The sequence below is a fragment of the Amia ocellicauda genome, chromosome 15 (genome assembly GCF_036373705.1).
Source record: "Amia ocellicauda isolate fAmiCal2 chromosome 15, fAmiCal2.hap1, whole genome shotgun sequence".
In the NCBI taxonomy this organism is placed as follows: domain Eukaryota; kingdom Metazoa; phylum Chordata; class Actinopteri; order Amiiformes; family Amiidae; genus Amia; species Amia ocellicauda.
The window spans coordinates 6,046,853-6,110,881 of record NC_089864.1 but is presented as its reverse complement, the minus strand read 5'-3'; the positions used below and the strand labels follow the sequence as shown (position 1 = coordinate 6,110,881).

General features: G+C 40.1%; 3 protein-coding genes and 1 long non-coding RNA gene across 4 annotated transcripts; 3 read left to right on the top strand and 1 right to left on the bottom strand.

Annotated features, from left to right (window-relative positions):
* The first annotated feature begins 17,005 nt into the window (after positions 1–17,005).
* Positions 17,006–29,013, top strand: LOC136711065 (mucin-2-like). The gene is made up of 14 exons (XM_066687038.1): positions 17,006–17,033; positions 17,667–17,883; positions 19,234–19,297; positions 20,198–20,396; positions 20,534–20,665; positions 21,978–22,185; positions 22,953–23,091; positions 23,486–23,563; positions 24,239–24,338; positions 25,655–25,792; positions 26,647–26,796; positions 27,331–27,425; positions 27,755–27,884; positions 28,766–29,013. The coding sequence occupies exons 1-14, from the start codon at positions 17,006–17,008 to the stop codon at positions 29,011–29,013; spliced, it is 1,926 nt and encodes a 641-aa protein (XP_066543135.1).
* Positions 29,014–29,548: 535 nt separating this feature from the next.
* On the top strand, positions 29,549–57,402 carry LOC136711064 (mucin-2-like). Its single transcript, XM_066687036.1, has 28 exons — positions 29,549–29,578; positions 32,446–32,600; positions 32,767–32,905; positions 33,115–33,219; positions 33,341–33,532; positions 33,820–34,062; positions 34,255–34,411; positions 36,915–37,025; positions 38,497–38,638; positions 39,511–39,749; positions 39,841–39,862; positions 40,291–40,664; positions 41,098–41,209; positions 41,341–41,644; positions 41,982–42,631; positions 42,940–43,138; positions 43,374–44,815; positions 45,484–45,781; positions 47,257–47,276; positions 47,698–48,095; positions 48,289–48,844; positions 49,003–49,475; positions 49,825–49,840; positions 50,086–50,351; positions 50,536–50,617; positions 50,767–51,013; positions 51,824–52,157; positions 57,395–57,402. The coding sequence occupies exons 1-28, from the start codon at positions 29,549–29,551 to the stop codon at positions 57,400–57,402; spliced, it is 7,314 nt and encodes a 2,437-aa protein (XP_066543133.1).
* Positions 57,403–57,452: 50 nt separating this feature from the next.
* On the top strand, positions 57,453–59,860 carry LOC136771337 (integumentary mucin B.1-like). Its single transcript, XM_066723570.1, has 6 exons — positions 57,453–57,557; positions 57,697–57,734; positions 58,291–58,398; positions 58,506–58,545; positions 58,628–58,736; positions 59,304–59,860. The coding sequence occupies exons 1-6, from the start codon at positions 57,515–57,517 to the stop codon at positions 59,473–59,475; spliced, it is 510 nt and encodes a 169-aa protein (XP_066579667.1). The 5' UTR covers positions 57,453–57,514; the 3' UTR covers positions 59,476–59,860.
* Positions 59,861–61,651: 1,791 nt separating this feature from the next.
* On the bottom strand, positions 61,652–63,606 carry LOC136771477 (uncharacterized). The gene is made up of 2 exons (XR_010822323.1): positions 63,501–63,606; positions 61,652–62,327 (listed from the first exon to the last, which is right to left on the bottom strand). It is a non-coding gene; the product is annotated as an uncharacterized LOC136771477 (long non-coding RNA).
* Between the last annotated feature and the right edge of the window lie 423 nt (positions 63,607–64,029).

Sequence of the window (64,029 nt, the reverse complement as noted above, 5' to 3'; positions counted from 1 at the left end):
TCTGCAATGTCGTAATTGCCCCCACCTGTGTGGATAGTCGCTGCTTAATGAATGGGCATTGTGGGCATCAGTGAAGGCTTCAGGAAATTCTCCTTCAGACCTATTCTGACTTTAAACAGTCCCACCTTCCTGAGAGCTTAACCCTGCTCTGGTACCATGAAAAAAGTTACGTTGACAGTACCATTGGTGTGGGGTCACAGAGAACCCATGGTACCACAGCAGGGTTAAATACTGAATTAAAATAAATATGTCTGTGATCTAGAAATTCAACCCTTGTAAAAGGTCACCAAAGTGAATCTGCTTGGTAGCTTTTCAGTTTTCCTGTGGTTTTCCATGCATGTGTTTTGCTTTGCCATGGTTTTACATACTTTGTAAATGACTTACTATAGCTCTCCATACCTCACCATGATTTTGCCGAACATTAGCTATTAATTCATGAGCATATTGACTTGGGCTGCCCCCTGAAAGTGGACGAGTCGAATCATCAGTCGGAGACCCCTCAGTCGACTGAGATTCTTCAAGTCAAGCAGTTTTGTTATTGTTTTTTAGTTTTTTTTGGTCAGTTAAATCAAAAGTTATTGGAGTATTACAATAATTGTAGATGTAAGACTATATTTTATATTCTAGCAGGGCAAGCTGGCGCGGTTGCACCAAAATTAATCTGCGTGACAACATGTGCTGCCTGGTGGTGGCGTTTTCTGCACAATGCCCGCACTCTTCTGACAGCGCCCCGCTGGGAGCACTTTGCATACGCAGCGGTGTTTCAGTGCTGTGATTCGGAATATCCGCGGAAGTAATGTGTTGAAGAACCTAATGTCGCAGATAGTTTGCGTTGCTAACAAATACTGAATGTACCATGTGGGCACAAGGTAGAGTAGTCGCTCTGGCTCTTGCTCTGGATGAAGGGAAGGCTGAAGCACGCAGAGAGAGAGGACAGACAGTCGGTGTGGTATTTGTCCCGCCCCTCATCCAGTGTAATTGGACGGCTGGGAAAAAAGTGACAGTGACGAGCGCTGCGTTTTAACCAAAGTTGAACATTTTTCAACTCTCGGCGACCAGATAAAAAACATCCAGCGCTCTGCGGGGAATAGGCGCTCCTATTGCAAACAACTGAAAAAATACGCTGGTCTCAGGAAAAAAACTTTGGTGGACACACGGCCTCATTGACGAGAGAAGCTGAAACCTGAGGTGGTGGAATTGTTGGTAAAGGCTGTGTCTCAGAAGAAGTGTAGCGGCATTTCGATTTATTTTTTAGTTGTTTAAAGATAAATAAAGAAGTAGGCCTATCCTGTTGTAAGAAGAGATGGTAGTTGGGGAATGTCCTGAATTTATTTTAAACGGTCATTTGTTTACTCATTTATATGTTGTTTTTAATGTTTACAGTGAAATAAAACATTTTGGCTAGCTTGATTTAAAAAGAAATACATGTGTGCTGCTTGTCACATTATTCCGACAAATTCAATTCAAATCTTCCATCATATACAGCTGTCTTCTATTGATTTTTAAATGCAAAAAAATATGTTCCAATGGCTCTGTTGCATTTGCTTATGTTAATGTGGTCGAAATCATCACTGAAACTCATGCCAATGGATTTTCTGATTGCAAGAAAAAAGGAACGAATATTCTGAGTCGGATACAGCCCTAATATTGACAAATTGTTAATTAAAAAAAATATCCTCAACTTGTAACTGCCTCTCTTTATCTGTGGTTGAGCCCCCTTTGTCTTCAAAATTATTTGAGTGCAGCACTTCCCTGTTCATCCACCAAAACATTCAAAATCAAAAATATTTTTTGGTTGAAACTTGCCTTTGTTAAGGGAAAATACTATGGCAAGAATAAAGAATCTTAGAAGTAAATGAGTTAAAAGGCAAATTGCTGCTCCTATAACAATATACTGGAAATGGTACCTAAAATTGCTGTTTCTATCCCTGTATACAGGTTGGAGACGAATGGAAAGATCCCTCTAACACCTGCAGTTATTACAAATGTGAAAAGTCTGGTATTACTATAAAGGAGAAAGTGTGTCAAGTCCCAGACTGTGACGAGGTATTTCGCTTTACAATTATTCAGTAAGACTAACTTCTCAGTGAATTGCCCTACACATACACACACATGCATTTCCTCACGTAATGGATGCATTTATCTATTTTTAGAAACTGAGAATTTGGGATGAAGACCATTGCTGCTACACATGTAAGTCAAAACTGAATGTACCTGTATGTAATACAGTAAAAAGTGACATTTTGTATGAATCCATTAAAATAATCTCTGTTCTTGTTACAGGTAAGAGAACATGTCAACCAGTCGAGACCACACAACGAGTAATTCGTGATAATTGCAATGGAAACTTGAAAATGAGCCAATGTCAAGGCTACTGTGATTTTCAGTCATTGTAAGTAAATTGGTATTTTCCTTTTTGTGATTAGACAGTTTATTAAATACATTCCCATCAGAATTAAGTAAAAAACAGAGGAAGGTTGTGTAACTCTTCAACAGCATAGCACAGTAAATCAGATAAGACTGGTCTGTGTTCCTAATATCATGTCAAGTGTTTGGCACTAGCCAGTGAACTGCATTTGGAATTTGCATTGGAAAGCTGTTCTGGCTTAGTTTCACTTGCACTCGTCAGAGCAGGGTGAGCGTAGGAAGATTGATCATGTCAATACAAAGAAAATAACTTACTCTACGATTACTACTACTATACACTCACCTAAAGGATTATTAGGAACACCTGTTCAATTTCTCAGTAATGCAATTATCTAACCAACCAATCACATGGCAGTTGCTTCAATGCATTTAGGGGTGTGGTCCTGGTCAAGACAATCTCCTGAACTCCAAACTGAATATCTGAATGGGAAAGAAAGGTGATTTAAGCAATTTTGAGCGTGGCATGGTTGTTGGTGCCAGACGGGCCGGTCTGAGTATTTCACAATCTGCTCAGTTACTGGGATTTTCACGCACAACCATTTCTAGGGTTTACAAAGAATGGTGTGAAAAGGGAAAAACATCCAGTATGCGGCAGTCCTGTGGGCGAAAATGCCTTGTTGATGCTAGAGGTCAGAGGAGAATGGGCCGACTGATTCAAGCTGATAGAAGAGCAACTTTGACTGAAATAACCACTCGTTACAACCGAGGTATGCAGCAAAGCATTTGTGAAGCCACAACACGTACAACCTTGAGGCGGATGGGCTACAACAGCAGAAGACCCCACCGGGTACCACTCATCTCCACTACAAATAGGAAAAAAAGGCTACAATTTGCACAAGCTCACCAAAATTGGACAGTTGAAGACTGGAAAAATGTTGCCTGGTCTGATGAGTCTCGATTTCTGTTGAGACATTCAGATGGTAGAGTCAGAATTTGGCGTAAACAGAATGAGAACATGAATCCATCATGCCTTGTTACCACTGTGCAGGCTGGTGGTGGTGGTGTAATGGTGTGGGGGATGTTTTCTTGGCACACTTTAGGCCCCTTAGTGCCAATTGGGCATCGTTTAAATGCCACGGCCTACCTGAGCATTGTTTCTGACCATGTCCATCCCTTTATGACCACCATGTACCCATCCTCTGATGGCTACTTCCAGCAGGATAATGCACCATGTCACAAAGGTCGAATCATTTCAAATTGGTTTCTTGAACATGACAATGAGTTCACTGTACTAAACTGGCCCCCACAGTCACCAGATCTCAACCCAATAGAGCATCTTTGGGATGTGGTGGAACGGGAGCTTCGTGCCCTGGATGTGCATCCCACAAATCTCCATCAACTGCAAGATGCTATCCTATCAATATGAGCCAACATTTCTAAAGAATGCTTTCAGCACCTTGTTGAATCAATGCCACGTAGAATTAAGGCAGTTCTGAAGGCGAAAGGGGGTCAAACACAGTATTAGTATGGTGTTCCTAATAATCCTTTAGGTGAGTGTACATCATAATACATAATTATCAATCAATCCGTTTATTTTGTGAGATTTGTAGTAAATAATGTACTGCCAGCAATGATGAAATCATATTGTGAGGACCTGTACATCTACCAACCATCTCACAGTAACAGTATAGCCATGATCTTTCATAAAGTGCCTGGATTCATGACCTATAATATATTTTGAACTAAATTCAAATGATCTATAATATATATTTTTGTATTTAGGATGATGTACTCTGCAGGAGTCTATGAGATGGACAGCAAGTGCAAATGCTGTCAGGAAGAGGACTTTGAAATCAGAAATGCAACTCTGACCTGTCCAGGAAACACTTTTAAAGCAGTTTCATACAAGTACATCACTAGCTGCAGCTGTGAGATCTGTACTGAGGATCGTTAACAATGTTCTTGATTCCACTTCCAGTTAAACTGATTTTGCTAATCGCTTGGGTTGGTGAAGGTACTGTATCTTTTTTACCCAGGTGTGAAATATTTGGATTGTTTTAGAATTTGGGGTTTTCTGATTAAAATTTAAAAACTGAAATTGTTATATGAAATTAACATACATTTGATAGTACTATTACTGTTTAAAAATCACACCGGGTTAATTCTCAATTTAATTAAAACATGTACACTATATTTTGCTTTCCTTTTTGTTTCTGAATACTGTTACAGGGGGAATTATCAATTTTTAACAGATAAGCTGTAACTTTCTATTCAGAAACAAAATAAATGTCTCTGCAATACCAAGTGTTCTGTCTTTTTCATTTAGTTTAGGGTGCCTTGTGGAATAAAGGTTTGCCAACATTTTAATTGACAGAGATCCTACAATTACAATAATAATTAAAATAATATATTTATCTTGAAGGGAGGCAATTTAATTAAGTAAATATACAATAATATTACAAATGAGTATTCTCCATTCACATAAAAAAACAACACACTTCTCCATATCTTAGGTGAATCATTTATTTACAGTGAGGTTAGATTCATTATGCGTAGCAAGATTTCCATAAACATTGTTTTTATGTGGCATAGTCTACAAGTAGCAAGTACAGGCAGATAATTATACCGGAGAATTGTGTACTGAGTGGAAATCTAATATTTGGACATTGTTTCACATTTCTTTATTGTTTTTAGTTTCTTAGGTTACTGGTATATTTTTTATATACATAAAACAGTGTATTTCTGTCTGCAACTGTGTCTGCAGGTTTTTGTTCCAATTGAACTTTTAGTTACCATAATAAATTGGAAACTGCAATAAACTACAACTGCTTAATTGGGCCTTTTTAAATGATGGTAAGCTGGTATAAGATTGGAGCTAGTTTAGGCAAGGATTTAATTAACTTCTGAAATAAACAGGAGACACAGGGGTAGCTTATGACCATGGTTAATCAATATATGCAAAGAATCAAGAATGTACAGTATAGTTTAAGATGCCAAGTTTCACAACATTATTATACATTTCACTTCAAAAAACTGATTAATGTAGTAATGTAAAAACATTACTGGGTATTATAAACATTTAGGTGACATTAAACCACATAACATCAGACGACCATATATACCTTAAACATCCATATTTATATATTAACAGAAAGTCATTAGAATAAAAAAAATACTAATAATGTTTCCAAATAATATATATACCAGTACATAACTTGCTGTGTGTGTTCAGTTTGTGGTGGGGACGAATAGCAACATTCCTCTATCTGTCCATGTCATTAACATTACTGCATGTGCATTGATTGCTTTGTTTCAGTTCCTAATTAAAACAAATTTTCATGTTTACGTACCTGAGAATAGTTAACATACTGGAAACAAATATATTGAAAAAGATTAATCACGGCTAATTTGAAACCAATTGTGTTAAAGAAAAAGCCTCCTATATTTCACTATATCTCTCCTGGGGCAGAATCACTTTTTATAATTAACCAGTTTAAATCTCTTTCCTTAACCAATAAATAAATAAAATGTTCTTTGCAAGAATCAAATGGTCTGTTATTTCAGTACAATGTTTAACCAGCTTATAAGTGCTACTACAACAGCTGTATCAGGCAACATTAAAAGATATTACACATACAAAGTGATCTTTAGGGTAATTCTTCTTACTTGAATATTTCATAGGAAAGATTCTGTCAGTAATTACATGCATAGATACATTTGCTCTGCAGAATGTCTTGCATGTGTACTCTAACAACAAGAAATTGTACCTCAAGCGATGTGGTGTTTAGAAAAAGTAGATTGAGTTGCATTTTCTCCCACTTTTCCCTCCTGCTTTCCAAATATAAGGTGACTTGTTATATATTAGTCTCTCATTCCAGCCTTGACTTTCTCTAGATCAGTAGCAATTGATCTGTGCAAAGGATAATATGTAAGATTAAAAAAAAGCCAAGCAAATGTCTATGCAGACTGGACTTTTTTGCCCTGCCCTACACTGAAAAACTCTTGAAATGGCTCTGGAGTATTCTTCATTTTGTTTTGTACACTTAGTCAGATACCATAGTGCACAACAGAAATTCACTATTTACACTACTATTAGGTTTTTAAAGTTCGACTTTCACTAGGTTACTGTAATGTGATGTGACCAAGCTAAGACATGGAATAACTCATTATGGTAATTATTATGATTATTAATTTAGAATTCTCATGATTGAAATTGATAACTCGTGGCAAATATTTTTTCAATGACATCAATTAATCACAGAACACATATTCCGACAAATATATATCGGAGACCGTGGGCACATATATCGCTTGAACTGGCATTACAGACAATATGTTTCTTTTTAATTTGCTACATCATGCATCAATGCATTCCAGACCTCAATCCAGCACATCTGCAGTACACGGAGAACATGGAGTCGTACATGAAATGTCAGACCCTAATCCCACCCACAGCATGTATAAATATGGGGCTCAAACACTACTTTCCCAGCATTCATCAATTCTCCTCCCTCCATCCTCCCCAAACACTGCCTATGCAGCGATCTCCCTGGCTGTTCCCCCTCACAGGGCACATCCGGTGCCACGTCCACAGGCCCGGCCATCGCTCTCTCAGTACAGCAAGTTCAAGCCAGATCTAAAGACAATATTACACTCCACCCATCAAAGTGTTATTATATAGTTATAATTATAACTAATGAGATTCATCAGCCTACATTTACACAGACACGTAAGCGGCTACATAATGAGATGTAGATGTAATCATGAAGAGAAACTTGTTTTTGATAATGTTACCGAGTGGCAATAACAGTGTTTACTTTACCTCCTTGTTCTAAGAGGCAGTGTTTATATAGCACAGAGAAGGATGTGGATTTCCTTGTCTGGCAATGCCTTTAGGTTAGTAAATCAATTTAGAGATGTTTTAATTATGCATGGCATTTAACTTTGTTTACACCTATTTTAAGCCACCCTCTGAAATCAATTGCATTTCATATTTAACTTCTAAACATTAAACTTCCCAATTTACCTATTTATATTTGCTTATGGGGCATGATGCTCTGTAAAAAGACAATGGGATGGCTTGTTCAACATCCTTAATGGTAATGTGTTACAACTTCTGGTTGCTATGAATAATATTTTCATGTAATCTGTAGTGATGTTGAAACACCTCATTTTGCTTTTCACAATTTTATGTCATCTTAAATTCCTTTTCCTGGGTGATAGGACAGACCAACCTCCATTTCAGCTTCCAACTCTGTAGAATTTAGATGTTAAAAGTATTTTTTGAATATATAGATTGAAACACAATCATTAACTGAAACAGAAACAGCTGTGTAGGATGAATACAACTGGGTAAGGAAAAGCCAAACTCAGCTAACAAGGTGAGGTTGCTGAAGACAGTTTACTGTCAAAAGTCACACACCATGGCAAGACTGAGATCAGCAACAAGGTAGTTATACTGCATCAGCAAGGTCTCTCCCAGGCAGACATTTCAAGGCAGACAGGGGTTTCCAGATGTGCTGAAGCTGTTTTGAAGAAGCACAAAGAAATGGGCAACGTTGAGGACCGTGGATACAGTGGTCGGCCAAGGAAACTTACTGCAGCAGATGAAAGACACATCATACTTACTTCCCTTCGCAATCAGAAGATGTCCAGCAGTGCCATCAGTTCAGAATTGACAGAAAACAGTGGGACCCTGGTACACCCATCTACTGTCCAGAGAAGTCTGGTCAGAAGTGGCATTCATGGAAGACTTGCAACCAAAAAGCCATACCTCTGACATGGAAACAAGGCCAAGCGACTCAACTATGCATGAAAACACAGGAACTGCGGTGCAGAAATATGGCAGCAGCTGCTCTGGACTGATGAGTCAAAATTTGAAATATTTGGCTGTAGCAGAAGGCAGTTTGTTCGCCGAAGGGCTAGAGAGTGTTACACAAATGAGTGTCTGCAGGCAACAGTGAAGCATGGTGGAGGTTCCTTGAAAGTCTGGGGCTGCATACCATCAGGGAGGCATCTGATTGGCCCCAAATTTATTCTGCAGCATGACAATGACCCCAAACATACAGCAAAGGCCAAAAGAACTATCTTCATATATCTTCATCATGAGGTGACATACTTAGATGACATAGACTAGGGTACACAGGATACAGATTCAGTCAAAAATGGATGGTTGTACTTCAAAAATATACTATGAGGCTCATGAGAAATTTGTACCAAAACTTAGCAAAGTGAGGACCAAACAACATTGGCCAAAATAGTTGAATAGAATTATGCAAAAATATAAAGAGAAAGAAAATGTTGTATAGCGCATACAAAAGAGATACAGACTAAAATACAAAGAATATATAGAATTGTAGAGATTTTAAGAGAGGGATCAGGAAAGCAAAGAGGGAAATAGAAAGAATCAGCTCTTGGAGCTAAAACTAATGCAACAAGCTTTGTTTAATACTATAACAGCAAGAGGTCAATAAAGGAGGAAGTGAAACAGCTAAAGGCTAAAAAATATTCAAAAAGTTCTAAATTTAATAGATATTTACAAACGAAAAAACAGATGACATGCCACAGGTTAACAACCAGTCCAGTCAAACTCTAAGAGAGATCAGGATAAATGAGGAAGAGGTAGTAAAGGGACTAGCAGAGTTAAAAACAAACAAATCACTGGGGCCAGGTGGTATATTTCTGAAAGTAATTAAAACATTATTTTTAGGCCGCTAACTAAAATATTCCAATTGACACTTAGAACAGGGAATGTGCCAAATGATTGGAAACCTGCAAATGTCATACCAATCCACAAGAAAGAGGACACAACTGAGCCAGGAAATTATAGACCAATCAGTCTCACCTGCATTACTTGTACATTTTTGGAAAAATTATTAGACCGAAAATAGAGGAGTATCTAAATGAAAACCATATTCTTGGAGATAGTCAACATGGGCTTAGACGAGGCAGATCATGTCTTACTAATTTATTAGTTTTTTGAAAATGCAACTGCAGCTGTAGATCAGGTGAAAGCATATGATATGATATACTTAGATTTCCAAAAAGCTTTTGATAAGGTTCCACACCAAAGACTGATCCTCAAATTGGAAGCTGTAGACATTCAGGGTAATGTAAGTAGATGGATTATGAACTGGTTGATGTCTAGGAAACAGAGGGTGTCGATTAGAGGAGTCGCTTCTAACTGGAGTGAGGTTGTTAGTGGAGATCCACAGGGATCAGTATTAGGGCCTTTGCTTTTTCTTAATCTATATTCATGATCTGGACTTGGGGATAGTTAGCAAAAGTGTCAAATTTGCAGATACTAAAATAGGTGGCTCAGCAGATACAATCTCGGCAGCACAGGCTATTCAAAGGGACTTAGATAATATTCAGTTGTGGGCCGACACCTGGCAGATGAAATTCAATGTGGACAAGTGCAAGGTATTACATGCAGGTAACAAAAATGTCCACTATAATGACACTATGGGAGGAATAGAACTAGATGAAGTAACGCATGAGAAAGACCTAGGAGTCTACGTGGACTCCTCACTTTCTCCATCCAAACAATGTGGGGAAGCAGTAAAAAAGGCAAACACAATGTTAGGGTATATTGTCAAAAGTGTAGAATTGAGAACAAGGGCAGTGATGTTCAGACTGTACAATGCACTAGTTAGAGCTCATCTGGATACTGTGGACAGTTCTGGGCTCCACACTTCAAGAAAGATATCGCTGCTCTAGAGGCAGTTCAGAGGAGAGCAACCAGACTTATTCCAGGTCTGAAGGGAATGTCCTACTGAGAGACTGAGGAACTGAACCTTTTCACCCTGGAACAGAGGAGACTACGTGGGGACTTGATCCAAGTCTTCAAAATCATGAATAGCATTAACTTTTAAAAGAGCTTTTCCAGATCTGCAGAGATCTTAACAACACTTTTACAACACTGCATTTGAATTCATTTTACTGCAATAAGTGACCACTTGATTCCTGGAGGGTCATTTGACCAAGATTTCGAGTCCTTGGATTACTGAAACTGAGACCTTAAAAATCCGGTCTCCAGGCTGGTCTCGAGTGCCACAGCACTGAATATTATAAGAGTAACAGCAGTAGGAAGCCAGTGTCGAGTCTAAGCAAACACACTTAATCTCTCAAATTAATCCTCTTATATACATGTTTATCAATGAAAGAGAATCATTTGTTTTACAATTCTTCAAACAAAACAATTTAATCTGTTCAACATGTGCTCATTGAAATTCCCTTGTCTATTTCACAAGAGCAAAAACGGTGCTCATGATTGGAATGCATACATTTCCACATCAGTTGAAAAGCAAATATGAGAACCTGTCATAACAATGGCAAATAAATAAATAAATCGTTGTTAGTGTTTTAAAGGAGTTGAAAGGATATCCTGAAAGAAGTTATTTGACATTTGTCACAGTTGACACAATGTATTTTTTTTTCTGTCATGAATAATTCATTATTTATACATAAATTAAATTAGGACATGATTTTAGAAATGATGCAGTAAGTTGTCTACAAAATTACACATAGGGCTCAACCAAATAAAACTGTGACACATCTGTGAATCGCCAAGTTTAAACTTACATCTCCTATATCAAGTTTTAATTTACTGTCAGAAGCCACTTTCTACTACTACTTATAAATCAAAACACAATAGGTTATAGGTACAAGTGCATAATGTACATTTTGCAGGCCGGTCAAAGTTTAGATTTGGTCTGGTCCTTAGACATTCTGTCATTATTATTATTATTATTATTATTATTATTATTATTATTATTATTATAATAATAATAATAATAATAATAATAATAATAATAATAATGATAAATATCATAAGTGTGACCTTTTAAACCTACAGATAATAGTGGAGAAGTAGAGAGAAGCTTCAATTCAGCACTGTAATTTCAAAGGAACACATCTGGGTGAACAAAATGTCTGCATTTGAACAACAGCATATAATAAAATAAAAAAGTTCACACTGAATATCAATGGATATACTCAATCAGTATGTGTGTTGTTGGTGGTGGTGTTTTTTGTTCTATTTTTGTAGTTTGCTATATTTTCTAGGACCAGGGTGATTTGTTGAGGTAATGAAAGATCTGAATGAGCCTTAACTTAATCTACTTCTGCCAAGTTGACAGCACAGCTCAATTCTGGGCCACCAATAATTATCTCAGAGAAAGCTGTGGCTGTTTGTTTAGTGCCACAGTTGGGGCAGCGCTGTGAAAGCAGCCCCTGACGGCTTCATGCTCCGGGCTCTGTTCGTGCCGTGTGCTGTGTCAGGGATGGCAAAGCTGTGGCCGTATAGGTGGGCACGCAAAGGCAGCGACTATGGGCGTTATTTCAGTTTTTTGCCAGCCCGCCCCTCAATTGTCTAACCTGATGGGCACTTTAGAAAACCAGTCAGTATATTTGGCAGTGACGGCACTGGCACCAAGTTATTAAGCAGCGCCACGTTATTGTCTGAATATTCATATAGGTCAGTTTATTGTGCGCAGATTTTCGTTGTTATGCGCATAACTGCAGAATCTTCCGCTGCCATTGGTGGAGCTGCGCAGATCGGCGCAGAACTGCGAACATCTGCACTTCATGGACGAGATGTCAGTATATGAGTGTTTGTGCTGTGGGACCGGGAGGAAGAGGACAAACTGCAATTCTGTGCTGTTGTGATGCATTGTGGTCAACAATGGACGTGTCTGTTGAAGACGCTGGCGGAAATCATTTTTAAAGACGTTATCTCCTGTATCAAATGGCCACAATCATTCATATTTAACACTTCGACAATTTAAAAACTTCTTAAAGTTGGAAAAAGAAATCTGTACATTCTCAAAAATATTAACTGATACCTTTGATGTGTAGAGTACATTTGTGCACACTCATAATCACGGTAGATTGATACCACTGCCGTATTTTTTTCTTAAAACATAAGTACCATACAATGTATATTAATCTACCAGTTTTAGTTATTTTACAAAATGTAAAAGCAGTAGATATATTAAGTAAATATTACATAATTATTAAATTATTAAATATTATTAAATAATAAAAAAGCGAAGATGGATTGGTAATGAAGGAGTGCAAGTACAAACAAAACACAACTCGATATGAAGGGTTACTAATGCATCCAAATGAACAAACTTCTACTTCTTGTGTGTAACGGCAGGGCAATCGGGGAATCTGATGGACTTTGTTTTGGGGGTAGATTGTGATTTGAATGGGGTTTTAAAATTTACTTCAGCATTATAATCCTCAAACTTAATGCGTGATGAAATGTAATTCATACATTTTACTGCACTGTATCAATACTGTAACATTTAAATTATATGTTCATTGTATGATGCACTTATTCTATAATCTTTAATGGTGTTCCACTATAACTTAATTACAACAACAAAATAAATATAAATATTGGTAAAAAAAAAAAAAATGCCGTTTAGCCCCTGTATAAAACTTTTGGGTGGGATATTTCCTGACTTAATCTACATAGCAGTGAATAGGTGTGTTTTGTCAACCCCGGTCCTGCAGCACCCCTGAAAAGAAAATAATAAATAAATAAAATCAATTTGATTTCAGTTAAGTGCAGGTTTTATCATTAAGAGCTTAACTGGAACTAAACCCAGAAGACACGGGAGAGCTGTACGTCCAGGGATGAGAATCACTGTACAGTATCTGAAATGACTTAGACACGCAACTGTGTTACCAAGGGTCTTAGCAATTCATATCGCACTTGAGCCAAGTATAACTAAGTTGAAATACCCAAATACACATCAGCAATTTCAAACAGCAGTCCAGTCCACTGGTAATGTGTAATTTCAGTCATGTCCTGTATGTGTTTGAACAATGTATTCATAAAATAATGGAGCTATACCATATTATGGGGCTGTTAAGTGAATGCGTTTCTTTTTGTCTGTTATGAATATACCTGTGGGGAAAAAAGAGCAAACTGCTTTCTCCAACCACATAACAAGTTATATTGATTGTAGCAATACATGTCAACAAAGCCCTGCACCACAGTGTGTTTGCACGACTTGACAAGTACAGTAAGAAAAATGAATTATTATGGTTAGGCGTCAGTGATGTCTCATTGTTTTGCTTACTCACATTATTCAAAATAGCTGACAATGAGAGGGTATATAAGGGACTGTGGGACTAGAGTCCTGCACATCTGACGACTTGGCTGCTGTTTTCAGGTTCAGGTTTCAACATGAAATCACTGTCATGGTTATGTGCCGTGGCTGTGCTGCTCCTGCTCTCAGGTAATTCTTCTGATATTGATCTCCAGATATATTAGTTCAACATGACTAACGTATTCTATCAAGGGACAGAAAAAGTGATCTAAGTGATGATTCTCAGTAATGATTATTTGAACCTTAAGAACAAAAGTGTAAAAACCAAAAAACATGTTTCAGTTTAACTTAGAACGTTGAATACTATATATATATATATATATATATATATATATATATATATATATATATATATATATATATATATATATATACACACATATATATATATATATATATATTCTTTTTTTATTATTATTATTATTTTATTTTTTTCAAGTTATCACTTACATTTATGTTAAAAAATTATTTTCAGGTTATGCTTTTGGCCAAAATGTGACGGATGATGGAGAGGAAGGTAAATGCTGTTTAACATGACACACACGACAATAATTGGGTACTGCTGAAAAAAGTGGGAACTGTACTCAAATAAAATAAGTCTTGTCCTAGCATGGACTTCCAGGCATGGACTGATGACCGATCTCACTGTATGCAGAAGTATCTCAGGAAGTATCTCCCTGTATGCATCTCAGTATATAGTGTGCGCGTCTCAGTATATAGTGTATATGTCTCAGTAGTGTATGCGCATCTCAGTATATAGTGTATCTACCACGGGTGAATTATGTCCCTAATGACGCCTCAGTATTGTTTGGAGCAACATTTATTATGCAATTTGCATTATATGTTTGTGGTTAAAAAGTATTATTTTAACAGAATATTACAGGTGCTCTCAGCAGTGCCATTTCTAGGCATAAGCGACATAAGTGGCCCCTAGGGGGCCCCTTAGCAAAAAAATAAATGAATCAAACATATTTTCAATTATGTTCTATAATTGATTTTCATATGATCAAATGATTCACATATTTTGTTTATGAGTGATTTGTGCCCCAGGGCATCATGGAATCAAACATCATAGTTTATGTGCTAGAAACCTGCCATCGATCTGCAGCTGCATAGCGTGTGCATCCTAACAATATGGGTGTGGCAGAAAAGAATAAATAAATATATTTTAGGATTGCGACTCATCCAAAATGTTGGGAAAAGACCTAGAACATACCAATCTGACACAAAACAAGGGTAAAAAAAAAAAGAAGAAAAGCAAGTACAAGACAAAGGTAGTGTAGCCTAATATTATTTGGTTGTGTTTAGTTTTTATTGCTGTACAGTAGCTCAGTAGCTTGCTTGCATACAAAGTCACTGTTTTAATGATGATGACATTAAATGTGTAGCTAAACCAGATAGCTGGCTGACTGCATGTTTATTTTTCCTGGTTACTTTAACTGGACAGTCCAAGTTCACTTTACCTGCCACAGAATAGTGTTATTTTAACATGGTGGCTGTGTATTAGCGGGTTTTACTTTGAATAGGATCTGTAAGAGGTTTGTTCAACTCAATTAACTGCAATTAATTAAACAAATTAAACAAAACATCGCTCCTGGCTTTCTTTGAAATATGACATTTCTATTCCTGTCTAAATCCCACTACTTTGTGCATTGAGGAAACAAACACACCCCTCACACTGGTACGGTAGGAATAATTAATATTATACTGAATTAATCTATCATTGGTTTGTGTCATGTTTCTTAAATGCTTATAACGTTTTATTTTAGCTATGAGGAGGCAGAGTAACATTTTGGTAATTCTCAGGGAGGTCTAGATAGACTTATTGCACAGTGTGTAATAAATATCAGTCAGGACCTTTGTTGCCTGACTTGACTACACATGATGGGGTGCTGCAGACTATGACTTAAAAAAATGTGTCAATGTAAATAACAGAATTGTAAAAAAAGTGAGGTGGGGCCCCAAATCAAATCCTGCTTAGGGCCCCCAAAATGCCAGAAACAGCCCCGGCTCTCAGCTTCAAAAAATGTAATGTTTAAGATTTTTTATGATTTGTTTTGTCCTAGTTAACTTTTTCCCATATTGTAGAATTCATATCTAAACTGACATGTTTTTATTTTAGTTACACTCACAACGACTGCAAGTGCTGATGATGAAAATCAAGGTAAACACGGTTAAACATTAAACATGTATCAATACACACAATTGTTTATCTACTCACTGAGAAATAGAATACTTATTTAAATAGATCATTATCAACATAATGCTGTACTGTACTTGCTTAATTACTATTGTCATATTGTAGCACTGTTGGGAGCTACATTTTTTATGTAATATGCATTGTATGGCTGTGGTTAAAAAATCTATTGCACTGCTGTGGAACGTACGGGAGCTCACCCCCCAAATATTCAGTGTTTCTGAATATTGATTTTCATCCCGAGTTCACATCCTCCCTGCTATTGCAGAATTCATATCTAAATTGATAAATATTTCATTTTGGTTATTAGGTAATGGTCCTGAAAGTGATGTGGAAGAAGATGAAGGTAATCATGGTTAAACATTACACATGTAGCAATACATATAATTTCCCTAATGTCCAGAAGTATTTAAATACACTATTATCAACATAATGCTGAATGTTACGTGCTTTATTTCTATTCTCATAGTACCCATCTAGCACTGCTTGGAGCAATATTTTATGATGCAGATTGTAATGCTATGGCTTTACTATTACTGTTGTTATTCACCTCGATTACCTTTTTCCAAGTTTTATTTTTCACCCTGAGTTCATGTCTTTGAATTCCCCATTGCAGGACTGAAATTCACTTTTTATTTACAATATAATGAAAGAAATGGGGCTAAACTATTTACTATTACACAGTGACAATAGTTTGTCTAGAACAAAATATTTGAGTAAGAATTTCACACCGTTCGGTGCCGCGTATGATGTCTTGCTTATCCTTTTAGCTGGACTACATCAAAACATTGACCCACCTGCTTAGTCTGTTTGACTTCCATATTATTGTACCAAGTTCTATACATTTAAAAACATTACAAAATAAAACCAAAGCCCAAACTGCAGGGCGTTGTGACACACACAAAAACATTTTATTTTTTATGAATATATTTTTCAGACGCGATTAAACTGTAAAGAAAAAAAAAGGCCAAGAATGTGTAATCGTAGAAAAGGTTAAATTACAAAGATTTATAGTAGTTTATTGTGAATCATTAGAATATATTAAAATGTTGCATATTAAGGAAATGAGGATGAAAGTGTATCATTATGTATATTTTAGTATTAGTTGTACTGTAATTGATGATTATGATGTTTATGATGTCTCCATCAAAAAATATTCCTTATTATAGAACACATATTTTTCCCCAATAGTAAAACAATAGACCATTACTTTTTTCTATAGGAAATTAAACATGCATTTGTTTTTACTTATGTTTAATTATTATTACTAATGTATTTCTAACCTGTTGTTTCTCTCACAAATAAAGGCGATGTAATGGACCAAATTCAAGGAACCAAACCTGGTAAATACACACACACACATATAATATATATATATATATATATATATCCCATCATACACAATATACCTGGACTATTCCACAATTTTTCTTCACAACCATTGTCATTCCTATAGGGACACTTGCAAATAAGTGTGTTATAAACTCTGGTGGCCTTCCACACTTCTTCCAGGACCTTCCACATATCAGGCAAAATCAACATGTAGCCTTCAGAGAAACATTATCTGTAATGGACTAATCCAGGACTGTAAGACTCAACACTGTCTAACAAAGATGAGCAATACATACAATTTACTTACAGGAAAAGCCATTATCTTGATCTTTTATGTAATACTGCATTTTATAATTGGATGTTTCAGTATTACAGCGAGCTTTTAGCTCCTCTACCTCCCACCGTGTGTCCGATCACTGTACATTTTACAGTCATTCCTTTTAATTGGGGGTTAAAGGCATGTGATCATTATTTACTCTATGGTTTAAGGTGACAACTGGTGAGTGATTAATAATTAGTAATATACAATGGCAAGCCTTCATTTTAAAAAAAACATGTGTAACTTACTTCAGTGGTGAATAATGCCCTATAATATTTTGAAGTAGTTGTTTCAATTAGTTTCATGGAATGTCTTTTACTTGTAGATGTGTGTAAAACTTTTGGGAGTGGAGTGATCCACACGTTCAATGATGATTTATTCTACCTGAAGTCCAACTGCATCTTCATCTTCATCAAGAAGGGCACTGACTTCCAGATCAAAATGCAAGGGGAAATGCAGGAAATGCTGAACACAGTGACCATCACGATCAACCAAATTGAAATCCAGTTGGAAAATGGTGAAATTCTAGTTGAAGGGGACAAGTAAGGCCTTTTCTTATGGTTTTAATCATGTAAACAATAACCGATTCACGTAATTTCCTACAGGGAGCACAAGGAGACACTTCTTCACACAGAGCAGTAGTCACAATCTGGAACAAACTCCCCAACAATGTGGTAGATGCTGAAAATTTGGGAACATTTAAAAATAGGCTGGATAGGGTCCTTGGATCACTCAGTTATTAATGGACACCAAACAAGCACAATGGGTTGAATGGCCTCCTCTCGTTTGTAAACTTTCTTATGTTCTTAAGGGATGCCTCCCAATAGCCTAAGAGGGTTTTATGAATGTATGTATTAATAAAATTGCCCTTCAGAGCACACTATAACAATGTATTTAATACGTAATTATCAGGTGCATTTCTTAAATTATTACTTTCTTCACAGTGGCAATAAAACCTGAAAATGCTGCTCTGCTACAGTCACCGTTCAATGTTTCGATTTATTCACACTTCCATATACAATCATATTTCATTATTAGCCAGTACATTATCAGTTCAGTTTAATTAGAGCTGTTTCATTGGCATCTTGAGTCAATTCATAAACAATATTCATGAACAGCCCACGTTGGAGTGTGACTTCAATCATCTGGTTAAAAAACTCACAGTTCTGTGTTCATAAGAAAAGACACGCAATACTGTGAAAATTAAATAAGATTCTTTGTAGATCAACCAACCAACATGACTTTGGACAATGTTGTAGCTTTTGCTTTTGTCCACTAATTTTAATTTCAAATGAACCTTGTATAAAAATATACAAAGGCGAGAGACTGTATATATGAACTGTTGCCTAACTCCTCCAACATTTCCATTAACAGGGTTACTCTTCCATATGATCACACATACGTGCACATCTATACCTACGGCATATACACTCGCCTGAGGAGCAGGACACAGAAGTTATCTGTGGTTTGGAAAAATCTGGGGGATAAAATCAGCACACTTTGGGTGAGACTGCATTGAAATGTTATCTGTCGATGTATTTAGAGCAAGTTCAATACTTCATGTTGGTAAACCTAATTGCATTTTAGTCAAGGCTTTTTATGACACTTGAAATCTGTGCTATTGGCTGGGCCACGTTTTGGGACCATCATACTAATGGTATGTGTTCGATTACAAGATATGCCTCATACTGTGTCCGTCCAGACTTAATTATTACATGTCAGCAGGCACTTTTTGCATGATCAGTACGTGTAGTACATATTTCTCTACAGTGGGACATTAAGGAGTATAAATAAATTAAAACAATGTAGCAGAACAGCATTCACATTCATCCAAAAGGGGCAGTTGTTCCTTTAAGGACATGATTTTTAACTTCTGTTTGAATTCACAAAAGGTTGAACTGGATCAGAGCCTCCGTGGGCAGACAGATGGTCTTTGTGGCATGTATGGCAGGGATGGTACGTTGCCTACTTTTGAAAACTGCGACTTTAATTTTTTATTCTTGGCAATTGTACATTTTGTTTTCTTTTGTATTTTTCAGATACTGTTGGGCAATTGATTTCTGCAAATGTCATAAATGTGGATAACCAGTGTCTAACCAAAGACCCAGAATCAGGTTGTACAAGTGTAAGTCTTCACTACAAAGTGATCCCTGACAGAATTGCAACGAAAGCTGTGATTTTGTCATCTTTGTGAATTGATTTTTGGATTTTGGTAAACCGTTATTACATTCAGCCTACAAAGGGCTCTAGGGTGTGTCATTCTTCTCAACAACAAGGGCTGAGAATCTGGCAATGATCTGTCTTCATGGAAATTAAGCAAGCATATAACAATAGAATATTTTTCTTGTAGAAACTGTAAGTCCGTTTCTGCTGATTGTAACGGGGCTCATTCGTTATGTAATGAGCAGGTTACAAGGTGATGTAACCCCTCAGAAAAAGTAGTAGTGTTAAGCCTCCTGCATTGGGAGACCTGGTCTTTTGGCATAGAGGGCTTAACACTGTACTGCGCTGGAGCCACTGCGGTGCAGAGCACTCGGAGGGGCACCGGTGGTGTGCAGTTCGAATCCCAAGCAGGGAGCTCCAACCTCAGGTGGCTACATGATAAAGAAATAAATATGATATGCTTAATATCAGTCAAACTATTCTTTACCTTGTATTACCTAGTTGTGTTTCTATGTTGGCAGTACTTGCATATTCTGAATGTTTCATAATGAAGAAGACCATCCAATGAGAGTCCCTCAATAGGAAACAACCATTTTCTACTGTGCATTGCTTCGTATAATATATATGTATATATATATAATATTATATATTAATTAAAAGATTCAGTTTCTAACCACAGTATTACTCCTTTAGGAATGCAATTCGACCATATCGTCATACTTTATGTCATGTTTGAATGGTGGCCCCTTAAGTAAATACTTAAAAGCCTGTCGCCAAAATGTGTGCAACAGCAAGAATGCCAGTCAGAGCGCCTGCGACTTTTATGAGGAATTAGCGAATCAGTGCCCGGATGAGTCATTGAAAAAATCCTGGAGAAATAAGACCAACTGCGGTAAGACATCATCCCATTTTCATTGTGGTTCATGAACACACCCAATATAGAAACAGTGTGAAATGTTTGTTTCATTAGATCACAGTATTTCATAATCATTCATTGACTTTGCTTATGTCTTCATGTGTCAAATGCAGATGAAGTCACATGTCCTGGAAACCTGGTATTTAAGGAACTTGGCAATGCCTTTATGGAGACTTGTTCCAACCCTACCTTGCCACTTAATGTGCCACAAACAAAAACTTGTGTGTGTCAAGATACAAACGATGGTAAGCAGTATTTCCTGTATTTTGTTTTTAAACAAGATTGTTTCTGTTTGTAAATACAGGGGGTCCTCACAATTCGTTCCTTGTTTTCGCAGAGTTGTCACTAATAAATATAGGAAGTTTTGTCCTTAATCATCGTTTTTCATCATGTCCTCTCAGAGTTGTTGTCGGCTCTTGACGTTGGTGCTACAATGTCACACCGTGGTCTTAGTATTGGCCCAGGATGGTGGCCAGCAGATATTATAAACTGATATGATTACAGTATAAAAATAATAAAAGAGAAACTGGAGCAGTTAAGAGTAGTGTTTACTACATCTCACTACTCACTACTACTGATTTTAACTCTAATGTACTTACTACTAATGTAATTTAATGCTTTGGAGATGAGCTAAGTAAAAAGTGTCTAGAAACGGAAAGATCTGTTAGTTTCATTCACTGAGGTCATAAATTAATGGTTACACATTTATTTTTATGCAAAATTATTGTTGTAATGAATTAGAGTGGTTAATGGTGTTTGGAAGACATTTGGATAGGTATATTTTTTAAATTTAGGGGGTTTGGAACTAGGGCTGTAAGAGTTTAAACATTTGAACGGTAAACATGGATACAAATATGTTCGTTAAAAAGATGTGGTATACTTTTAAACCTCACTTGACAAAAAAAGTTTGTTATGTTATAAAAAATGTTAGGTCTTTTTCTACATCTGTAACTTACAGTAGGGTTGGGCAATATTAAAAATTACATGATGGATGTGCAAACATGGGGGTGCAAGTGCATATGGGGGGAGTAGCGGAGGTGTGCGGTGTCTGGGGTATTTATGTGTTGCCCGTATTTGTATCTTTCAATTACAAGTTTTATGTTAATTTATTTATTTTTGTGAGGTGAGAAAATTGTGAGTTTTTTTCCTCAGTATAAAGAAACTCAATGCAATGCAAGAGAATCACCTGCCGTAAAAAAGTACACGGGGCTACTTCCTATTTTTTAACATATTGAAAAATTAAACTTATATGGCTAAAGCATTTTCTGTCAAATACAATAATTGAGATTCGTGAGTACGGTCGTCCATGAGCAATGTCTGTGAGAATAAAGTTTGACTCCTCCTAGCCCATTAAACAGGAAAATACATTTGAGGATGTTTTTCCTATCATAGTGATGTTAATTTTATCATTGTAAGTGTCACAGAGTGGAAGTTTACTCCACTGGGACGTAAAACTATTATAGAAGCCCGACTATGCCACCTGGCTCTCATTACCTGCAACCTCCTCACCCTTGGCGCTCTTCGCCCGTGGCCCCATGTGGATCATTGCCCCCCCAGCCCCCAAGAGGCCCTCTCTCTTCCCCTCGCCTGCAGCCCCGTTTGGCTTCTGCTGTCTCCCTACCCTCCTGCAGCCCTGTATGGTGCTCTCCCACCCCCACTGTATGCCTGCCATCACCCACGGCCCTCGTGCGGGCCCCATCGCCAGCAGCCCTCGGGCCCTCATCCACCTTGTGCTGGCCAGGTCCACGCTCGCCACCCTGAATCGGTGGGCAAGCGATTGCATCGTGGACGTCTCACACTACACGACCATTGGTAGCAGGGACACGCCCCGACCAGGCTGCTTGACGTGACAATCACTGCAGATTTGTCGGGAGGGCCAAATCAGGCTTAAAATCGTGTAGTGTGACCTAGGCATTAAACGACCGATTCACTCTTGGTTTAAATGTTAAACAATTAAAAATAGATTTACAGCCCTAGTTGGTCTAATTTCACCCCATGGTTTAAAATGACATACAATTCGGAAGAGGAAGAACTATGCTTTGTTTTGATACCAAACATGATTGCTTTATCTGATAAAATAAGGATTTTGTTGCAACTTGCAATTCAGGCTGTACTACTACTCAGACTACTTCTAGGCAGTAAGGGGCCCTTAGACCTTAGACCTAGGGCCCCACGCAATTTCATGGTTTCCGTGTTGGGAAACCATGCCACTGTACATACTGTACATCTTGTAGGAAAGATCCTCCCTTTCAGCACCCCCTTTCTTTGAATTTGAATGTGCCACTTTGCCTTCATGTCTACAGGACCTGCAGTCCTGAATGATTATCTGGGAGTGACCACGTGTGTGCCTCTGAATAAGTGTCCTTGCATGTTTGGTGGGAATCTCTATGATCCTGGTGCCAAACTGTTTAAACAGTGCCAAACATGGTGAGTTTCCCAAATGTACAATTATAATGGTGACCATCTTTAAAAAGCTTCTTCTTTGCAGTGCTTATGTTTTTAAGGAACAAACCATGTCATGTTTCTTTATAGTACATGTAAACAAGGACATTGGAATTGCACCAAATATAGTTGCCCCTCAAGGTGTACCATTGAAGGAGGACAATTTGTTACTACATTTGATGGTAAACGGTACATGCTGCCTGGAAGATGTGGTTATGTAGCTGTACAGGTACGTTGTATTATGATAAGTCATTCTTTTTTCTATAAAATATGTTAGGTTTGTGGATGACAAGAAAAACAATCTGGTATTTTTGAAGTTCAAGCCTTACACAAATAACTGTGTTGATGTTGAATTCCTGTAATGACTATAATACAGTATTTAAAAGACTTTTCTGCAAGCCTGTTTAGACTTATAATATAATATAAAGATAATATCACAAAGATTCCAATCTAATCCACTATTATCTAATCCAGCATTGTTAAACTCTGCTTAATCGTTGTATATTTCCTTCTATCACCGTGATGTTTTAAAATATGAAATTAGTGGCCCTAATCTTATGAAATTGCTGAAAACGTTAATGATTCTCGATTGGACTTGGTCTCTTTTTTTTTTTAATAAACAGGGACCAGACTGGAAAATAACTATTAACAGTTGTCCAAAAAAATCCTCCCTGGACCATGTGACAATTGTCATTCATGATGTGAGTTATCTTTAAGCATGTTATATTTGTCTGTGTGGAAGGATGTGTATTTGCTTGTGTGTGTGTGTGTGTGTGTGTGTGTGTGTGTGCATGTGTGTGTGTGTGTGTGTGTGTACAGGTGTGTGTTTCCTCGATTTTCTTGGATTAAGTTAGAATACTATGTTTGTGTTTGCTTTACAGAGCTAACTGGGCTAGTGGAGAAGTTGAATATTATTATGGTTAATGGTAGAAGAACTGAGTTTCTATTGGTTTATCTAATTAGTGCATAATGTCTATCTCATCCATTTACATATAAATACAGTGGTCGAAATGGAAATGCAAAGGTACTGATGTGAAAAAACAAACAAACAAACCAAAATCCTGTTGTTGTAGTCCTGCAGCCCATGTTTACCCATTTCACCTCTGAAAAACAATAAGGTTTCATTTTATATTTTAACATAACTATATAACTATTTAAAATACTCATGTTCATTTTATTTCTCCAACCACTATTCCTTCTTTAAGTATCAAGTAGGAAAATGTCCGCTATACTTACGTGAAAGATTATTATTTTTATAATTTTCCCGCCATATTTTTCAATAGCCTATAATACCAAACCGCTGAACAGACTCTCATGAAACTTCATACAGTGATAGTTGCCTATGGTGAACTATGCCATATGTAGTATTCTTGCAGTCGACAATCCGGGTGACGTCTTGCACCAACGCCGCTATCTTTTGGGGGGGTTTAAAGACCGACACGATAGGACACCGACCCAACGTGAAAGGACTGGCTGGTCGGGACATGTCAGTGGCAGTGTTGCACTGTCATGTCGTTGTCTCTATACACTGAACCAACGTGACGAGACTCTAAACCGACATGACACTGGGTTGCCACATTGTCATTAAAGTGACAAATAGCATATCGAAATTCAAATTATGCAGCTTGTATTGAATTAAGTAATGATCTATTTGATACATTCTCAACCAATAATTGTTTGTTTTCTACATTATTTACAGATTCGTTTTACTATATATATATTAATAATACATGCTTAGTTTAGCATTATTTTACTACATAGAGAGAGCGAGAAAGTGAGGGAGATTTGTTTTCTCCATAATGCTGGAGAAACAATAGATTTACAAAATATATACTTGGGGGAAGCCTCCTGTGTTTTTACTTTGCTATAGGCTACATCTATTCAATACACCGCATGCACTGTGACAGTCCATTCGTCGGAAAACGTTGATAATACAACGTGAAAATATAATCATCTTTCTATGAAATTCTGCAGAATTGTACTTGGCCCCATACATTGCTGCTTGCAGCTTAATTTATTATTTAAATATATATAATTTAACTATATAAATTATCATATATAAGTGCAGCATACGTTTGGTATTTTTGCAAGAAGGCCATTTCGACCTCTGTATAAATATAGATTAACAATACCAAACTAATACAGTACATGAATTATACCTTGAGTGGATTACTTTTATACTTTTATATTACATTCAAACAGAATTAAAATACACTATTGATTAAGAATGATTTTAGGCACTATGAATGTATGATTTTTCCCATAAGGTTTTGTTGTTGCATATACTTTTTATTTGTTTATTTTGCATTGGAAGATTTGGTCAATTTTATAAAAACTTAAAAAAATAAACTTTATTGCAGGAGACATTTGAATTTACTGACGAGGGCTTAATAAACAGAGATAACAAATTCTACTTTTCAAGTAAGTAAAAGCTTTATGTACATATAGAGAGTATGTTAAGTGATGGGTAGTATGTCATGTGTCCTGGGTTTTATCTGTGACACAATTTATCAGCAAATGAGCCACATACTTTTCAACCAAGAAGGCTTTGTTAATTATATTCTTGAATAGTTGATCACATTAACATTTGTGATTCATGACATAGTGCATCTGTTTGTGTCTTGTATTATCTTACACATCTTGCATGTACAAAATATATGTAGTGTATCACCCTCCGATCTGTCTCCTAAATACTCGTCACCTTTGTCTGTTGTTGTATTTGACAGCTCTTTTCTTGTTTAAATATCTTTCTTAAATCTGTGCATTATCTAACGTATGTGTGCATTTCACAGAAAAGGTGAACATTTTCCAGCAATCTTCAATGTACATGCAGATGGAGACGGCGTTCGGGCTGCTGGTGCAAATCCAGATGACTCCCGCAGTGCAGCTATATGTGACATTGCCAGTGGAAGAAAAGGGGACAACAAAAGGTAGGGTTTCTGTTAAAAAAAAGATCCATCCATTTTCAATAACCGCTTCATCCAGTATAGGGCCACAGTGAGCCAGAGTCCTAACCGATGGACACAGAGTGCGCAAAAACACATAGACACACACACACGACAACAGGGCAATTTAGAGTACCCAATCAACTTAAGCAGCATGTCTTTGGAAAGTGGGAGTAAACCGGAGAACCAGGTAAAAACCTACTCGGCCATGGAGGAGAACATACAAACTCCAAACAGGTCGACTCCTGAGGCCCGAATCGAACCTCGGTTGCAGGAGCTATGAGGTAACAGCGTTAACCACTGTGCCACCCTGCCACCCTGCCACCCACAGATAAAAACTTAACAGCTCATTGCAAATTACCACCCAGTATTTGATGGCATTTTTGATTGCTTGTTTATTTTTATGAGAAGAAGAAAGACAAAAACAAGTCAAAACCAAGTACGGGTTTGTACATTTACTTCAATGGAAATAGTTTGCTGCTGTGAGGATTTCGGAGGTGTGTCCGAGACGGCAGTTTAAGACCAAATAGGGTACGGCCTCACCTGCTACATCGACATCCATGTTTGTTGAAATATGTTTATGGCTGAAAAGCAGTTTTATTTGTATGTATACTGTATATGCTGAATGTTTAATCTGCATCTGTTTGTGTTTGTGGGGTTGGGGATCAGGCTCTGTCTCTCCCTGTTCAGTTTATATAACGTCACACAGCAGTTGGTTTTTGTTTCTACTATGTGATTGAGTTCTAAGACATTTGAAGCCCAAGAAACTGAAGTATTTTCTTATAATACAGAAAATCAATCCTGTACACTCATATAGAGTGTGTTCCTTGTCCTCCCAGGTCTCTGTGGCAACTACAATGATGACATTACAGATGAATTCATTTCGAGCAGTGGTATCCCAGAATATCTAGCGGAGAACTTTGCCAAGTCCTGGCTGACCGGACCGTTCCATGACAAGATTCCATCCATCTGCACAAACACCGATTATGGTAATTCTGATTTGTCATATTGTTCTTGCTTCCATGTATACTACAGACTAAGATATATAATACACATCTACTAAATCATATATTCTTTTGCTACACAGTCTTGCAGTTAGACAAATATATGAAGGCTATTATCAACTAATAGAGCAGAGCTGCAATACTTATATAAAGTTGAATTATTTAATGTTGCTGTAAATAAATATTACATTTATTGTTTATGAAGATGTGTTTAATTGTTGAATCACTACGCATTTGCAAATATGTACAGCTTCGGGTTCGTCAGTAATATTCTTTAGTATGTTTAGAATACACAACAATTCTGAATATGCAAACTACCACAAACTGGTTTCTTCATACTAGACACCTTGCACAGAATACAATCATAAATGGAGGTTCTTCTTCAATCATTAGCTTGAAAACATTTGTGAAATTCTTGGGAAACCAGATTGATTCCTTTAATAATGCATTTGCGTGAGTGTGCAGGTGCTAGATTTTGAACGCTGTCCAATTCTGTGTTTTTCTCATTTTGCACAAAAGAGATGTATGGGAAAGAAAGTTGTGAGATCTTGAGGGACCTAAATGGACCATTTGCTAAATGCCACGAGTATGTCAGGTTTGACAGATATGTAAAGGTGAGTTTATTATTATTCATATTATTATCTTTTTTTGTTGTTGTTATTGTTATTATCTGAAATACCCATGTTATTTCGCTTATATCCTTCACAAATGTAAATTGTTAATAACTGCTTTCAATTGTGCATTGGAGAGAGGAAGAAAATGTACACACAGCAACAGAGTGAAGGTCTTTAAAGATCACAGATACCCCGGCAGCTGCAGACGTCCGCGTTGTACTACAATCCAGGAAAACACACCCTAACTTTGAGCCCAGCGTCAATAAAGCCCAATTGCTTTGGCATATTTACAATTAAGTTATTACTCACTTACATTTTTCTTTTTCCAGATGTGTGAGCAAAGCACGTGTAAATGTCTGGGTAATGTCAAAGACTGTCTGTGTGCCGCCCTGGGGAACTATGCTAAGGCTTGTGCTGCCGAGGGAATAATGGTGGGAGACTGGAGAAAAGACGAATGCCGTGAGTTAGAAGTATTTTCTTCAACGTATTTAGCAGAGTACACTGTGTATTGCGTTATTTACAGGATGATTACTCGTAATCTTTGAAAAGGACAAATCTGTGTGCTAAAACAAAACATTACTAAGTATGAGGCACCATTCTTCATTTTGTATATAGTTCTGTACAGTCAAGTGTCCAATATAACAAATAATTGTAATATCTGTAACACATTAAGGTAAATAAAAAACATTGTAAGTTAGAGGATTTAATACATAAAATGCAGCTCAAAGAGCTTTACATAGAGAAATTACAAAAATATGCATGATGATAACATATATAAAAATGATATATAAAAAGAGATAGAATAGAATTTAAACCAGATTAGAAAATAGATCAAAAGTAAATACAGTAAAACAAAACATACAATAAAACAACTCAAACAAACTAGTGGACTATTCAAATAAAAACAACATTGTCAAGAAAAGGCAAGACTATAAAAATATGATTTGAGCTGTTTGTTCAAACTGTTCATGGAGGTTGCCTAATGTCAGCTGCAATTATGTTCCAAATCTTCAGTGAATAATAATCAAAACCTTCTTCACCATACATCTTGTGTTTCATTTTTGGAACATTTAGTCAGCCTGCACTGGAAGAACTGAGTGTGCGATTTGGTACCTAAAATGACAAATAATTTAAAATATATAAAGGTGCCATAACATTTAGAGCCTTAAACACCAATTACAATACTTTAAAATCAATCCTAAAAGAAACAGCTAGCCAATGTAAGGATGCTGGTACAGGGTAATATGTTTTTGTTTAGTTACACAACTTAAATAAAAAATAAAGTAGTGATGGTGCAACCTATTGGAAAACTCACCGGATTTTAAAACTTCTGTTTCTAGCCGTAATATGTCCCAAGAACCAGGAGTTCGATTACAACATGAGAGCCTGCAATCGCACCTGCCGCTCCCTCTCTGATCACGACATCACCTGCGATGCGAATGACGTGCCTGTGGACGGATGCGGCTGCGCAGAAGGCACCCACATGAACAGCCAGTTCTCCTGTGTGTCAAAGGCTCAGTGCCCATGTTACTACAATGGTGGCGAAGTCAGTCCAGGACCCGCCGTTATCAACGGGCAGTCTTGGTGAGTTCTATGTTTTTCTGTCAGTCCTCCAAAAGTGTGTAGTTGTTTCTTTCTATTCTTTTTCAAAAGGAAAACTACATCTGGGCATCTGAAATAAACCCCTAATCCAATTATCATAATAACCCTTTCCACCCTTATACACTGCAGAAGAAAGCGGGTCTGGTACTCTGTTTTGTTTCACAAACAAGTTAACCTGACACTTCACAGTACATCATATGATGGTGATGGTCAACTATAGTCAGAAGAGTATGATAGGATGGTTGATTTTGTTTTTGATGCATGCCCTTTAAATGTTTTTCCCATTGTGCCCGAGTGCTTTAGCCTTTGAGAAGATGTACAGATATGCAAACACAGTATGAAGTACTGCATAAATGCATGGCAGGATTAAACAGTTTAATTTGTGGTTTCTTTGTGGCAGAAAATCTAGTTATGCATGTGTTTCTACAGCGGTTTCAATCACATATCATGAGTTAAGTCATGATTATTATACACTGGCTCAAGTGAATGCTCTCTACCTTTTCATTTTAGCAATTGTGAAGATGGTAAACTTGACTGCAAGCCATCTGACTGTAAGTTATACCTTTTGCTATCGGTTCCATGTAATTGTGTTGCAATCTTTCTTTTAAAAACATATGATGATGACACCGATGCCATTAGTTTTACATAATCCATTTGGAAAACCATGCAGTTGTAGACGATCACAGTGTGTTAATTTATTCGGTTAATGCCTTTATCAAATGCAATTTATGTGCATCGAGAAGCACAAGTGCATTAAAAACTTACAAGGAACTATTTAATGAAAGCATTGCATAGTAAGATGGTGTAAATTATATATATATACACTCACCTAAAGGATTATTAGGAACACCTGTTCAATTTCTCATTAATGCAATTATCTAACCAACCAATCACATGGCAGTTGCTTCAATGCATTTAGGGGTGTGGTCCTGGTCAAGACAATCTCCTGAACTCCAAACTGAATGTTGAATGGGAAAGAAAGGTGATTTAAGCAATTTTGAGCGTGGCATGGTTGTTGGTGCCAGACGGGCCGGTCTGAGTATTTCACAATCTGCTCAGTTACTGGGATTTTCACGCACAACCATTTCTAGGGTTTACAAAGAATGGTGTGAAAAGGGAAAAACATCCAGTATGCGGCAGTCCTGTGGGCGAAAATGCCTTGTTGATGCTAGAGGTCAGAGGAGAATGGGCCGACTGATTCAAGCTGATAGAAGAGCAACTTTGACTGAAATAACCACTCGTTACAACCGAGGTATACAGCAAAGCATTTGTGAAACCACAACACATACAACCTTGAGGCGGATGGGCTACAACAGCAGAAGACCCCACCGGGTACCACTCATCTCCACTACAAATAGGAAAAAGAGGCTACAATTTGCACAAGCTCACCAAAATTGGACAGTTGAAGACTGGAAAAATGTTGCCTGGTCTGATGAGTCTCGATTTCTGTTGAGACATTCAGATGGTAGAGTCAGAATTTGGCATAAACAGAATGAGAACATGGATCCATCATGCCTTGTTACCACTGTGCAGGCTGGTGGTGGTGGTGTAATGGTGTGGGGGATGTTTTCTTGGCATACTTTAGGCCCCTTAGTGCCAATTGGGCATCGTTTAAATGCCACGGCCTACCTGAGCATTGTTTCTGACCATGTCCATCCCTTTATGACCACCATGTACCCATCCTCTGATGGCTACTTCCAGCAGGATAATGCACCATGTCACAGAGGTGGAATCATTTCAAATTGGTTTCTTGAACATGACAATGAGTTCACTGTACTAAACTGGCCCCCACAGTCACCAGATCTCAACCCAATAGAGCATCTTTGGGATGTGGTGGAACGGGAGCTTCGTGCCCTGGATGTGCATCCCACAAATCTCCATCAACTGCAAGATGCTATCCTATCAATATGGGCCAGCATTTCTAAAGAATGCTTTCAGCACCTTGTTGAATCAATGCCACGTAGAATTAAGGCAGTTCTGAAGGCGAAAGGGGGTCAAACACAGTATTAGTATGGTGTTCCTAATAATCCTTTAGGTGAGTGTATATATATATATAACAGCCCTGACCCGTCGAGGCATGGACTCCACTAGACCTCTGAAGGTGCTGTGGTATCTGGCACCAAGACGTTAGCAGGAGATGCGAGGTGGGGCCTCCATGGATCGGACTTGTTTGTCCAGCACATCCCACAGATGCTCGATTGGACTGAGATCTGGGGAATTTGGAGGCCAAGTCAACACCTTGAACTCATGATTCATCAGACCAGGCCACCTTCTTCCATTGCTCCGTGGTCCAGTTCTGATGCTCATGTGCCCATTGTAGGTGCTTTCGGCAATGGACAGGGGTCAGCATGGGCATCCTGACTGGTCTGCGGCTACGCAGCCCCATACGCAACAAACTGCGATGCACTGTGTGTTCTGACACCTTTCTATCAGAACCAGCATGTACTTTTTCAGCAATTTGAGCTACAGTAGCTCGCCTGTTGGATCGGACCACACGGGCCAGCCTTCACTACCCACGTGCATCAGTGAGCCTTGGCCGCCCATGACCCTGTCGCCGGTTCACCGCTTTTCCTTCCTTGGACCACTTTTGATAGGTACTGACCACTGCAGACCGGGAACATCCCACAAGAGCTGCAGTTTTGGAGATGCTCTGACCCAGTCGTCTAGCCATCACAATTTGGCCCTTGTCAAAGTCGCTCAGATCCTTACGCTTGCCCATTTTTCCTGCTTCTAACACATCAACTTTGAGGACAAAATGTTCACTTGCTGCTTAATATATCCCACCCACTGACATGATAACGAGATTATCAGTGTTATTCACTTCACCTGTCAGTGGTCATAATGTTATGGCTGATCGGTGTGGATATATATATATATATATATATATATATATATATATATATATACATATAAATGATGAATATACAAATCAGTGTATGTTAATCAGTATTATATTGAATTTATTTTATTTATATTTTGTATTTTTATATCTGTATTATTTTCAGCATGTCCAGAGGGGAAAGAATATATTCACTGTCCTCAAACAACAAACACAAGCCAACGGACATGTGACAGCTTAAACTTGCCAGTTGTAAGTTCAATGTTAAAATGTTACAACTATTTTGTCATATTTTTGTTTTAGTTTTCCAGCTAATGGAGCTAGCGTTTTAATGATTTGGAAATATACAAATAAACATCTATACACTACAACTGTTATAATCTTCAGATTAGGCCTAGAGACATCCAGCAGGAAACTGCATAACTGATGCGATTAAGTACTAAATTTAGAGTATTGCCACTGAGACGCGTCTTTATTCAGAAACATTGTAACAACAGGACTGTAGTTTTGTTTTTGATATTCCCATCCTGATGTTCAACACACAAATGTATATTTTAATTGGAAACCTGACCTTGACAGAGCACCACAGAGGAGTGTCTGAGCGGCTGTTACTGCCCAGAAGGAACGTATGAAAACCACAACGGAACGTGTGTTGATGAAGAAGATTGCACATGTATGTTTGGTGGTGAAGTGTACTACAAAGGACAGACTGTGAGAACCGACTGCAAGAAGTGGTCAGTATTTGATAAGAACAACTTATGAACAAGTTATGAATACGTTTTGTTTCATGTATAGGTGCACAAAATGCGTAAAACGGTTAATTGTACGTGGAGTATAAACTCACACCACGTGACCGTCTACAAACGTGTAACTACATGACTGTTTTTGATTACATGACAGTACCTGTGAAAACGGTAGTTGGATTTGTACTGGGAAGCCCTGCCCCGGGAAGTGCCAGGTTTATGGAGACGGGCATTACCAGACGTTCGATTTCAACTGGTACACTTATGACGGGGAATGTGAATATACTCTTGTAGAGGTGAGTGCGTCAGGAATCCACATCCAGACAACTGTAATGTGAGGAGTTGAAATAAGGTATGATTTGTCATGAGGAAATAGTTTTTACTATTGTTTGTTTAGTTCATTTTCTTATCTGTCCAGCATCAAGATTTGGTATAGATGACAATGTATGCTTTTTTTAACCCATTTGCAGCATATCCTCCTAATCCCCCATCTCTGCTCTTGCAGGACAGCTGTGGTCGTGGGAATGGGACTTTCCAGATAAAGGCCGAAAGCGTCCCCTGCTGTGACGAGGCGCTGACGTGCTCCCGCGCTATTGTAATTGAGCTCCCGGTATGAAGGCCCGATCTCTCCTCAGTCATTTCCCTCTTTTTAACCGTTTTCTATTTGTCAGACCTAATGTGTTTGTGTGTTTGTTCGTGCGTGTGCTTTTATTTGTGTCCCCCCGCTACAGAATAAGGTTACCCTTACATTGAGTGACATGAAAGTGACCGAAACCTTGCCAGATAGGTATTGTGAAATGGATCCCATGTACTCAGTTCACACCGTGGGCTTGTACATCATAATCACTTTGCCTGACAAGGGAATCACGGTGATGTGGGACAAGCACACAAGAATTACCATTCTGCTGGACACACAGTGGAAAGTAAGTGTATTTTTGTGTTATTGGTTTAAACTCATACTTCAAATTATATGTGCACATTAAAATATGGATTTATTTATAAATGTATTAATTAAAACCTAGTCATTCTCCATAACATAACTTAAAAACAACAATAATAATTAAATTAAATTAAATGTAGTTAATCAGCTGTTGTTTCATTTGCCAAAGGGATAACATTTTAATTGATGACAAAAGATGACTACACCTGTATCATATATACATATATACATATAGATGTACAATCTTATTGATGATGATTTACATTTCAGAATAAAGTTTGTGGCCTCTGTGGAAACTTTGATTCCAACGCGAAGAATGACCTGCAGACCAGAGCAAAGTCATCGGTGACCAATGTGCTGGAGTTTGGGAACAGCTGGAAAACACCTGGCGCGCTCTGCTCAGACACTGTGAACCAGACGTTCCCATGTGAGAAGCACTCATACTGCTCCACATGGGCGGTCAGGAGGTGCCAGATTATTCTGAGCTCAAAATTTGAGCCATGTCATGCAAAGGTAAAATACAAATCCCACCCCCCCAGAGTCCCTTTAAACGTAGCAGGAAATGTAAAACTTGAATATTTTAATTCTGCCAATTTTATTTTATTTGAAAGGAAATGTTTGAATTGCTTCCAGTTTTCATGCCTTTGTAACAACTATTAGAAAATATGAGTTACACTGAGCATACTATGTCTTTGTTCATTCCAGGTCGATCCTCAATCCTATTACGATGTGTGTGTACAGGAGTCGTGTGCTTGTGAATTCGAAGGCAAATTCCTCGGCTTTTGCACGGCGGTGGCGGCATATGCAGAAGCGTGCAGCGAGGTGGATGTTTGTATTGACTGGCGAACCCCCGACTTGTGCCGTATGTATCAGCCATACGAGCTCAACAGCGCAGTACACTATTCCCAATGAAAACTACATGATCGATAGCATTTCATAGTTACAGCATTTCAGATTATTTTTCACCAAAATAGCAGTACAGGTACACCTCACTTTGCACGAGAGGTAGCTTCCAGGACAATTTGGGATAAACAGACTAATAAATACATTAAATTAATTGGGAAATTAAAAAACAGACATGAAATTGCCTTAAATGCTAATATAAAAAAGTCCTGGGCCCCTTGGCAAGGCTTCAGAATCGCTACAATGGATATGGATATGAAAACTGGTCACTTAATGCAAGAATGATACAGAAACTGTGGACAACACCAAGAAGCATGGTAAGATGTGTGTGTGTGGAATAACAAGAAGAGAGAGAAAAATAAATGAATAGGTCGGAGAACAAACCAAAATGTGACATCATTGAAAGAATGGACAAGTTAAAATGGCAATAGGCCAGACACACTGCAAGAAGAACACATTACAGACAGCCAGAGGAAACTATTGCATGGATCACAAGAGATTCAAAAAGACCTAGAAGATAACCACATAGAAATCATTAACATTTGCAGCCGTGACACAGAAAAGTGAAGCTGTAGATCGAAGGAAGTGGAAACATATTGGGGAGGCCTTTATCCAGCAGTGGATCAATATATATACCTATAGCATCATTACCATCAGCCTATATCTAGATATAGACCTGGCACGGGAGACTGGGGTTCAAGTTTCTCCCAAGATGCTACACACACACACACACACATTATAATGTATACAGTGGGGGAAAAAAGTATTTGATCCCCTGCTGATTTTGTACGTTTGCCCATTGACAAAGAAATGATCAGTCTATCATTTTAATGGTAGGTGTATTTTAACAGTGAGAGACAGAGTAAGAACAAAAAAATCCAGAAAAATGAATTTCAAAAAAGTTATAAATTGATTTGCATGTTAATGAGGGAAATAAGTATTTGACCCCTTCGACTTAGTACTTCGTGGCAAAACCCTTGTTGGCAATCACAGAGGTCAGACGTTTCTTGTAGTTGGGCACCAGGTTTGCACACATCTCAGGAGGGATTTTATCCCACTCCTCTTTGCAGATCCTCAACAAGTCATTAAGGTTTCGAGGCTGACGTTTGGCAACTCGCACCTTCAGCTCCTTCCATAGATTTTCTATGGTTCTCACCCAAGGTTTGACGGTACATGGCCCCGTCCATCGTCCCTTTGATGTGGTGCAGTTGTCCTGTCCCCTTAGCAGAAAAACACACCCAAAGCATAATGTTTCCACCTCCATGTTTGACGGTGGGGATGGTGTTCTTGGAGTCATTCCTCCTCCTACAAACATGGCGAGTTGAGTTGATGCCAAATAGCTTAATTTTGGTCTCATCTGACCACAACACTTTCACCTAGTTCTCCTCTGAATCATTCAGATGTTCATTGGCAAACTCCAGACGGGCCTGTACATGTGCTTTCTTGAGCAGGGGGACCTTGCGGGCGCTGCAGGATTTCAGTCCTTCACGGCGTAGTGTGTTACCAATTGTTTTCTTGGTGACTATGGTCCCAGCTGCCTTGAGATCATTAACAAGATCCTCCCGTGTAGTTCTGGGCTGATTCCTCACCGTTCTCATGTTCATTGAAACTCCACGAGGTGAGATCTTGCATGGAGCCCCAGACCGAGGGAGACTGACAGTTATTTTGTGTTTCTTCCATTTGCGAAAAATCGCACCAACTGTTGTCACCTTCTCACTAAGCTGCTTGGCGATGGTCTTGTAGCCCATTCCAGCCTTGTGTAGGTCTACAATCTTGTCCCTGACATCCTTGGACAGCTCTTTGGTCTTGGCCATGGTGGAGAGTTTGGAATCTGATTGTTTGATTCCTTCTGTAGACAGGTGTCTTTTATACAGGTAACGAGCTGTGCTCCTAATCTCAGCTCGTTACCTGTATAAAAGACACCTGGGAGCCAGAAATCTTGCTGATTGATAGGTGATCAAATACTTATTTCCCTCATTAACATGCAAATCAATTTATAACTTTTTTGAATTGCGTTTTTCTGGATTTTTTTTGTTGTTATTCTGTCTTTCACTGTTAGAATATACCTACCGTTAAAATTATAGACTGATCATTTCTTTGTCAGTGGGCAAACGTACAAAATCAGCAGGGGATCATATACTTTTTTCCCTCACTGTATATATATATACATATATATATATATATATATATATATATATATATATATATATATACATATATATATATACACATATATATATATATACATATATATATATACATATATATATATATATACACACACACACACATACACACACAGCTCTGGAAAAAAATTAGACCACTCCAAGTTCAGAAATCAATGTTAAGTGGTCTCTTAATTTTTACCAGATCTGTATATATAAGAAATATTTTGTAAGATGTTGTCATATTTTAAACATAGCATTACTACCATCAAAATCCTTTGTGTTCTTTCCTTGCAGCTGTTTACTGTGATTATTATAATGAGCCAGGAGAGTGCAGCTGGCATTATGAACCCTGTGGGAGTGTCATGACCTGTGGCCGGAACAACAAGTTCTCTGGAAAGCTGGAAGGTGGGTATAAAAAGACAAAGACTGCTTTTCACAAATACGTTTTTTCAACATTTAAATTAATCTACATCAAAATAAATGGTAAAGAAATGTATTTGAAATATGTATATCTGTACTGTATACATCAGTGCTGTATTGGAGACCACCATATCCGAGTCGAGACCAAGACTGGGACTGTCCGAGTCCAAGTCAAGGCTGAGTCCTCAAGATTCCGAGTCCAAGTAGAGACCTTGAGACCCACACAAATGATGATGGCAAAGATGTGCAAGCACTGTGAAACCATGAAAAGATAACATTATTCTTGTGTATGTGATTTTTTACCACCCCCCTCCCCCTCTTTTTAAACAGTATGCATACTGCCCCACTTCTCAGTTAGCATATATTTTTTAGAAACTGTACCTAACAAAATATAGACATGGTCAAAACGTTTTACCCATAAGCACATATGAACCTGTACAAATGAATGTGATTACGTGGATATTACTATGGGACGCTAGTGGTAATGATTTAATGAATCAAAATATTTTATTAATAATTACAATTAATAATTATTTATATATAGTTATTAATAATATGTGCAATGTACTTTGACTTTTCATAGTCAATGATAACTATATTGTTCTTCAGTGTAGCTACTAATTTAACGTTTATAACTGATTTACCAAATATTTAACTAAACTATTTAGTTAAAAAGTGATATAAACTGTAGAAGGGAGAGGGGAGATGGGAAAGTATGGAGCTTGAAGCTAGCTGTGGCTGTTATTCTTTATTTTCTATTTCATAGCTAAGCTGTTTTTCTGAGATGCTGTTTCATAGCACAACAGTGTCTGTCTATATTGTAAAAAGTTACATTCTAACAGAAAGATGAGTAACAGAACAGCAGTTCTCTTGCAACCTAAGTAGCATAAACTTGGAAGCACTGGATGTATTGAGCGTATTATTTAATTAAATGTATTATAATTTTATTTTGTAATAATAACCTGCTTTTCTATTAGTTGTATATATTGTGTTAAATTACAACAGATAGAGAGGATTTGTATTGCTACAGGTAAAGGAACTTAAGTTGCGTGAAATATTGACTGATCTTGTTCTGCGGTCTCAGTCCAGTCTCTACCGAGAGTCCTCAGGAGGCGAGTCCGATACTAAGACCAAGTACAGACAGGGTCGAGTCTGAGATGAGACCGAGACCATTCAAATCTGGACTTTAGACAGATACTGGTCTTGAATACTACAGCTATGGTATACCTACATATATGTGTATATTCACACAAACAAGTAAATGCTCAATGAGATAAATATTTGTACACAGAATTAAAATTATTACAAATAACTTATGTAGGACACATCCAGATATATGTATTCAAACCCTTATTTGAAACTATAATATTCAGTAATATTCAGTCTAAAGAAAACTGAGAAATATATAGTCTTTCAGTTCCAAAATATATACATCTATTTCTCTGTTTATATTTAGGTTGTTATCCACGATGCTCAGCTGAAGAGCCCTATTTTGATGAGAATACCATGAAATGTTCTACCTTGGAGAATTGCAGTTGCTTCTACAATGGGACAGCAATACTACCTGGTACACAAATATATACCTGTGGTATGGAATGGTAAGTTCCTCAATCGCTGTATTAAATTGAACCACTAAACAATACACAAAAAATACAAATTGTTCTATAGCAAGAACTATTCGGTGGATGGATTAATTTAAAATAAGTTTTATGGAATCAGTTTATGTATTAATTCTATACTGTATTTATTTTTCTTACTCCAGAAATCTAAATGTTGTTTGTTTTAAGATGGCCTAACATTTCCAATTTATAATTGCAGCAAATGCACATATGGAGAGTTCAACTGCAAACGTAAGTTAAAAAACTAATTATTTCTAACACACTTCAGTTGTAGGTGGAAAATAATAAACAATATTATAAGTACTCTAAACACTGAAATTTCAATGAAGTCGATAGTTAAGTAAAAAAAAGCATTAAATATCTAGAATGAGCCACATCATGCTGTATTTCTTGATTAAACAGAAAATTTTGCATCCCCTATATCTATCAAACTACCACCAGACACCCACTCAAACATTAATGTATTAAGATATGCGTTAAGTTTGTAAATCTCTAACTAGTTTATTCAACAGATTGTCATGTTTTCAGGCTCCAGATCACATCTCTTAGAGAATATTTTGTGTATGAATTGTTTTATTATGGCACAACCAGTGTCACAAAATGTGGAACTTAATAAACGTCCACAATAGAATTAGATGAATTTCATAGATACTCTTAACATTTTGGATCCACTGCATCTCCAGCAACACCAACTACAACAACACCAGTGACAGGATCCACTACGTCTCCGCCAACGCCAACATCAACAACACCAGTGACAGGATCCACTACATCTGCACCAACGCCAACAACAACAACACCAGTGACAGGATCCACTACATCTCCACCACCAACAACAACAACAACACCAGTGACAGGATCCACTACATCTCCGCCAACGCCAACATCAACAACACCAGTGACAGGATCGACTACATCTCCGTCAATTCCAACATCAACAACACCACTGACAGGATCGACTACATCTCCACCAACAACAACATCAACAACGCCAGTGATAGGATCCACTACTTCTCCGACAACGCCAACATCAACAACACCAGTGACAGGATCCACTACATCTGCACCAACGCCAACATCAACAACACCAGTGACAGGATACACTACATCTCCACCACCAACAACACCACCAGAGACAGGATCCACTACATCTCCGCCAACGCCAACATCAACAACACCAGTGACAGGATCCACTACATCTCCGTCAATTCCAACATCAACAACGCCAGTGACAGGATCCACTACATCTCCACCAACACTAACTACAACACCAGTGACAGGATCGACTACATCTCCACCAACATCAACATCAACAACGCCAGTGACAGGATCGACTACATCAACACCAGTGACAGGATCCACTACATCTCCACCAACGCCAACAACAACAACACCAGTGACAGGATCCACTACATCTCCACCACCAACAACAACACTAGTGACAGGAACCACTACATCTGCACCAATAACAACAACAACAACACCAGTGACAGAATCCACAACTTCTCCACCAACGCCAACATCAACAACACCAGTGACAGGATCCACTACTTCTCCACCAACGCCATCATCAACAACACCAGTGACAGGATCGACTACGTCTCCACCAACGCCAACAACAACAATGCCAGTGACAGGATCGACTACATCAACACCAGTGACAGGATCCACTACGTCTCCGCCAACGCCAACATCAACAACACCAGTGACAGGATCGACTACATCTCCACCAACGCCAACAACAGCAACACCAGTGACAGGATCCACTACTTCTACACCAACGCCAACATCAACAACACCAGTGACAAGATCCACGACTTCTCCACCAACATCAATAACACCAGTGACAGGATCCACTACATCTCCACCAACAACAACACCAGTGACAGGATCCACTACATCTCCACCAACGCCAACTACAACAACACCAGTGACAGGATCAACTACATCAACACCAGTGACAGGATCCACTACATCTCCACCAACGCCAACATCAACAACACCAGTGACAGAATCCACTACATCTCCACCAACACTAACTACAACACCAGTGACAGGATCCACTACATCAACACCAGTGACAGGATCCACTACATATCCACCAACGCCAACATCAACAACACCAGTGACAGGATCCACTACATCTCCACCAACATCAACAACACCACCACCAGTGACAGGATCGACTACATCTCCACCAACATCAACATCAACAACACCAGTGACAGGATCGATTACATCAACACCAGTGACAGGATCGACTACATCTCCACCAACGCCAGCAACAACAACACCACAGACAGGATCCACTACTTCTCCACCACCAACAACAACAACACCAGTGACAGGATCCACTACATCTGCACCAACGCCAACATCAACAACACCAGTGACAGGATCCACTAATTCTCCACCAACGCCATCATCAACAACACCAGTGACAGGATCGACTACATCGCAACCAACGTCAACATCAACAACGCCAGTGACAGGATCAACTACGTCTCCACCAACGCCAACATCAACAACACCAGTGACAGGATCGACTACGTCTCCACCAACGCCAACAACAACACCAGTGACAGGATCCACTACATCTCCACCAACGTCAACATCAACAACACCAGTGACAGGATCCACTACATCAACACCAGTGACAGGATCGACTACATCTCCACCAGCGCCAACATCAACAACGCCAGTGACAGGATCCACTACATCAACACCAGTGACAGGATCCACTACATCTCCGTCAATTCCAACATCAACAACGCCAGTGACAGGATCGACTACATCTCCACCAACGCCAACAACAACAACACCACAGACAGGATCCACTACTTCTCCACCAACGCCAACAACAACAACACCAGTGACAGAATCCACTACTTCTCCACCAACGCCAACATCAACACCACCAGTGACAGGATCAACTACGTCTCCACCAACGCCAACATCAACAACACCAGTGACAGGATCGACTACGTCTCCACCAACGCCAACAACAACACCAGTGACAGGATCCACTACATCTCCACCAACGTCAACATCAACAACACCAGTGACAGGATCCACTACATCAACACCAGTGACAGGATCGACTACATCTCCACCAGCGCCAACATCAACAACGCCAGTGACAGGATCCACTACATCAACACCAGTGACAGGATCCACTACATCTCCGTCAATTCCAACATCAACAACGCCACTGACAGGATCGACTACATCTCCACCAACGCCAACAACAACAACACCACAGACAGGATCCACTACTTCTCCACCAACGCCAACATCAACACCACCAGTGACAGGATCCACTACATCTGCACCAACGCCAACAACAACAACACCAGTGACAGGATCCACTACTTCTCCACCAACGCCAACAACAACAACACCAGTGACAGGATCCACTACATCTCCACCACCAACAACAACAACAACACCAGTGACAGGATCCACTACATCTCCACCACCAACAACAACACCAGTGACAGGAACCACTACATCTGCACCAACGCCAACAACAACAACACCAGTGACAGAATCCACTACTTCTCCACCAACGCCAACATCAACAACACCAGTGACAGGATCCACTACTTCTCCACCAACGCCAACATCAACAACACCAGTGACAGGATCGACTACATCTCAACCAACGTCAACATCAACAACGCCAGTGACAGGATCAACTACGTCTCCACCAACGCCAACAACAACAACACCAGTGACAGGATCGACTACGTCTCCACCAACGCCAACAACAACACCAGTGACAGGATCCACTACATCTCCACCAACGTCAACATCAACAAGGCCAGTGACAGGATCGACTACATCAACACCAGTGACAGGATCCACTACATCTCCACCAACGCCAACAACAACACAACCAGAGACGGGAGCCACTACATCTCCGCCAACGCCAACATCAACAACACCAGTGACAGGATCCACTACATCTCCGTCAATTCCAACATCAACAACGCCAGTGACAGGATCCACTACATCTCCACCAACACCAACTACAACACCAGTGACAGGATCGACTACATCTCCACCAACGTCAACAACGCCAGTGACAGGATCGACTACATCAACACCAGTGACAGGATCGACTACATCTCCACCAACGCCAACAACAACAACACCAGTGACAGGATCCACTACGTCTCCACCAACGCCAACAACAACACCAGTGACAGGATCCACTACATCTCCACCAAGGTCAACATCAACAACACCAGTGACAGGATCCACTACATCAACACCAGTGACAGGATCGACTACATCTCCACCAGCGCCAACATCAACAACGCCAGTGACAGGATCCACTACATCAACACCAGTGGCAGGATCCACTACATCTCCGTCAATTCCAACATCAACAACGCCAGTGACAGGATCGACTACATCTCCACCAACGCCAACAACAACAACACCACAGACAGGATCCACTACTTCTCCACCAACGCCAACAACAACAACACCAGTGACAGAATCCACTACTTCTCCACCAACGCCAACATCAACACCACCAGTGACAGGATCCACTACATCTGCACCAACGCCAACAACAACAACACCAGTGACAGGATCCACTACTTCTCCACCAACGCCAACAACAACAACACCAGTGACAGGATCCACTACATCTCCACCACCAACAACAACAACAACACCAGTGACAGGATCCACTACATCTCCACCACCAACAACAACAACAACACCAGTGACAGGATCCACTACATCTCCACCACCAACAACAACACCAGTGACAGGAACCACTACATCTGCACCAACGCCAACAACAACAACACCAGTGACAGAATCCACTACTTCTCCACCAACGCCAACATCAACAACACCAGTGACAGGATCCACTACTTCTCCACCAACGCCAACATCAACAACACCAGTGACAGGATCAACTACATCTCAACCAACGTCAACATCAACAACGCCAGTGACAGGATCAACTACGTCTCCACCAACGCCAACATCAACAACACCAGTGACAGGATCGACTACGTCTCCACCAACGCCAACAACAACACCAGTGACAGGATCCACTACATCTCCACCAACGCCAACAACGACAACACCAGTGACAGGATCCACTACTTCTCCACCAACGCCAACAACGACAACACCAGTGACAGGATCCACTACATCTCCACCACCAACAACATCAACACCAGTGACAGGATCCACTACATCTCCACCACCAACAACAACACCAGTGACAGGATCCACTACATCTCCACCAACGCCAACAACAACAACACCAGTGACAGGATCCACAACTTCTCCACCAACGCCAACAACAACAACACCAGTGACAGGATCCACTACATCTCCGTCAATTCCAACAACAACAACACCAGTGACAGGATCGACTACATCTCCACCAGCGCCAACATCAACAACACCAGTGACAGGATCCACTACTTCTCCACCAACGCCAACAACAACAACACCAGTGACAGGATCCACTACATCTCCACCACCAACAACAACAACAACACCAGTGACAGGATCCACTACATCTCCACCACCAACAACAACACCAGTGACAGGAACCACTACATCTGCACCAACGCCAACAACAACAACACCAGTGACAGAATCCACTACTTCTCCACCAACGCCAACATCAACAACACCAGTGACAGGATCCACTACTTCTCCACCAACGCCAACATCAACAACACCAGTGACAGGATCGACAACATCTCAACCAACGTCAACATCAACAACGCCAGTGACAGGATCAACTACGTCTCCACCAACGCCAACAACAACAACACCAGTGACAGGATCGACTACGTCTCCACCAACGCCAACAACAACACCAGTGACAGGATCCACTACATCTCCACCAACGTCAACATCAACAAGGCCAGTGACAGGATCGACTACATCAACACCAGTGACAGGATCCACTACATCTCCACCAACGCCAACAACAACACAACCAGAGACGGGAGCCACTACATCTCCGCCAACGCCAACATCAACAACACCAGTGACAGGATCCACTACATCTCCGTCAATTCCAACATCAACAACGCCAGTGACAGGATCCACTACATCTCCACCAACACCAACTACAACACCAGTGACAGGATCGACTACATCTCCACCAACGTCAACAACGCCAGTGACAGGATCGACTACATCAACACCAGTGACAGGATCGACTACATCTCCACCAACGCCAACAACAACAACACCAGTGACAGGATCCACTACGTCTCCACCAACGCCAACAACAACACCAGTGACAGGATCCACTACATCTCCACCAAGGTCAACATCAACAACACCAGTGACAGGATCCACTACATCAACACCAGTGACAGGATCGACTACATCTCCACCAGCGCCAACATCAACAACGCCAGTGACAGGATCCACTACATCAACACCAGTGGCAGGATCCACTACATCTCCGTCAATTCCAACATCAACAACGCCAGTGACAGGATCGACTACATCTCCACCAACGCCAACAACAACAACACCACAGACAGGATCCACTACTTCTCCACCAACGCCAACAACAACAACACCAGTGACAGAATCCACTACTTCTCCACCAACGCCAACATCAACACCACCAGTGACAGGATCCACTACATCTGCACCAACGCCAACAACAACAACACCAGTGACAGGATCCACTACTTCTCCACCAACGCCAACAACAACAACACCAGTGACAGGATCCACTACATCTCCACCACCAACAACAACAACAACACCAGTGACAGGATCCACTACATCTCCACCACCAACAACAACAACAACACCAGTGACAGGATCCACTACATCTCCACCACCAACAACAACACCAGTGACAGGAACCACTACATCTGCACCAACGCCAACAACAACAACACCAGTGACAGAATCCACTACTTCTCCACCAACGCCAACATCAACAACACCAGTGACAGGATCCACTACTTCTCCACCAACGCCAACATCAACAACACCAGTGACAGGATCAACTACATCTCAACCAACGTCAACATCAACAACGCCAGTGACAGGATCAACTACGTCTCCACCAACGCCAACATCAACAACACCAGTGACAGGATCGACTACGTCTCCACCAACGCCAACAACAACACCAGTGACAGGATCCACTACATCTCCACCAACGCCAACAACGACAACACCAGTGACAGGATCCACTACTTCTCCACCAACGCCAACAACGACAACACCAGTGACAGGATCCACTACATCTCCACCACCAACAACATCAACACCAGTGACAGGATCCACTACATCTCCACCACCAACAACAACACCAGTGACAGGATCCACTACATCTCCACCAACGCCAACAACAACAACACCAGTGACAGGATCCACAACTTCTCCACCAACGCCAACAACAACAACACCAGTGACAGGATCCACTACATCTCCGTCAATTCCAACAACAACAACACCAGTGACAGGATCGACTACATCTCCACCAGCGCCAACATCAACAACACCAGTGACAGGATCCACTACATCTCCGTCAATTCCAACATCAACAACGCCAGTGACAGGATCCACTACATCTCCACCAACACCAACAACAACACCAGTGACAGGATCGACTACATCTCCACCAACGCCAACAACAACAACACCAGTGACAGGATCCACAACTTCTCCACCAACGCCAACAACCACAACACCAGTGACAGGATCCACTACATCTCCACCACCAACAACAACAATACCAGTGACAGGATCCACTACATCTCCACCACCAACAACAACACCAGTGACAGGAACCACTACATCTGCACCAACGCCAACAACAACAACACCAGTGACAGAATCCACTACTACTCCACCAACGCAAACATCAACAACACCAGTGACAGGATCCACTACTTCTCCACCAACGCCAACAACAACAACACCAGTGACAGAATCCACTACTTCTCCACCAACGCCAACATCAACAACACAAGTGACAGGATCCACTACATCTGCACCAACGCCAACAACAACAACACCAGTGACAGGATCCACTACATCTCCACCACCAACAACAACAACACCAGTGACAGGATCCACTACATCTCCACCACCAACAACAACACCAGTGACAGGATCCACTACATCAACACCAGTGACAGGATCGACTACATCTCCACAAACGCCAACAAAAACAACACCAGTGACAGAATCGACTACATCTCCACCAACGTCAACATCAACAACACCAGTGACAGGATCCACTACTTCTCCACCAACGCCAACATCAACAACACCAGTGACAGGATCCACTACTTCTCCACCAACATCAACAACACCAGTGACAGGATCCACTACATCTGCACCAACGCCAACAACAACAACACCAGTGACAGGATCCACTACTTCTCCACCAACGCCAACAACGACAACACCAGTGACAGGATCCACTACATCTCCACCAACAACAACAACAACACCAGTGACAGGATCCACTACATCTCCACCACCAACAACAACACCAGTGACAGGATCGACTACATCTCCACCAACGCCAACAACAACACCAGTGACAGGATCCACTACATCTCCACCAGCGCCAACATCAACAACACCAGTGACAGGATCCACTACATCTCCACCAACACCAACTACAACAACGCCAGTGACAGGATCCACTACATCTCCACCAACACCAACTACAACACCAGTGACAGGATCGACTACATCTCCACCAACGCCAACAACAACAACACCAGTGACAGGATCCACTACTTCTCCACCAACGCCAACAACAACAACACCAGTGACAGGATCCACTACATCTCCACCACCACCAACAACAACAACAGTGACAGGATCCACTACATCTCCACCAACACCAACTACAACACCAGTGACAGGATCGACTACATCTCCACCAACGCCAACAACAACAACACCAGTGACAGGATCCACTACTTCTCCACCAACGCCAACAACAACAACACCAGTGACAGGATCCACTACATCTCCACCACCAACAACAACAACAACAGTGACAGGATCCACTACATCTCCACCACCAACAACAACACCAGTGACAGGAACCACTACATCTGCACCAACGCCAACATCAACAACACCAGTGACAGGATCCACTACTTCTCCACAAACGCCAACAACAACAACACCAGTGACAGAATCCACTACTTCTCCACCAACGCCAACATCAACAACACAAGTGACAGGATCGACTACATCAACACCAGTGACAGGATCGACTACATCTCCACCAACGCCAACAACAACAACACCAGTGACAGGATCCACTACATCTCCACCACCAACAACAACACCAGTGACAGGAACCACTACATCTGCACCAACGCCAACAACAACAACACCAGTGACAGGATCCACTACTTCTCCACCAACGCCAGCAACAACAACACCAGTGACAGGATCCACTACTTTTCCACCAACGCCAACAACAACAACACCAGTGACAGGATCCACTACATCTCCACCAACGCCAACAACAACAACACCAGTGACAGAATCCACTACTTCTCCACCAACGCCAACATCAACAACACCAGTGACAGGATCCACTACTTCTCCACCAACGCCATCATCAACAACACCAGTGACAGGATCCACTACATCTCCACCAACGCCAACAACAACAACACCAGTGACAGGATCCACTACTTCTCCACCAACGCCATCATCAGCAACACCAGTGACAGGATCCACTACGTCTCCACCAACGCCAACAACACCAGTGACAGGATCCACTACATCTCAACCAACGTCAACATCAACAACGCCAGTGACAGGATCCACTACGTCTCCACCAACGCCAACATCAACAACACCAGTGACAGGATCCACTACATCTCCACCAACGTCAACAACAATAACACCAGTGACAGGATCGACTACATCTCCACCAACGCCAACAACAACAAGACCAGTGACAGGATCGACTACATCAACACCAGTGACAGGATCGACTACATCTCCACCAACGTCAACATCAACAACACCAGTGACAGAATCCACTACATCTCCACCAACGCCAACAACAATAACACCAGTGACAGGATCGACTACATCTCCACCAACGCCAACAACAACAAGACCAGAGACAGGATCGACTACATCAACACCAGTGACAGGATCGACTACATCTCCACCAACGTCAACATCAACAACACCAGTGACAGGATCGACTACATCTCCACCAACCCCAACAACAACAACACCAGTGACAGGATCCACTACTTCTCCACCAACCCCAACAACAACAACACCAGTGACAGTATCCACTACTTCTCCACCAACATCAACAACACCAGTGACAGGATCCACTACATCTCCACCAACAACAACACCAATGACAGGATCCACTACATCTCCACCAACGCCAACTACAACACCACCAGTGACAGGATCCACGACATCTCCACCAACGCCAACATCAACAACACCAGTGACAGGATCCACTACATCTCCACCAACGCCAACTACAACAACACCAGTGACAGGATCAACTACATCAACACCAGTGACAGGATCCACTACTTCTCCATCAGCACCAACAACAACAACACCAGTGACAGGATCCACGACATCTCCACCAACGCCAACATCAACAACACCAGTGACAGGATCCACTACATCTCCACCTGCACTAACTACAACACCAGTGACAGGATCCACTACATCTCCACCAAGGCCAACATCAACAACGCCAGTGACAGGATCGACATCATCAACACCAGTGACAGGATCCACTACTTCTCCACCAACGCCAACATCAACAACACCAGTGACAGGATCCACTACATCTCCACCAACCCCAACAACAACAACACCAGTGACTGGATCCACTACATCTCCACCAACGACAACTACAACAACACCAGTGACAGGATCCACTACTTCTCCATCAGCACCAACAACAACAACACCAGTGACAGGATCCACTACTTCTCCACCAACGCCATTATCAACAACACCAGTGACAGGATCCACTACATCTCCACCAACGCCAACACCAGTGACAGGATCCACAACATCTCCACCACCAACAACAACGCCAGTGACAGGATCGACTACATCAACACCAGTGACAGGATCTACTACATCTCCACCAACGCCAACATCAACAACACCAGTGACAGGATCAACTACGTCTCCACCAACACCAACAACACCACTGACAGGATCCACTACATCTCCACCAACGCCAACAACACCACTGACAGGATCCACTACATCTCCACCAACGCCAACATCAACAACACCAGTGAGAGGATCGACTACATCTCCACCAACCCCAACAACAACAACACCAGTGACAGGATCCACTACTTCTCCACCAACATCAACAACACCAGTGACAGGATCCACTACATCTCCACCAACAACAACACCAGTGACAGGATCCACTACATCTCCACCAACGACAACTACAACAACACCAGTGACAGGATCCACTACTTCTCCATCAGCACCACCAACAACAACACCAGTGACAGGATCCACTACATCTCCACCAACGCCAACATCAACAACACCAGTGACAGGATCCACTACATCTCCACCAACGCCAACAACAACAAGACCAGTGACAGGATCGTCTACATCAACACCAGTGACAGGATCGACTACATCTCCACCAACGTCAACATCAACAACACCAGTGACAGGATCGACTACATCTCCACCAACCCCAACAACAACAACACCAGTGACAGGATCCACTACTTCTCCACCAACGCCAACATCAACAACACCAGTGACAGGATCCACTACTTCTCCACCAACATCAACAACACCAGTGACAGGATCCACTACATCTCCACCAACAACAACACCAATGACAGGATCCACTACATCTCCACCAACGCCAACATCAACACCAACTACATCAACACCAGTGACAGGATCCACTACATCTCCACCAACGCCAACATCAACAACACCAGTGAGAGGATCGACTACATCTCCACCAACCCCAACAACAACAACACCAGTGACAGGATCCACTACTTCTCCACCAACATCAACAACACCAGTGACAGGATCCACTACATCTCCACCAACAACAACACCAGTGACAGGATCCACTACATCTCCACCAACGACAACTACAACAACACCAGTGACAGGATCCACTACTTCTCCATCAGCACCACCAACAACAACACCAGTGACAGGATCCACTACATCTCCACCAACGCCAACATCAACAACACCAGTGACAGGATCCACTACATCTCCACCAACGCCAACAACAACAAGACCAGTGACAGGATCGTCTACATCAACACCAGTGACAGGATCGACTACATCTCCACCAACGTCAACATCAACAACACCAGTGACAGGATCGACTACATCTCCACCAACCCCAACAACAACAACACCAGTGACAGGATCCACTACTTCTCCACCAACGCCAACATCAACAACACCAGTGACAGGATCCACTACTTCTCCACCAACATCAACAACACCAGTGACAGGATCCACTACATCTCCACCAACAACAACACCAATGACAGGATCCACTACATCTCCACCAACGCCAACATCAACACCAACTACATCAACACCAGTGACAGGATCCACTACTTCTCCATCAGCACCAACAACAACACCAGTGACAGGATCCACGACATCTCCACCAACGCCAACATCAACAACACCAGTGACAGGATCCACTACATCTCCACCAACACTAACTACAACACCAGTGACAGGATCCACTACATCTCCACCAAGGCCAACATCAACAACGCCAGTGACAGGATCGACAACATCAACACCAGTGACAGGATCCACTACTTCTCCACCAACGCCAACATCAACAACACCAGTGACAGGATCCACTACATCTCCACCAACCCCAACAACAACAACACCAGTGACTGGATCAACTACATCTCCACCAACGACAACTACAACAACACCAGTGACAGGATCCACTACATCAACACCAGTGACAGGATCCACTACTTCTCCACCAACGCCAACAACAACAACACCAGTGACAAGATCCACTACATCTCCACCAACGCCAACATCAACAACACCAGTGACAGGATCCACTACATCTCCACCAACACTAACTACAACACCAGTGACAGGATCCACTACATCTCCACCAAGGCCAACATCAACAACGCCAGTGACAGGATCGACAACATCAACACCAGTGACAGGATCCACTACTTCTCCACCAACGCCAACATCAACAACACCAGTGACAGGATCCACTACTTCTCCACCAACGCCAACATCAACAACACCAGTGACAGGATCCACTACATCACCACCAACCCCAACAACAACAACACCAGTGACTGGATCCACTACTTCTCCACCAACGCCATCATCAACAACACCAGTGACAGGATCGACTACATCTCCACCAACCCCAACAACAACACAACCAGTGACTGGATCCACTACATCTCCACCAACGACAACTACAACAACACCAGTGACAGGATCCACTACTTCTCCATCAGCACCAACAACAACAACACCAGTGACAGGATCCACTACATCTCCACCAACGCCAACATCAACAACACCAGTGACAGGATCCACTACGTCTCCACCAACGCCAACAACACCAGTGACAGGATCCACTTCATCTCCACCAACAACAACACCACTGACAGGATCCACTACATCTCCACCAACGCCAACATCAACAACACCAGTGACAGGATCGACAACATCTCCACCAACGCCAACAACAACAACAACACCAGTGACAGGATCCACTACTTCTCCACCAACGCCATCATCAACAACACCAGTGACAGGATCGACTACATCTCCACCAACCCCAACAACAACAACAACAACACCAGTGACAGGATCCACTACTTCTCCACCAACATCAACAACACCAGTGACAGGATCCACTACATCTCCACCAACAACAACACCAGTGACAGGATCCACTACATCTCCACCAACGACAACACCAGTGACAGGATCCACTACATCTCCACCAACGACAACTACAACAACACCAGTGACAGGATCCACTACTTCTCCATCAGCACCAACAACAACAACACCATTGACAGGATCCACTACATCTCCACCAACGCCAACATCAACAACACCAGTGACAGGATCCACTACATCTCCACCAACGCCAACTACAACACCACTGACAGGATCCACTACTTCTCCACCAACGCCAACTACAACAACACCAGTGACAGGATCGACTACATCTCCACCAACGCCAACAACAACAACACCAGTGACAGGATCCACTACATCTCCACCAACGCCAACATCGACAACACCAGTGACAGGATCCACTACATCTCCGCCAACGCCAACATCAACAACACCAGTGACAGGATCCACCTCATCTCCACCAACGCCAACAACAACACCAGTGACAGGAACCACTACATCTGCACCAACGCCAACAACAACAAGACCAGTGACAGGATCCACTACATCTCCACCAACCCCAACAACAACAACAACAACAACACCTGTGACAGGATCCACTACTTCTCCACCAACATCAACAACACCAGTGACAGGATCCACTACATCTCCACCAACAACAACACCAGTGACAGGATCCACTACATCTCCACCAACGACAACTACAACAACACCAGTGACAGGATCCACTACTTCTCCATCAGCACCAACAACAACAACACCAGTGACAGGATCCACTACATCTCCGCCAACGCCAACATCAACAACACCAGTGACAGGATCCACTACGTCTCCACCAACGCCAACAACACCAGTGACAGGATCCACTTCATCTCCACCAACAACAACACCACTGACAGGATCCACTACATCTCCACCAACGCCAACATCAACAACACCAGTGACAGGATCGACAACATCTCCACCAACGCCAACAACAACAACAACACCAGTGACAGGATCCACTACTTCTCCACCAACGCCATCATCAACAACACCAGTGACAGGATCGACTACATCTCCACCAACCCCAACAACAACAACAACAACACCAGTGACAGGATCCACTACTTCTCCACCAACATCAACAACACCAGTGACAGGATCCACTACATCTCCACCAACAACAACACCAGTGACAGGATCCACTACATCTCCACCAACGACAACACCAGTGACAGGATCCACTACATCTCCACCAACGACAACTACAACAACACCAGTGACAGGATCCACTACTTCTCCATCAGCACCAACAACAACAACACCATTGACAGGATCCACTACATCTCCACCAACGCCAACATCAACAACACCAGTGACAGGATCCACTACATCTCCACCAACGCCAACTACAACACCACTGACAGGATCCACTACTTCTCCACCAACGCCAACTACAACAACACCAGTGACAGGATCGACTACATCTCCACCAACGCCAACAACAACAACACCAGTGACAGGATCCACTACATCTCCACCAACGCCAACATCGACAACACCAGTGACAGGATCCACTACATCTCCGCCAACGCCAACATCAACAACACCAGTGACAGGATCCACCTCATCTCCACCAACGCCAACAACAACACCAGTGACAGGAACCACTACATCTGCACCAACGCCAACAACAACAAGACCAGTGACAGGATCCACTACATCTCCACCAACCCCAACAACAACAACAACAACAACACCTGTGACAGGATCCACTACTTCTCCACCAACATCAACAACACCAGTGACAGGATCCACTACATCTCCACCAACAACAACACCAGTGACAGGATCCACTACATCTCCACCAACGACAACTACAACAACACCAGTGACAGGATCCACTACTTCTCCATCAGCACCAACAACAACAACACCAGTGACAGGATCCACTACATCTCCGCCAACGCCAACATCAACAACACCAGTGACAGGATCCACCTCATCTCCACCAACGCCAACAACAACAAGACCAGTGACAGGATCCACTACATCTCCACCAACGCCAACATCAACAACACCAGTGACAGGATCCACTACATCTCCACCAACGCCAACTACAACACCACTGACAGGATCCACTACTTCTCCACCAATGCCATCTACAACAACACCAGTGACAGGATCCACTACATCTCCACCAACGCCAACATCGACAACACCAGTGACAGGATCCACTACATCTCCGCCAACGCCAACATCAACAACACCAGTGACAGGATCCACCTCATCTCCACCAACGCCAACAACAACAAGACCAGTGACAGGATCGACTACATCAACACCAGTGACAGGATCCACTACATCTCCACCAATGCCAACAACAACACCAGTGACAGAATCCACCTCATCATCTAGAAGAACTACAGGTATATATGTTAATTATGTATTCATTGCTTTGTTTTCTGCTGATTTGTAATTCTTCTTCACAATCCCTTTTTCAATTTTCCGATATTTGAAACACTCTGAAAACTGAAGGTGCGTGGTGTCAGTTGTGTCTCAGTGCTCCTTGCAGACACATGTGCATCAGGTGCTCTCCAATATTGTTTGCTTTTTTGGTTATAGTTTAATATTTTATTGATTGTATATGTTAAGTTTTATGGAATATTCACTGCAAGAAATAGAAATGTGTTTGCATTCTGGGTTCTGCCATAGACTGTACTGCAGTGTTATTGTAATATACAGTACGTATAATGTACTACCTTTCTGAAATCCGAAAAATTCTGAATTCCGAAACGCATCTGACCCCAAGGGTTTTGGATAAGGGATTGTAGACCTGTATAATATCATGTTTTACACTGAGTTACATTGGGTGGCTTATAAAGCTATTTGGTGCAATGAGGTCCATTACTGACCCAATGAGGACCAGAGAAATGTCCTATCCCTATCAAATTAATCAAGTTTAATTTCCTTTGATGCATTTAAACAATCATGTTTGCATCTTGGTCACACTGAGAAGATCTATGTTTACTGTTACATTTTTTAATGTTTCTTGGGGTCTCACTCATGCATGTACCAAATTGAATTGATCCACAGTTGTTTGAGTATTTTTAATGTTAATTGCAATTTATATAATGAACAATCACCATTATTTTCAAGATCTCTTACAAGTCATGGATAAGCTGTTCAGTCGGGTTTTAGGCCAGAATACTTACCTGCCATTTAGAATTGCGTTGTTGTGAAAGAAAGTTTACATATTTGTAGAAAATTGTATGATTTGTATTTCCTAACAATATTTTTATTTTTCTATACAGCATTCACAGTCCAAACAGGTATTTGTTAATGTTTTGAATGAACTCAATTCCATCTATCTTTCTATCTGTATTTTTGGGTACTGTTTGTGGTCACATTAAATTGCTTCTAGTAGCTGATGCAAGCTCATAGGTCTGCCCTTTATAGAGCGCCTTCTCACTTTTGCTATGGATTCAGGGTTACAATGTGGTGGGTTGCCTGCCTTGAGAGTGATGTCATATAGATTCCTCACATATAGTACTAGAAAGCTAGTGCATGAAGATTCTTCAGACATCAGATATGTTGTTATTCTTAAAGATTAAAGCTGACCTCCGGAATGCAGTAAAGCGAGCAAAACTACACAATAACCATAATATTAATAAGAAAACAGTGAATATCGATTGTTATTTTTTCTATTAAATACCGCTCAGTAGAATTTTAAATATACCACTCACAATCTATTTGTAGTTTAGTAATATTTTTGCTGTCAATACTGAACATGATTTGTTTTTAATGTATAGGTTCTACAACTACTTCTACAGGTATTTATTTATGACTTTAAATATTAATTTATACAATTTCAACCAAATGAATGTATCTATAAAATATCTGCTGAATTCCACTTTTGTTGTGAATACAGTACCAGGAGTCGGAATCCAATGAAAGATTTTCAGACATTTTAATGACTGATTATGCCAGTGAGTGCCAGCTTCATTGAGCTATATATATATATAATATATTTTTTACACAAAACAAATGCAGTAAATAGGTTAAATGTTTGTTTTCCTTTAATGTTGTTTCTCATAAAAACATTCAGGATTTTTTGGGCAAATCAGAAATAAGTTTGCTTATATGGCAAAAAGTATGTTATGATACAATTATTATTAATAATACTTATTATAATATGGTACCAAATCTCTTTTATTTAGCTCCCACGACTCATCCGCTCATAATTCGTAAGTAATACTATTGTACCTGTTTTCTTAGTTTCACAATTACTAATTAATTAATTAAATCTGCAAACTGTAAGCACTCAATTTGAAAAGTGCATTTCAACAGATTACAATACTTGTGAAACTGATTGTATCTCAAAGTGTTGGAAAACACTATATCAAAATATGAGTCTTGTTGTCAGAGCTGGGACACTTGCTGTGCAAATCTATTCAATGGAAGCATTGCATGATTTAAGCTGAGCATTCTGCTGTACAGGTTAATTTTAATTCTCTTATATTAAAATATATTTTGCAGCCTGCAAAGGACCCCTTGGTGAACCAAAGAAGGTGAGATCACTATTCTTAGGTTAAAAGATGGGAGAGTATTTAGTATGTGCTCAAGTTACACACATTTATACATAAAAGACATTCATATGGGAAAGTACAGGTACATTTCAGTACTCAACTGCATATACACTTGGTTCATTCAAAGTGATTTCAAAATATTTGTGTAGACCCTGTTGTGTCCCTGCTACTGTGCAATCTTTTTCGGATCTTTAATTAACCTCAGGGTCTTCATGTCTTTTAGGCTGGTGAGACTTGGGAATCCAATTGCCATAGCTGTACCTGCAGTAAAGTCACCTTGAAAGAGGAGTGTGTACCATTACCTCCCAAACCAACACCCACTTGCAAGGAGAATGAAGTTTTAATGACATATAATGCCACTGACTGCTGTGACATGAAAATCTGTGGTAAGCATCAAACAATTCAATGAATACCAATTCAAAGAAACAATAAAATTAAATGTCAAATGTTAGAAAAATGCATTAAATTGAGAGTCTTGCGCTGTTCAGATGGATTCACTGCAATATCTGTTCCTCCCTTTTCTAGTCGAGAAGACGTGTGAATACAATAATCGCATCTATAAGGTAAAAAAAAAAAAAGTTGATTCCATGTTAAAATTACTTTTAGTAAGTGCTGTTTCACATTTCCACTTGACTGGCTGAAAATCAAGCCAGAATTAGCGGAAAGGAATATTAAGCAATCTGAGCAGACTTGTGTCCTTCAAATCACATTGTGTATCGCAGCAGGCAGGCAGTCGTGCGTTTGTCTTCATGCAATGGGGTGATTCTGTTCACCCCAGTCCAGTACAGGTTATGGAAGAGCAATGTCTAACCAGCTGTTTCTGCAATGTCGTAATTGCCCCCACCCTTGTGGATAGTCGTTGCTTAATTCATGAGCATATTGACACATTGTTAAAAGCAGAAACATAATTTCCTCAACTTGTAACTGTCTCTCTCTATCTGTAGTTGAGCCCCCTTTGTCTTCTAAATTATTTGACTGCAGCACTTCCCTGTTTTTATTAAACTGTTCATCCACCAAAATATTGATAATCAAAAATATTTTTTGGTTGAAATTATACTGGAAATGGTACAGAAATGTATACGTAGTGCCTAAAATTGCCGTTTCTATCCCTGTATACAGGTTGGAGACGAATGGAAAGATCCCTCTAACACCTGCAGTTATTACAAATGTGAAAAGTCTGGTATTACTATAAAGGAGAAAGTGTGTCAAGTCCCAGACTGTGACGAGGTATTTCGCTTTACAATTTTTCAGTAAGACTAACTTCTCAGTGAATTGCCCTACACATACACACACATGCATTTCCTCACGTAATGGATGCATTTATCTATTTTTAGAAACTGAGAATTTGGGATGAAGACCATTGCTGCTACACATGTAAGTCAAAACTGAAGAACACCTGTATGTAACACAGTAAGAAGTAACATTTTGTATGAATGCATCTCTGTTCTTGTTACAGGTAATAGAACATGTCAACCAGTTGAGACCACACAACCTGTAATTCGTGATAATTGCAATGGAAACTTGACAATTACCCAATGTCAAGGCTACTGTGAATTTCAGTCAATGTAAGTAAATTGCTATTTACATTTTTGGAATTTATATTTCAACAAGACACTTAATTGTAGACAGTCACTTTATTAAATACAGTCCCGTTAGAATTGTTAAGTAAAAAACAGAGGAAGGTTGTGTAACTCTTCAACAGCATAGCACAGTAAATCAGATAAGACTGGTCTGTGTTCCTAATATCATGTGAAGTGTTTGGCACTAGCCAGTGAACTGCATTTGGAATTTGCATTGGAAAGCTGTTCTGGCTTAGTTTCACTTGCACTCGTCAGAGCAGGGTGAGCGTAGGAAGATTGATCATGTCAATACAAAGAAAATAACTTACTCTACTATTACTACTACTATACATCATAATACATAATTATCAATCAATCCGTTTATTTTGTGAGATTTGTAGTAAATAATGTACTGCCAGCAATGATGAAATCGTATTGTGAGGACCTGTACATCTACCAACCATCTCACAGTAACAGTATAGCCATGATCTTTCATAAAGTGCCTGGATTCATGACCTATAATATATTTTGAACTAAATTCAAATGATCTATAATATATATTTTTGTATTTAGGATGATGTACTCTGCAGGAGTCTATGAGATGGACAGCAAGTGCAAATGCTGTCAGGAAGAGGACTTTGAAATCAGAAATGCAACTCTGACCTGTCCAGGAAACACTTTTAAAGCAGTTTCATACAAGTACATCACTAGCTGCAGCTGTGAGATCTGTACTGAGGATCGTTAACAATGTTCTTGATTCCACTTCTAGTTAAACTGATTTATGACTTTGCTGTTTGCATGGGTTGGTGAAGGTACTGTATCTTCTTTATCCAGGTGTGAAATATTTGGATTGTTTTAGAATTTTGTGTTTTCTGATTTAAATGAAAATACATAAAAACTGAAATTATTATATGAAATGAACATACATTTGATAGTACTATTATGGCATATTGAAAAACTGCTTGTAGAAGAATCACACCGGGTTAATTCTCAATTTAATTCATACATTCACACTATGATTTATTTTTGCTTTTTGTTTGGGAATAATGTCTCCAAGGGGAATGATTAATGTTCATGGATAAACTGTAACTTTCTATTCAGAAACAAAATAAATTTCTCTGCAATAGTCAGTCAGAGTCTGTTTTTGTTTGTTTGTTTGTTTGTTTGTTTGTTTAGTGTTAGTCACTAGTCATTAGTGCCTAGTGGAATAAAGGTTGCCAACTATTTAATTCACATAACAGTTTTATGTGGCATAGTCTACAAGTAGCAATACCAGGGTATTGAATACTGAGTGGAAATCTAATATTTGGACATTTTCACATTTCCTTATTGGTTGTCTTTAGTTTCTTAGATTACTGGTATCTTTTTTTATATATATACATAAAACAGTGTATTTCTGCCTGCAACCGAGTCTGCAGGTTTTTGTTCCAAACAAACTGTTATTTACCATACTAAATTGGAAACTGCAATAAACTACAACTGCTCAATTGGGCCTTTTTAAATTATGATAAGCTGGTATAAGATTTGAGCTAGCTTGGGAAAGGATTTAATTAACTTAGATTCTGTTATGAGTAATGATGGGCTGCTCGGCACTGACGCTCGATGGTGTCTTTTGACACTAAATCTAAACTAGTGATCTTTAGTTCGCAAACTAATCGTTCTCTGTTATGAGGCAAAATGGCATCAGTTACATAAATGAGATGGTTTATACTTAAGGGTGCTGCTTCACGCTGTCAGAAAACGAGATTATACATTTATGCAGCTCTTATTTACTATGTACGTAACATTGTGTATGTCTGCCAAACAAATAATAAAATAAATCACTATTGGGTCAGGTTTTTTGTAATTTGTTATACAAATTTTGTTTTTAACAATGAACTTTTTAACAAATTATAAATTAATACTTTATTTTTAGTAAAATCAACCAAATGACTAAAACATTTGACCGTCTTTTCTGTTGTGATAAAAAAAACAATGAGTGACTTCAAAAACACTAAACAAAACAATTAATAAAATAAAACTTAAAAAATGCATTTAATTATATTCTTTATTTTTTGTAAGATTACATTTAATTCGATTCATCGTGTGGGCTATATAATGCTAATGCTTCAAACTATTGTTATCTCCAGGACTGTAACTGTATTTTTGACACAACTATATTTAATTTAACCCTGTCAACCAAATATATATTTTCCTAGATTTTGTGACATGCAGTTTGTGAAGGACTCGTTCTTTCCGGTTCAAATAAATCTATCTAACCAATCCTGACTCAGTCTGCATTGGTTGGTTTCGTGTCATTGAACGAGTGAATCAAATTAAAGAATTTAATCGATTCACCAAACTGAACTGAATCAAATGAATCGAGACACTAAAAAGAATCGAACTACCTACGAATAATCGGAACCCTGGTCATGTGACGCCGGTATCGAAACACTTTGTCACGTGATATTGAACGAAACCGGTTCCGGTCACAAACGACTGTCTCAGGTTTTAAAAATAAAGCGGCAAAAAACTAAAACTTTGAATGCATGGTGTCACTTTGTGGCGAGAGAGATCTGTGAGATCACCGAGAGATTGTGAGAGTTAGCTGTGTGAAAATTGTTTATAGTTAGCGTAGTTAATTTATTCTTAATTTATAGTTAGCCTAGATGGAGGATAATCCATGCCAACATTTTTAATAAAATAGCCTACACAAAGAAAATAATACCAATAGCTGCAATGACCGAGGATGCCAGCTGTCGTTGTCAAGCAGATGTTTCGAGCGTTTCATAAAGCCTCGACTCAAATATTTCAATTCTCTCAGCATTTCGGACACCCTCGTTCTGCCCATCACTAGTTGTGAGTGACACAAACAGAAGACACAGAGGTAGCTTATGACCAGGGGTAAATAAATATGTGCAAAGAATCAAACATGTACAATATAATTTCACAACTTTATTATACATTTCACTTTGAAACACAGATTACTGTAGTATTGTAAAAACATTTAGGTGACATTAAGCCACAGAATATCAGAAGACCATATATACCCTAAACTTCCATATGTAGATATTAACAGAAAAAAATTCATTAGAATAAAAAAAAGGTGCACAATACCCTAGCTTGTTATACACCTTGTGAAACGGCTCACAACAACTTAACCCATATCGATTCAAACATTCATTAAACCAAGCTATCCATGCATTTACTGTGAAGGATGCAGTCTTATGCTTCATAATAGGTGCACAATAGATTTCCAACACTTCTTTGGTTTATCAGGTCCAAGCTTTACATAGAATGGGGCTTGTGAAAACAGATCATTTGGTTATAATCATCCATAACCCAGATCCCACCCTTCCTTGGCGATTGTTCGTTGCTGCTATTCTCTTCCATCTCTTCCTCCTCACTGGTACAATTCAACAGAGCATCCAGGCCCTCCTTCAGCCCCACAAGAACCGTTAGTATTGCCAGCAGTGCCCCGATCATATACAGGATAGCAATCTTAAGGCTGGGTCTCTCTCCAGACAACAGCACCATCAGCAGGGCCAGCCAGGTGCCGTGTGTGCGCTCTCCCATGTTTGCAGAAGGTTGTAGCTGTCAGGACAGATGTGTACAAATCTGGACAACAATGGGAGAATGGCTTTCACTTCTTGAGCAGGAAAGATTGCATGGCACCCGTCTCCCTACTGTACAGGACTGCATAGCACTGGCTGGAAATGTGCCACAGTCATGCGTCTTCAGGATTGCATTCCACCCAGAGCTCTTACAACTACCTGATTCGGATTATTAGTGTCTGGTTTGATTGATTGTAGATATTAAAAAAAATCCCCATAAAGGAATTTGTAAGACCTCCTCAATTGTATTTACTTGGAATTTGTAAAATGTATTATGCTTTGAATTGCACTGCATTTTGTTAATTTTAATTTGTAATGTTTTATACCTTGTACTGAACTGTATTTTTGCACTTTGTACTGCGCTTATATTTTCTAAGTCGCCCTGGATAAATAAATAAATTATAATAATAATTAAGGTGCTGATGATTCAGAGAGGCTTATAACCCATTTAGGCAGTGGTTCCCCACAAAGTTTCCCATTGAGACAAGAGACTGGCTAAATTCATTGGTTTTTTAACCCTGGTCCTGGAGAACCCCTACCCTGCTGTTTTTTATTCCAATCAAGCTCTCGATTACTTAATTGAACCCTTAATTGAACAAAATAAACAGCAGGGGGTTTAAGTGAAGTATATAATTGTATAAGGCATGTATTATATTAGTAGGGTTCCAATTTTTTTTTTTTATCAGTTAGACAATTTAAGTCAAATTACTTAAATTAAGGTCAAGAAATTCTGTTAAACCCACAGATCCCCCTGCTAAAACCAAGCACACCTACCTGCTTCCGATTAACTATTAACTTGTTTTAAAGGGAGAATGTATTTCTCACATTTAATTCAAACTGAAATTAGCCAACTTGCAATCTCTGCCTGCTGCCAGACACACTGCGGCTGCCCTCCAAGTACGGCACTGGATTTCTTCTAAAAAGCAATGCAGGGATGTCAGCCAAGTGCATACAATGATTGTTTGATTACGGCTGTGTAAACCTACACAGAGAAGATTACTGACGGAGTTTTAAAAGCAAGAACTCAGTAGAAACTGACATGACCATTAAAGTGCAATGCAATCGCAGCACACTGGACTCGGCAGTTACTATTGTGCTCCTATGATCCTAACTTCTAAATAACACTGTTCGTGTAAAACAAACGCGTTCATTCTTGTGTAAAATAATTGCTTCCTACCTCACACCGGTGAGCAGCAAGAGCAAGTCAGCCTTTCCTCCCGGACATCAATCAGTAAGACATGTTTCACCTGCCGGCCACGCCAAGGCTTTGAACAATGAGGAGGCGGTTGCTCTGCAGGTTTTGATTGGTGGAGATGGATGATGAGAGCTTATTACAGTTAAAAAAAAAGTGTGTTAAACGGAGTCGTGTATTTATGTATTTTCCTTCATTATATAATCAGTACACCCTTCATTGCTTTATGAAGCGAAGGAGATACTGGTTGTCAGGTTGACAGTCCGAGCTGTACTTCTTCTGTTCAAGTTCATATTTAAAGTGGTTAGCCATGGTATCGAAATAGTAACAATGTTAAATAGTTTAGTAAAATGTATTTTCTTTAAGAAAGTGAGACTGGTGTTTAAAGCGTTTCCCAAAACTTGCACCCCATTTTTGATTGACAAAGTCTAGCTATGGGAAACACCGGGTGTGTGTATCTAATTTAACTTTATCTAACATGTAACGGTTATTTTTGTAGTTGTACTGCAAAGTT

What these genes read in the sequence shown, in the direction of transcription:
- LOC136711065 (XM_066687038.1), top strand. Translation starts at nt 17,006, where the DNA reads ATGGACCAAATTCAAGGAACCAAACCTG. An exon ending in TGGCATGTATGGCAGGGATG is followed by an intron (nt 19,298 to 20,197) that starts GTACGTTGCCTA and finishes TTACTCCTTTAG; the next exon opens with GAATGCAATTCGACCATATC. An exon ending in GGTTTGACAGATATGTAAAG is followed by an intron (nt 27,426 to 27,754) that starts GTGAGTTTATTA and finishes TTCTTTTTCCAG; the next exon opens with ATGTGTGAGCAAAGCACGTG.
- LOC136711064 (XM_066687036.1), top strand. Translation starts at nt 29,549, where the DNA reads ATGGTAAACTTGACTGCAAGCCATCTGACT. An exon ending in GTTCTCTGGAAAGCTGGAAG is followed by an intron (nt 37,026 to 38,496) that starts GTGGGTATAAAA and finishes GTTTATATTTAG; the next exon opens with GTTGTTATCCACGATGCTCA. An exon ending in TCCACTACTTCTCCACCAAC is followed by an intron (nt 43,139 to 43,373) that starts GCCAACAACAAC and finishes ACTACATCTCCA; the next exon opens with CCACCAACAACAACAACAAC.
- LOC136771337 (XM_066723570.1), top strand. Translation starts at nt 57,515, where the DNA reads ATGACATATAATGCCACTGACTGCTGTGACATGAAAATCTGTG. An exon ending in CTGTGACATGAAAATCTGTG is followed by an intron (nt 57,558 to 57,696) that starts GTAAGCATCAAA and finishes TCCCTTTTCTAG; the next exon opens with TCGAGAAGACGTGTGAATAC. An exon ending in AGACCATTGCTGCTACACAT is followed by an intron (nt 58,546 to 58,627) that starts GTAAGTCAAAAC and finishes TTCTTGTTACAG; the next exon opens with GTAATAGAACATGTCAACCA.